This window comes from Alnus glutinosa, chromosome 3 (assembly GCF_958979055.1).
Source record: "Alnus glutinosa chromosome 3, dhAlnGlut1.1, whole genome shotgun sequence".
Lineage (NCBI taxonomy): Eukaryota > Viridiplantae > Streptophyta > Magnoliopsida > Fagales > Betulaceae > Alnus > Alnus glutinosa.
The window spans coordinates 22,615,524-22,675,787 of record NC_084888.1 but is presented as its reverse complement, the minus strand read 5'-3'; the positions used below and the strand labels follow the sequence as shown (position 1 = coordinate 22,675,787).

The window sequence follows — 60,264 nt, the reverse complement described above, 5'->3', positions numbered from 1 at the left end:
TCGATTATTAAATGAGCTATTCGTGAACACTAAATCAAATTCGATTATTAAACGATGCAAACTCGTAAAAATTCGACTCGACTCGATTAAAGCTTGTGAACCCGTTCGTATAAGGATCGACTCGTTTATTAAGGCTCGACTCGTGTGTGTGTGTGTGTGTGTGTGTGTATATATATATATATATATATATATATATATATATATATATATATATATATATCACTTTTACTATTTTATATACATATTGATATAATCAAATAATTATAACCAGTTAATATTTATTGACCATTTTTAGTTGCTACTTAATTTATGCTTACATATAGTTATACTATATGTAAGCATAAATTAAGTAGCAACTAAAAATGGTGAATAAATATTAACTGGTTATAATTATTTGATTATATCAATATGTATATAAAATAGTAAAAGTGAATAATATCAATACTTAATTGTTAAGTGACTTAATCATATGATATAATGACAATTCAGATACTTAGTCATATGATTTATATTATATTATATTATTCATGTAATAATAGGATTATATAATTATATAATAATATAATATTGTGGCATATGACATGTAATCATTGATTCACTATATCCAATGTTATAACTTATAAGTATTATTATTAGATACTCATGAATCATTAGATCATCGTCATCACGTGATCCAAGATCTAAAATCATATGAATTGTTAGATCGTATGAATCATATGATCATACGATAATATTTAGATCATATGATTTATATGATATTAATATTATTAAAAGATAGTTAGGAATTATGATAATTATGACTTATAATGATTATATTTATCAATGTTATCATATATATATATCAATCAAGCCATAATTATAAATTACAATACATAATGTCATATTAGTATATAAATACAATGATTAAGTATTTAGATTCTTAGATACACTGATTAAGTATGATGTAAGGTTTTAAGTATCTAATAATTATTAATAATACTTAGAGTCTTAGATACAATGATTAAGTACATAGATTACATACATAAGTATGAATTCACATTAATCATATAATATAATAACACTGTTGAAACTTAATCATATTATCCTTATATAATAACATTGTAATTCATATAATCCAAAATTAAGTTATTAGGATTGGTCGGCTGGTCTGATTAGAATTACCAATGTTCTAATTATGATCACAATTTAGGTGTTATCATTAAAATTTAGATCATATGATCTAACATTGTGCATTTGTACTACATAACCGTTAGACATTAATTATATGATATAAGAATTATCATTAAACCTTAAAATAAAACATTATTATCATTAGATATATAGGACCATATGAAAATATAATAATTGTCATTATTAATGTTTTAACTTAATATTTATATTGACTATTGTTACATCTTTTTTAGTTAAACACTTATGAATTGAAAAAATCATTCTATGTAATATACTTATAAGTTATATCACGTGATTCACATGATTTTTAAGATCAAAGATCAAATGATGATACTTTTTTGTTTGAAATCATATGATATACTTAGATTATATGATACTATCATTATATTTATATTTATATTAACTTATTAAGTATGTAATTATTAAGATTATGAATTGTTTAATCATAATTCATAAAGTATTAAGATTAAATATTAAATATATATATATATGTGTGTGTGTGTGTGTGCGCGCGCGCGCAATTTTTAAAAGAAAAATAAAAAATAAATATACCTCACTTTAATTTATTATAAAAAAAAAAAACACCCAAAAAAGATTAAAAAAAAAAACTTTAATTTACAAAAAATAAAAAATAAAAAACACATCCAAAAAAGGCATTGTGTGTACAATTTGTGTAAAATATATGTGCAAATAATATACTTCACTTTAATTTATGATTAAGTGTCTAATTAAATAAACAATATATATATATATATATATATATATATATATATATATATATATATTATAAAGTTGAACTATTCTAGTGTGTTATCATTATAATTTAGATCATATGATTTAAGTATACTTAAGAATATTTAGATAAATTAAAAAAAAAAAAAAAAGATTTAAGTATGAGATAATTAGATTTAACCCCCCTGATTTATTCATGGTGTGGCGATTTACCCCCCAATGTACCAAAATTGGTACATGACCCCCCCCCCCCCCCCCCCCCCCCGAACTTGCCAACGTGTGACAAAATCAACCTTCCGTCCAATCGCCCGTTCGTTTGGACAGAAAGTCGGTCACGTGCAAGTCACGTGACTTGGGGAGGGTCTCTGTCTTAAATGGTCACGTGACTTGCACGTGACCGACTTTCCTTCCAAACGAACGGGAAATTGGACGGAAGGTCGATTTTGTCACACGTTGGCAAGTTCGGGGGGGGGGGGGGGGGTCATATACCAATTTTGGTACATTGGGGAGTAAATCGTCACACCGTGGATAAATTAGGGGGGTTAAGTGTAATTATCCCTTTAAGTATTATAAACTTAGAATAAATATTATTTATAATTATATGATTTAACTATCACATTAGAAACTTAAGTATCACAAACGGCTTCGTTTTGTACCACCAAGTAGGTAATTTTTTTTAGTTACAATGTAAAACTTGTTGCTTGTGGCTAGTAAATTCTAATAAGGGAACGTTTTGCAAGAGTTTGTCCTATTCTCTGTATTTAAAATATTTTTAGTCCCGTGTATGTTAACAGCCTAGCAGGTTTCACACAATAAGCTGGCCAGCTGGGGTCCGGGGATTGCACGCTCCACTAAGCAGTAAACACGTGGTTTCCAAATTTCAGTTCTAATCAAGGACTCACGCATGGTTTCCAACTTTCCTACTTTCCCAAATTCCCGCCCCCAGTTTTGGCCTTTTCATTTTTGATTTTTGAGAACCCTGTGCATGCGGCGTGCCAGTGAGCCAGTGACGCCAGTCAGTCAGTCACAGTCTGACGCTGAATAGTGATTGAGGCACGCACGGACTCACGGTCCACTAAGCAGTAAACATGCAACACGCACGTCAGGTGCTACCGTGCTACTAAAAAAAGTCAAATTTCCTTAATTTTTTTGGCCGTGCGATCTTCTGTTGGTGAATCTGAACCGTTGATTGCGAGATTAATCTTGATTGCGAGATTAATCTAAGCCGTTGGTAATAGCTAAAACCAACGATCCGGTTTACGCTACCCCGAGAAAATATATGGTGTGTAAACTGATTGTGTGCTCACTCTCACTAGATTTGATCCAACGATTTTAATTTTAATCTTGAAATTGGTTATAATACTTAACAATTAGGATCGCAAGTGGCCTTGATTTTAGTTGTATAAAGGCGTAGGGAATTATTTTCAAAACCAAAAATTCTGTTTGATTTAAAAATTGGAATTTCTTGTTAGTGTCTTCCAAAGCTCGATTTTTTTTTTTTTTTTTTGAAACCAGACCACTAACCAGTCTAACCAGAACCAAATCAGATGGAACTTTCTTCTTCTTAGCAGAACTGAGAAACTAGAGCATTTGGGACTCCCTCAGCGCAGCTACTCTACTTCACTCCCCAATCTCTCTTTGAATTTAGGGGTTTCAACAAAAATGGCATTCTTGCTTAACAAAACTAGCGTCGTTTCTCATTTCCGATCTCATATTTCCCCAGGTACGCACACTACGTCTCTTCTTTATGCGATTCTCCTACCTTCGACGTCCTTTTCTTTCGATGTCTTATGTGTTTCTCTCTTCCAATTTGTGCTCTGCTTCGGTCTGGTAACGCAGAAGACGGAGGACACGCCACGCATACCACATTGAACCCGGGCCTCGCGGAAAGCCGTGAGTCTCTCTCTTCTATCTTGCTAAAAATTGGTTTTATTTTTTTTGTTGTTTTATTTTATTTTTACACTAATTTTTTTTTTAGATAATTTGATTCAAGCGAGCTCGAGCCGAGTACTTGAGTTCGGGATCGACCAAAATGATTGAGCTTGAGCTCAAGCTCGGACAATATATTTTCCTACGCGAGCCGGTCTCGCACAAGATTTTTCAGCTCTTGTCGAGCTCGAGCTCGAGCTTTACTGTTACTTAAACGAGCCGATCCCGAACAGGCAATACCCGCTCATGATCGGCTCGTTTACACCCCTAGATGGAAATAACTTTAAAAGGAGTTTTGGCTGCAACTAAAAGTTATCCTTGGTTAGCTAGCTAGTCACTTGTACATATAGGTTCAGGCATATTAATACTCCCATACCTGCCTACTTACAAAGCCGTTGCTTCAATTATGGGTTAGGCCTGCTAGTCTATTGAGAATTGATCATTTTTTTTTCTTACACGTATAATCTTAATTAACATGTTCTTATAAAATTTCCAGAAGCTAATTCTCCTATACTTTTTTTTTTTTTTATGCAATTTCCATGGAAATCTTTGTTAGTTAACTAAGAATTTACGTAGTTATTTTCTTTTTATAGCTACCAAAGAAACTCTACCCTACGAGTGCATATGTTAATAGAATTTAATTGGCATCTAGCATTAAATGAGTTAGTGAGTGCTAATGTGGAATTACACTGTGTTAGAACAATTTATGGGTCTACGCTAACAACTCCTAGAGGGGGTATCATGTGCCTTGATCCTCTACAAAAGAAAAACAATTTAGACAAAGGAACTTGTAGGGGCAGGTCGGCGGGGATAGTTCCAATGTCTAAGTCAAATGGTGTCTTGAAGAAAAAGACTTGAGGAAAAGCTCTAAGAAGTTTTTTGTGTGCATGATGAGAAAAGATCCCTTATCTTTCCCCCTTCTCCACTTTTTATGTTTACTCGATCGTCTAAGAGGCCACATTGACCATGTCCCCTTCGTACCCTTCTCAGGTGGCAGGTCTTGTCTGGTCCCCTCCATACCCACATGAGGCAGCTTAACTATCCAATCCAACATTTATTAATTGTCAAATCAATCATCTCCAAGTCAGTTCAGCCATCCTTTAGTATGACACATCTGTTGGGAATCATGTGCTAATTAAAGTATGCGTAGCGGAATACCGATCCAAAAAAAAAATCCTTCAAGATAAACAAGACAAGATTAATTAAACTAACATGTTTAGGGTACTTACAATTGAAATCGGCATCTCATAGGCTATTAGGGCCAGTTGACTTTGGTTGATTTGCTCATTACATGTTGAATGGTGAAGAACATGTTTTTCGTGTTCTTGACTCAACCTCCAAATCTTCTCTCTGATTACTGAATATGACCATGAGCGTGGACTCGCAACTTGAAGCAATGAATTGGTAAATAATACTTCACTATGGCCCTCTATTTATAGCCTTTTATTTACACTTATGATAGGATAAGGAAATAAACAAAAGATGTAGTAGAGATATGATAAGACTCATAGGAGGAATTGAATTCCACCTTCTACTATCTAGGGTGCACGGCCAAGGGCAGCAATGCGAATCTCAACCGACATGCTTTGAGACCCAACAAACAATATTGAAATATTTGCCCAAGAAAGCTAAAATTCAGATCTTTGATGTAACACCCCATATTTTAAGATATTAAATAAAATATCTTAAAATCAAATTTATTGTTTAATAAACTAAATATGAATATCATTCATAAATATTCATCAAGATATGTTCAAAGAGATTAAATGTTTATTGAAAATATATGTATAAGTTTATTGGTGTTAAAACGGACTTTAAACTTTGGAATACTAAAAATAGGGTCAAACGAACTCCGTTTTGGTCGGTTCAAAAGCCAAAACGCTCGTCTTGCAGTTCTCTATATATGTATAAAGTTTCATAGAAATCAGATTTTTGTAGGCTTGCCGAAACTATCCATGAAACTACTGCCCCTGGACTAGACAACATGCATGCAAGGCAGCCCAAGATTCTGCCACATCACTGCCACATCACCTATTGATTTTCTGATGCTTTCTTGAGTTGACAAGTGTCCATTCTTGTCTTGTATGGTAGTTTAATAGTTACTATAAGGTTAAGTAAATATTTAAAGATAAAATTACATAACTATAGGATAAGGTTACTAAGATAAGAGATATTTTGATGATGTAATGATTACTTGGATGTGTCATCAAACTTGCCCTTCAAGATTGGTTTCTAGTCATTGGATTAAATCCAAATGGTGCAATCTTGGCCATTCATTCTTTTATAAAAGGATGGCTCCTCTCACAAATCGCATCTTCTTCTTCTCTTGGAGAAACTCTCTCAAATTTCTCTCTCGGCTTCTCTCTCATTTTTGCAACTCCCTCTTACTCTCTTTTGGTTCGGTTGCATCAAGAGAAAGGAAGAAGCTCTCTAGCTCTTCCTTTAGTCCTCTTTAATTGGAATTGCATCAAAGAAGAAGGATTGCATCTTCTTCTCCCTTGGACGGCAACTTTTGGTAAGTCTCTACCTTTTCTTCTTATGATTTCTCTAGTTCTTTCATGCCTCTTTGCATCACTCCATCTATGGATGCCGTAGCATGAAGAGCTCTTGCTCTTTCCCTTTTAGTTTTGGTTCAAAAGAAGAAGAACTCTCTTTTCTTCTTCACGAACATATATAGATATCTCTAACTCTCTCTCTCTCTCTACCTCTCGGATTGGTACAAGAAAAGGAGAATCAATGATCCTCTTCATCACACTCTTTGGTCGGATCTATCTCTCTCTCGAGTTTTGATTAAAGTAAGAATCTCTAAGATCATCTCTACATTATCTTTTGATTAGTAGAAAAGATAAGAAAAGAAAAGACCTTTTAAAAGAATAGGTAGAACGGATTAAGATAGGGAAATAGAAGAGAACGTGTTAAGGATAAGAGGTAGAACATACTAAAAAATGAAAAAGAATATCATGTTTTATGATTACGTATGTTATAAAATATCTCAAAAGATATTTTGAGATATTTTACAAATTATCCCAGTAGATATTTTGAGATATTTTATAAAATATACTAAAAATATATTTTAGATATTTTGGAAAAGATTCTTATCCTTTAATGTTATAAGTTATGTTTTAAAATAAGGTTTTCAAAGTAGAGTTTAATCCCCTGTTGTTGGTTGAGCGTTTGAAGTCTAATTGACCAAATATTGTGATGGTTGACTGAATGGACTGTGATGTGGGGATATTGTGGATTTGCTTATTTAGGGTTGTGTAGTGTTAACTGTGTGTTGATTATGTGATGTCAAAATTGGTATTTTTAAAATGATATTTTGGTAATTGTTATGGTTAAGGGTATTTTGATAATTTAATAATGAATGCAGTTATAATGTCCACATGAAATATATGGCATTATGATTGAAGGATTTTATATGCCATTACTATATCGAAACAATAATAGGATTAAAAAATCAGAAATGAGTATAGGGTTAGATTTATGTTTAGTGAATTGTGCTGATTCACTATTTGCTTGTATTATATATGTATATGGCAGTGATTATATCTGTGGATCAATCTTTGTAGCAGGAAAGAACTGTGAGTATTTCTTAATTACTGAGGGTGATACATGTGGTTTAGTCTTTAGCAATGTAGTGATCTCTGTTTTATTTGATTATATGCTAATTGATGTCTGGCATTTAATATGTGTAACATGTTTTGATTGAGATTATGGATATGATGTTATTTCTATGATTATACTGTGGTGTGATATAAGTCTTAATAAAAAGATTGGAGGTTTAAATATCAAGGCGTCGGTGGATTGAGTAGACCAACGGATGAACTGAGGTTTATGTACCAAGGCGTCAAGAGGTTGGCTAGACCGATGGATAAACTGAAAGTTTAGGTACTAAGGCATCGATCCATTGATAAGACCGACAGATGAACCAAAGGTTGAAAGAATAATAAAGAAAAACAGTGATACAAGAATGGGGTATGTTGACTAATGGTGTGATAAATTAGCGGAGAAGATAGCGCTAATAGTATGTTAAATTAGCGGAAAAGAAAGCGCTAATAGTATGTTAAATTAGTGGAGAAGATAGCGCTAATGATGTGTTAACAAGAGATATAGTTATGAGTGTGTGAATAGTTAAAGTAAAAGAACGAGCATAATTGTATGTGGATAAGAATGCATGTATGTGGATATAACTGTCATCATTTGGATGCATTGTATATTGTTAAATAAATCAGTGTGTCACTATGTGGTTGAGGATTGTTGACTCACTCGACCACAGTATGGGATTGTGGTGTTAACTACTATCACATGCGAGTTTTGCAAGAACGAAGGCATGAGCTAGGTTATGGACGAGACCTTTAGTATGTGGATGTTATATACAATGGTTATGTAATGTTTGTGCCGCATGTGGTACGTATGTTGTTATTTGGATATATTTTATTATATCAAAACAAATGGTTATCATTTTATATATTGAGGTTATTGAGTCAGCTCTAATGTGTTATTGTAAAAGAAAAATGTATTCCGTTGTCAATTTATATTCTGATGACGTCGTTGTTGATGTCATAACGATACGTGGAAATCGAAATTTTCACTTACGCCTTTTTGTAAAAAACAGGTTGTTACATTTGATAGAAAACCCCGACCCAACATTTATAAATAAAATGCGAACCGAAGGTATAAAGTAACAAACCCCAACCCAATGATTATAATTGAATCACGAACCGAAGGTATAAAATTTGAACGCCACAAGGAAGAATCGTTAATAAGTTTACAAGTTCTCTAAAAAACTAATAGAAGAAAACAAACCTTACATTTTTATTTTTTTTTTATTTAAATGATACTTTATTACAATGAGTGCAGGCTATTACAATGAGTGCCCACTATTTATAACCTTACATGTCGCTATATTATTGGCGTTGACGTGGCGCCTAACAGAATCTGTCAAAATTTTTAACGGAATTTGACTCGAGAGAGTGATTTATAAATTAAGCTAAACATAAGAGTCTCTAAATAAATTTTGCTACGACAATGAACGATTTGTAATTTAAGCCAACTAGAGGGACTAACGGTACAATTTTTCCTTCTTTTTATACGCTTAATCTGCATTATAATGGGGAGGGAAGGGACTAGCAACAATGCATCAAATAGATGAAAGGAAAATAAAAATTAGAAAAATAGTAATTATTTAATATTTAAAAATAAAAATGCCTCATTTTAAATTGTTGCCTTCGCCTTCACAATATATGGAACCGGCCCCGCCTTGAGAGTGTCTGGTGCCCAACAAAAATCGAGAAAGTGCCCATCCACCAGGGAGTGCTCAACAGGCTAAGACCATATCAATTAGGCACCGAAGAAAAGGAATATGTATATCAACTTGCTTTCCGCTTTGTGACTGGGAGCATTAACCCATGGGAAAACTTGAGTCCCCTCTTAATGTAGTTACTTTTGTTGCTCATGCTTTTTTCTTTTTGTTGTTTCAGTTTTGTATTTTATTTTTTAGGGGTATAGTTTTCTTTTGGATATCATACTTCATCTAAAGAAAATTGAATCAACACGTTCTGCCTTTCAGCTAATCCGTAGAGATCATGATCATTCGCCTTTACGCCAGAAAGTAGTTACATTTATTCTATAGCTAAAAAAGAAGAAGAAGAAAAGAAACAAGCATGGAAGTGTGTTACACCCAAGCTCTCTAGAGCCTTCCATCAATATACTGCTCTTTAAGATCCCGTAATGCTTGACGGATTGAATCCTCATCTTGGTTGGAATACTTCAAAGATATCAGTCGTTGAGCAACATAGTAAGCCATCTGGATTGGGTGACACTGCAGGTAGTTTACTTCCATCCTCTTCATTTCCTAGAAATTGAAAATCTTTTTTACAGTTCATGAAGAACTCCATTCCGTGTCATCAGAGAAATTCAGTAGGTAAATCATATCAAGTAAAAAGAGGACAGTACCTAAAGGATTTCAACTTCAATCACTTTTAACAAAGCTTAACAGGTAAAAATATGCTTTTAAACACCATGGGAGTGGAACGCTAGATGAATCCTGTTATTTTATGGTTCGTCTTTCTCCCCTTTCTGACACCGAAGGTGTTGTCTTTGGTGTCTTTGAATGCTTGTCACAAGACACGGGATTTCTCCGACACCGGTTAGTTCTGTTTTTGGGTTTTGTTCTTTTGGTACCTCTCCTCCTTTGCCAAGCAGCTCCGGTAGTGCTTGTTTGGCCTCTCAGCTCAGACCTGAGGGGTCTTCTCAACCCATCTTCGCCCCTTCACAAGTTTCTTATTCAGGAGCGACTGAGTTGGTAGAGAGGCTTCGTTCTTTTTCTGAGTCACCGATATCTAAGTCATTTCAAAAGTACTAAAAGAAGGCAATGGAAGGCAGAACAGTGTATTTGGATGAGAATTTATTTGCAAAATCAGTGGCAGCATTAAGGTTGCTTGTCAGTTTTTCAGCTGAGGAAGCAACTGCAGTGCTTCCAGTGATGGATTCTGCGGAAGTGGCATATTCCATGAAGGATATTGTTAAGCCATCTAATTCATAGAAGGGTTTCCTTCGGAGGGGGTTTATAAACACGAGCCCGGCTATGAAAGTTTCTACTCCTCATACCTTGCTTTTAGAGTCGATCGTGTCGTCGTTGACTTTGGACATTAAGGAAGATTGGTTGATAGGGATTCCCTCCCCCCCGAGTGGTTGCGTCACTCGTACTATCGAAAAAGGTGATGATTTCAGGGTGAATGGTTTTTCCGAATCTCAAAAGTGGTTAGTAGGTTTTGATCCGTCTAGAGAGGTGGTTGTGTGGGTGCAGGGAGATGAGATTTGGGTGGGGAGGTTGGAGATTCCCCTTACCCTTTGGGTGTTCTTTCTCCCAACTTGGCATTGGACTAGGAAGTGGATAGTGTTGAGGACAAGGATCTGTCCTTGGCGGTTCTGGATGCCTTTGAAGAGGACTTTCTTCGAGAAATTAAGGTTGCGCGCTTGAAGTCCAAAGGTAGGAGGGAGATTTTGAATTTGGTAAGCTCCATTAACTACGGTGATGCAAGCACGTCAACTCAGCATAGGAAAGGCAAGGCTCACGTTCTGTAGTGGGGAATGCTTCTTGAGGGTTCGGGTTTGAGGGTTTGTTGGGTTTCTTTCTTTTTGTGGGTTGCTTTAGCTGTTGTTGTGTATACTTCCTGTGTGCTTAGGAAAGCCTTACGTGTTTTTAATAAAACTTTATTACTTATCAAAAAAAATATTAGTAGTCAGGGAGCTCTTGCACAATTAAATAAAGTCTTGAAATTATATTTCTATAGTGAAATAAAATATAATTAATAGTAACTTTAAGCTAGTTATGAGATAATAGGAGTCTAAATTCCATTAGAGCTAGGTTTTATTTTTTTCCCTTAGGTCCTTCCTCAAGCTATGTATACCCTATTATAGGGGTGGCCGGCCATCGGTGGTTGAATATAGGATCCCACTTTCCTGGCCATTGAATAGTCATTGAGGAGAAGATCATAGGCGTTCCAAGAGCAGAAACTAATTTAGTTTGTGATTTAAGAATAAGAGGTACGTCTTCTCTTCATGTTATTCATACCTATTGAATAAATTTGATTTTTGAGTTGTGACTTGAGCAAAACTAGAAGCTTTGGTCGTGGTGTTTTCTGCTGCGTATTATGTGCATCAGATGCATATTAGTTTGCAAACGACAAATACTTTCCTTCCTAAAGTTTAAAACTTTACGGTATTGCCAAGATGAGGCATCATTAGTGATGAGGTCAAGAAGAAAATTCGAACATATATCCTAACCTTGTTGCAAAGGAAAATATGGCCAAGGAGGAGATCCAAGAAAAAATTTAGGGCAAATTCATCATATGAAAGATGGTAAGAGGCACACTAGACTCTGAGCTTTCACTTCGATAACCCCCTTAGTTATTTTCCCAACTTAGTCCCTCGAGTTGTGAGGGTTGGTGGTCTAGAGCTAAGATAAAGCATTACGGTAGTAACTTTAATGTGCATTAGGGGCTCGACATCTAATGTTTGTTTTGTGTTTTGTGGCATACCTTTAATTTTTTTTTAATCAACACAAACACTTACCCTCATCCCCCCCCCCCCCCCAAAACAAAAAAAAAAAAGAAAAAAGAAGAGAAGATCTGTGGCCATTCAACAAAACATTTATGTCCTGATATTATTACTCACCTTTCCCGCCATCCTGGATGTGATGCTTCTGGCTGTTTCAATCACTGAGCTCGGTAAACCTGCCACTTCTGCTAACAATAGGCCATAGTGTGGTACATGTCTTGGACCATCCTTAAGTTGAAACTGAGTAAGTAAATCGGATTCTCAGCTAGGAACAGAAAAGTGCTAAAAAAGAAAAGATTATAGCAAATTCTGATATCCTATGTGGATCTCACTCAAAAATAAAATAAAATAAAATCCTACCTTGAAATCTAGGCGGCTGTTTTTTATGTCAACATGAAAGTGAAGAATTTTCACATTTGGATAGATGGGTGCTAATTCAGACAGATTCTCCATATGAGTAGAAAATATAATATACCTGAAGAACATCAAGAAAGACAGTACTTTAATTCAATTGTTTACAAATGCACATGGACGAGATAACTATTACCTGCCATAATTGCTGCAATCTGTTTATTTTGGAAAATTAATGTTTCTCTAGTATTTAATAAAAATTAATTTCTCTGTTTACATCATACAAATATATGTTATTTTTTAAAATGAAATAATTTGTTAATATACCATGTCAGATAGAGTGGCCATTTAAGGTTTGATTGCATGAACTGCATTTTTTTCATTTTTTTTTTCATAAATAACATAATAATTGGTACACCAGAAAAGAGTTTACGCTTTCAGAGATAACAGATATTCGCAGCAGCTCCATGCAATTGCAAAACCATCAGAGGAAGACGTAGCCCTCCCAAGCTCATCCATAATAATCAGACTCCTATATCCAATAAAACAGATGTATACATAAATTATTACACATTCCAAGGGTTAATAAACATCGTATAGTATATTACCTTTTGGAGACATTTTGCATAACAAAAGCTGTCTCTTTCATCTCTGTCATGAACTGTAACACTCATATAGAATAAAAACATGATCTTTTGCTCTTATAAATAAATTATATTCAACTAAGTCAGATGGTATATGTACCGTACTGGAGTTCGATTCAAGATTATCCACTGTACCCATCCTTGTAAATATACGATCGATTGCCCGTAAAGTTGAGAAGCAAGCAGGAACATAGCAACCGATTTGAGCAAGAATAACTATAAGACACACTTGTTGAAGATAAGTGCTTTTTCCACTCCTGAAGGAAACAATATATAAACAAAATTAAGCAAAATATATCCATAGGTGTACACATTCTTCGCGTGTGCGCGTAGGCGTGTGCGTGCGTGTGCTGTGAAAGTTTAGCTAAAGTGATTAATCTAAGACAAAGGACTGCATGCAGAAGAAATGTATATGACAAAAATCTCTATGGTTTACACCCATAATGTTCAAGATATTACCTACGGTACGATGATAAAAATACATATTCACCTCCCTTATAAGTACAGTTATCTGTGCCTCGTTTGTTTAGGATACACAAAATATATTTGCAATAAAGGATCGAATGCATTCAAGACTGTAGATCTCATAGAGAGATGAAGCTCTCTCATGGTCTTTCACGCTCATCTATCTGTCCCCCTCCCCCTGGCGTCTCTTCTAGCTCTACTACTCTGCACCAAAGAAGACCAAAAGAAACAAGTAGAAGAAGAGAAAAGGAAGAAGAGAGGTGGTTTGTTCTTGTTTTTAGCTTGAAATCAAGCTGGCCCTTTCAAAATCGGTATTATCTTGAAATTCAAACTGTTTTGAGCCGGTAGGTGGCTGGAAGAGTTCTTGTCTGAGGGCTTTTCATGTAGGTTGGTGCTGCTCCATTGATTCAGGTGGTAGAAACAAGTGGAAATGTTGGGCTAATGGAAACCATGGGTTACAGGAAGAAAGTGTAAGTGCTGGAAGGAAGGGCATGGCTGACCTTGTCGTAGATAAGAGTAATATGGTAGGGGATGATAAGTGTTTGCAGAAGCTGGCTGTAGACCTCTGGTGGATAAATGTAGATATCAACAATTGGTTTGGCCTGTTAGTTTGTCTGTCTCACACCCGTTCCGACATTACATATGTTGTAAGTGTAGTAAGTCAATTTATGCAAAAATATAACTGATTCACAAATATAGATACTTGTCGTGTGTATATATATATATATAATTAAAAAAAAAAGACTAAACTTTACATTTCATAAGCATGTCTTCTAAAAATCCAAAAATTGATGCCAAGTAATATATAACTGTTCATTTGATGCAAAGCTCTAGGGCTTCTTCACCTTTTTCCCCTATGAACTACCAGCCTCTATCAATATGACCCCATGAACTGACTCTCACCACCCGACCGCATCGAACTACCATTTACTTACCAAAACCCCACGCTGTTAGGGAATCTCGTTAAATCGGATGAAATATTCTATTTTTAGACGTTAAATTTTGTTTAATTAATAAAAAATATCAAACCTAAAAATACAAACATATGAAAAATATAAAATCTCAAAAAATATATAACCTAAAAATTTAAAATATTAAAGAATATATATATATATATATATATATATATATATATATATATATATATATATATATATATATATATATATATATATATATATATATATATATATATATATATATAAGGAAAAGGATGGGGGTCGCTGCTGCCGGGAGAGAGGGTGGCCTGCGAGCCTATGGGGTGGCCGCGCGGCCACCTTGAGCTTGCTTTGGGGTGGTTCGCGAGCCACCCCAGATGCAAGCCGGGGGTGGCGGCGAGCCATGCCGAAGGTGGCCGGCGCCACCTCCTCCCCTATTGGTGGCAGCCACCCCCTTTTTTTTTTTTTTCCTTTGTTTAATTTTGACAGTATTTATATGTAAATTTTGATTATACAGTTAGAGTATTTGAGTCATTTCAAGTTTTTTCAAGAGATTGACTGACGAAAGGAGAATTTTGGTAAGTAAATGGTAGTTCAATGTGGTCAGGTGGTGAGAGTGTCAGTTCGTGGGGGCATATTGATGGAGGCTGGTAGTTCGTGGGAGAAAAATATAATTACTCCTTCATCTTTTTAAGCTAAAATGCAAATTTTAAGGGTACATATCTAAAGACAAGCACGTTTTTGGGGGCATTTTTTGGGTAATTTTTATTTCATTTCACTTGATTAAACTTGTTTCTTTTACATGAGTGGCAGCTACCTGAATGTAGGTAATTGATGGTTATTTGGTGCTGCTGGTGATTATCTTATAGATTTATGCACGCATAAGTACCACATCCTGGGATGCAAAACTACATCATGTGTTCTACCAGTAACCAATTGAACAAAGCTAAGTTTTTCTCTTCTTTTTTTCCCTGATATTTTCCTATTTTTTTTCCAAACAGTAAAAGAAAATGAAAAGATAACAAGATATTCTCAAGGAAAACACGCAATGTATGAAAAGCTTCAATCTACATGCATGGAACAACTTCAACGGAAACATTTTCTTACATGTTTGGCCCCGTGACAATCACCATATTTGATGCTTCTGAGAGAAAGAGATTGTTGGGCTGCAAAATGAAAAAGATTCAACTCCATAGGTACTGCAGAATATTTGAAAAAAATAAATAAAAAAAAAACGGAGGTCGAAAAAGAAAAAGGAAAGAAAGGGTCCTACATAAGAAAGAATCTGACACAAGAAATCAAACTATCAAAAATGGAAAAATACATACGACAATGTCATTGTGTATGCTTTCCAGGATGGGGTGCCTTCCACCATCAATAGCCATTGGGCCATTATCTGACAGATGTGTGACACGTTTAGGCATATCCCGTATTTCACTTCCAAGAGTCACTAGAGAATATGCCAGAACAAACCAAATCGCTTACCCGTAAATTCTGGTCTGGTATATCGATCAACAGGCTTAGTGGATATTGTATGAGCAAATGAATTGACAATCATATCCAAAAGGCATAAGACCTCCGCAAGCAGAGTGAGCACAGAGACATCCTCCCGTATGGCATCTAAAAGTGCTGAATGTCATACCATGAAGTAAATATATATCCACAAAGTATAACAACACTTTTTACCAAGGGCATAACAAACTTAAAAAAGAAAGGTGCACACGTCTAAAGATTTTGTTTAATCATTTACCCAAATGATTATCCACAAAGACATCCTCCCGTATGGCATCTAAAAGTGTTGAATGTCATACCATGAAGTAAATATATATCCACAAAGTATAACAACACTTTTTACCAAGGGCATAACAAACTTAAAAAAGAAAGGTGCACACGTCTAAAGACTTTGTTTAATCATTTACCCAAATCCTCAAACATTTTATATGTATAAAAATGCCAAGAGTAACATATACATATATCCCAAGTTTTAAAGATAAATGGAATTCAAGAATTGGCATTGAATAGCACTAAGCTTTTGTTGGTATCTGCAGTGCATACACGAGATACTAATGGCATTAATATAAAAGTGTTAGAACAAAACTACATCTAACTACATAGGTAAATAAGAGAAATAACAAAAAAATAAAATTTATGCATTAGACACAATGACAAGGACAGTAATCTAACAACCTCCTGCATATGAGAATTTAGTATCTAAAAGGTTGGTGGTTTTTCTAAAGATTTAGTTATGAAAAGGTCTGGAAAATTTAACAGTCAAGCTATAGATATGAATTAAACTATCATGGATTCCAATAATAAAGAAGAAATTCACTCCTGTTAGAAGAGTGTATTAGGGCTTGGGGGTATTTTGGTCAGTGTCATATTTCTCAAAACTTATATAATAAGATGTGTGAGGTAGGCTATGTAAGTTGCACTAGCCTCCTCTTTCTCTCTAATATTTTCCATGCAAACTTCTAAACATGGTATCAGAGCCTAGGGTTTAATCCTTTCCCTAATATTGTGTCTTTCTCTTTCCTTCTTTTCGTTCTTCTTTTTTTTTTTTTTTTTTTTTTTTTTTTCTTCTCTCTCGCCCACTCGTCTTGCTTGTGATCGAAGGAAACTGAAGTATTAGACTTAATGCCCGTGTTAGGAGAGCAATGGCACCGAGATCATTGTCATTAGTGGTGTTATGTCGCCATCATCGCCATGGTTGGCTCAGTCGTTGTTGGTGGGTTTGGTGTAGCCAACAAAGCTGTGCTCATGGCTATTGGGGTTTAAGTTGTTCCCTTTTTTAAACGAATGCATCAGGGTAGTTGGTTTGTGTAGTCAGTCAATGATATTTGTGGTGGTTGGTACCATCTGCGGTGGCCGGAGGCAACTGTAGTGGTGGTTTGGTGATTTCAATGAGTGGGTATTGGTGGATATTGTGTAGAAAAAATAAAGGAGAAATATTATGATTACTTGATACTGTGCCATATGGATACATTGGGGAATGTAGATCAAGTGGGAAGGTTAGCCGGAATCATAGGGTGTGGAGTCGCAACCCTGCCGGTGAAGTATCTTGGTCTTCCATTGGGGGCTTCCTATAAGTCTACTCATATTTGGGATAGTGTAATCGAGAAGATAAAGCATAAATTGGCCAGTTGGAAAAGGTTATACCTCTCAAAGGGTGGTAGAGTCATCCTTATTAAGAGGACCCTCTCCAATTTACCTACGTATTACTTGTCTTTATTCCCTCTCTCGAAGAGTGTTGCTGCTCGCATTGAGAAGTTACAACGGGATTTTGTGTGGGGTGGGATTGGTGAAGAATTTAAATATCACTTGGTGAGTTGGTCTAAGGTTTGTACCCCAATTTCAGAGGGAGGGTTGGGTATCAGGAACTTGGTGATGTTCAACCGCGCTCTGTTAGGTAAATGGTTGTGACGGTTTGGGATTAAGAGAGATGCTTGGTGGAGAGTTGCGCTGGACTTCAAGTTTGACAGTTTGTGGGGCGGGTGGTGCTCCCTTGAGCCTGTAGGTGCATTTGGAGTGGGATTGTGGAAGAACATCAGGAAAGGGTGGGAGACTTTCTTTGGATTTGTTAGGTTTGGGGTGGGGGATAGGGTTAGAACAAAATTTTGGCATGATCTATGGTGCGGGAATAAATTCTGAAGGAAGCGTTTCCTGTTCTCTTTGGTATTGCTTATACGAAGGATGTCTCAGTTGTGGATAATATGGAAATTTTGGGTGGTTCTACTCAGTGAAACGTAAGCTTTGTTAGAGAAGCGCATGATTGGGAAGTGGATGTCTTTACTTCCTTCTTCCAAGTGTTGTACTCAGCTATTGCGAGTAGAAGTCGCGCATATAGGCTTTGGTGGGTCTTTTCCAAGAGAGACCTGTTCAAGGACAAGTCCTCCTTTAGCTCCCTAGCTTGCTCGGAAGATAGCTGCTTTCCTTGGAAGAGTGTGCCAGACTTAGGCTCCTTCAAGGGCGGCTATTTTTGCGTGGTCAGCAGCCCCAGACAAGATCCTTACAGTAGATAATCTTAGAAAGAGGCATGTTATCATAGTGGATAGATGCTGAGAAATAGGGAATCAGTGGACCACCTTCTTCTTCACTGTGATGTGGCTTCCGCTCCATGGAATTCTCTCTTCACTCTATTTAATATGTCTTGGGTTATGCCTAGAAGAGTTATCGACTTGTTTGCCTGTTGGCGGAATTCTGAAAGGCCGAAGAGTGTTGCGATTTGAAAGATGGTGCCAATCTGCATTTTTTGGTGTGTAGAAGGACATAAATCTTAAGTGTTTCAAGGACATGGAAAGTTTCATGGAAAATATTTTAGCTTTGTTCTTACATACTCTATCTTTGGACGGTAGCTTTTTTGTCTCATTTTTCCCTTAGTTTTGTCGATTTCCTGGTTCGTTATAAAAGATTTACTTTATAAAAAAAACAATAGGAAAAACAAAGAACCTATTATGGAAATAAATAATAAAATATGACAATCAAAGCATAATCAAATTAAGGAGAGAAATTAGGGAGAAAATCTTTCCATCTTCAACACTCCCCCTCAAGCTGAGTCATAGATGTCTTGTATGCTTTAGCTTGCATAAAGCTGAATGAAAAACATTGCTAGACATTCCCTTTGTCAAGGATATTTGCAAGTTGTTCTCTATCTACAAGTTGTTCTCATGTCTTCACATATGGTGTCCAGATGATATCTTCTGAAGGACCCCTTTAGACTTATTGTAGGACGGCCACAAAATCTCCAACAAGTGCCCCGACATCTTGAGCCTCGTGTATGGAGTGTTGAACTCTCACTATAGGATGTCGCCTAACTCTCTATCCCCATTTTTCAGACATCCAACTAAATCGCTCAATTTTGTGTGCAGGGTTGGATTCTCACTATGGGAGGTCACCTGACTCTCTATTCCCATTTTGTGAGTTTTCAAATCCAACTAAATAGCTCCAACACAAAATCACTTGGGCTCAAGCTCAAGGGAGAATAAAAAGAAACTATTTATCATCAATACCAACAACAACGTTTGAAGAAACCAACAACTGCAACTTGTAACTTACTCTAGTACTCCCCTTGAGCAACAAACCTAATGGTTGCTCTAATGAATTGGCTGGAATATGCTCTGAACCGGCAAGAGAATGCTTTGAACCGGCAAGAAAGTGCTCTCAACAGTCACTAAACCCCTTGAACCGGTATAAAATTTGCTGAACTGGTCAGGAAAACTCACTGAACCGGATAAAATAGACAAGAAAATAGACAAGCCAGAAAAACATCGAGCACCACTGTGCAAGGCACACCAACAACAAACCACTGTGAAAACACACGATAAACGAATTTTTTTCCTTTCCAACTAGAGACGTTCACTATGTACAACTCTTTTTAGAGCTCTTATCAAGGCATTGCCCGTGTGGGCACGGGCAGTGCTACTACCAACGGAAGAAAACCAAAAAAAAAAGAAAAAAAAAGAGGGGTTTAGCCAAGGATCTAAACACGCTCTAATACCATGTAGAAAAAACTACATAAATATTATGATTACTCGATTATTTGATATTGTGCCATAAGGCTACATTGATTAAATAGGGAAAACCTAGAACCTACTATGAAAATAAATAATAAAATATTAAAATCAGGGAGATAATCTTTCCATCTTCAAGATATTGCGCGGTTGTGATCAGCTGTGGTTCCTTTCGACTTTGTCACAGTGGTCGCCGGCACAGTTTGGGTTACTTCGGCAACTTTTCAGTGGCTATCGGAGAAGCTGAAGTCAATTTGGTTATGAATGCTCCTTGTCTCCTATCTGGGATAAGGGTATCCCAAGCTCAAGTAAGGATAAGGCTATTCGCATTTTAGTTTGGGCTGGGTCCAGCCCAAACCGAGAACGGGTCAGGCCAGTTCACCTCAACTCCAAGTCGAGTCAGAACGGTTCCTATATCGAACAACCCGGTTTGTTAGGCCGACCCACTTCAATTTACTAGTTCCGGTCACCACCCAGTGTGGTTCATCGTATTTCTGCCAATCCAGTCCACTTCAATTCATTTATTGGCCGGTTCGGGAAGGTTTGATTCACTTTACGGCTGGTTCGGCCCGGTTTAGGCCAGTTCGATTCATTTTGCAGTCGGTTCCGGCCAGTTCGATTCATTTAAATATAGATAGAATTTTGTTTCTATGTTTGTAATTCAAACTCTAGATAGGTTTATGTAATTGATCACAGTTCATATAACCTCTTCCTCTATATATACGTTCATACACATCAATAGAAAGTATTGAACTTCAAAGTCTATTAACCCTCACCTCAAATCAAACAAAGTTATAAAACTTATACCACCCCCTTCTAACATGTTTCCACACGCCCACTCTAAAAGTACCCAAAACCTCTTTAGAACACCAACCACCCCTTAAACTTTGAAATTTCGCTTCAATCACCGATCTCCATAATGCCTCTCTCTCTCCCTAGCATACCTCCACACCCATTTTCCCAAAAGAGCTCGATTAAACTAAATGAAGTTGTGAACTCCCAACCTACCTGATTTTATTGGACTACAGATCCTGTTCCAATTCACTAAATGGAATTTAAGCAATTATATGTATGATTCACCATAGATATAGATAATGTCAACTCATGAAGTTAACAATATAGAAGAATACACTTATCAGCAATTCAGTACAACCTTCCAGGCAAACTTCAGTTCGTATATAGCACTCCGCAGCTGCAGACTTGTTTCGAATATTTAACTGCAAGTTTCATTGAATGGATCAAAGTATGGATAATTTGTCCAAAGTTGAGACAGGATCCACAAATGGATGACTAATACATACCGTAGTGATATACTAGCACGCAAGCATGGACACACACATACATAAGTTAACACATGGTGAAAGGTCGAACTCCACACATAGACACACACATGTAGGTTAACACATGGTCAAAAGTCAAGCTCCACTATTAAATGAAAAATGCTACATACACTCCCAAATGTACACTCCCTGATGTGGCAGTGAAAATCACTATTAAATTTGAATTTTCACTGCCACATCGGGGAGTATGCACTTGGGAGTATAGACTTGGAAGTGAATGTAGCATTTCTCCTATTAAATATCATAATACACTTAATTTTACCACATGTTGACCACAATAATGAATAAATAGATTAGCATTGATGCTCAAATTCCAATAACATTCATTGCCTATTTTTTAAAACACTATTAATCAACCTATCATAAAAAGTTTGAAATGAAACATCACCTCGGCTGCCAACATGTGTGTCCAAGATAAAATGTCAATGACATGCTGTATATGAAAGGAAATGTTTCCATGATTGAGTTGGTATTTAATGAACATCCTGCTGAGTAAGTTATTTTCTTTTCCAATACTTATCCCCCCAACATTGTCAAGATTATATCTCAAAATGTTTTCTGCAAGATTGCAACACCCCATTTAAACCCGATCGATGTCAAGGTTAGGAATCCGTGGTGAATTGAAACATATCACTACCACCTCACTTTTAATGAAGATTAATATGCAACATTAGGATCATCCCACATTTGATATGGCATGAGTCATCACAGCTAGACCAATCAAATGCACATCAACAGCATTACAAATACAACTCTAATGAATATGATTGGGGGGGCGGGGGGCGGGGTTACTATTAAGATCAGGTGGCTTGAAAAATAGTATAATTGTCACTTCATATACTAATAGATTGAGTAAATTTCTCACCATCTCATGACCACTAAAACATGATACATTGAATAGACTAATGTTAAAATGATCATAATACTCACAGAAGCAAGTTCCAGAGTTGAGCAATGCATATTGTTCCCATGTTTCAAGACCTGATTTAAGTCGCATAATCATATGATTATAAGAAATTATTACTAAGGAAATCCTCACAAATAATAAAGTACCAAGAAAAGATCTTATGCCCAACCTGAATGAAATTGCTAGGAAGCTTTCCCTGAATATCCTTCCGTGGTATGCTAAAGTAAAACCCTTGCCTATTGTTAAATGGGAGTTTCAAATTGGGCAATTTGAAATCTTCACGATACTTGTTTGCAAGATTATGTATGGCTGTCAATTTAATATTGAATAGTTTTTAGGTCGACCTTACACTGCAGTGGTATACACAAGAAGACCAGGAAGACAAAGAAAATTGACTCAATTGGTTGTACAAAAACCTTCACTAGTATCACAAAAGGACCTCCTTGCTATATCCAAAAGTCCATCAATTCCAGCCTTGACAGCAAAACACTGCTGTGTGCGGGCAACGAAAGGAACCCGTGCATGAAGAACGTCTTCATCAATCACCTCTCCAATCCTGAAATAAGTACAGCTTATTGAGAATATTCGAACATGGCTGTTTATGGGGTATCATACACATGACAAAGTTGGTGCCATGATTGAAACTGTTAGAATAATATATTAGGGTTTGAGGGTATTGTGGTCATTGTAATATTCCAAAGCCTATATAATAATGTGTGAGGTAGGCTACGTAAGACAATATAACGTGCCTCCTCTTTCTTTTCACAAAACCCTAATAACATGGTGTCAGAGCCTAAGGTTTAATCTTAGGGTTTAATTCCGTTCTTCATACTATACCCTATTCTCTAAATTATTATTTTTTTTCTTTTCCCTTGTTTGTCGTCATTCACGACAGAACCATAGAAACTCCAAAGACCTGATTGTGCTGTATCTCGAAGGAATCTAAGGCACTGGGCTTCATGCCCGTGTCTGGCAAGCGGCGGTGGCGCAATCACGGTTATTAGTGGCGTGATCTCGCCGTCATGGTTTGCTCCGTTGGTTTGCTCTGTTGGTTGTCGCCGGTGTTGGTTGCGATGGCTGGAGCTGTGCTTAGTGGTGGCGTCGGTGCAGTCTGTGGAGGTTGACGTCGTCTGCGGTTGCCGGAGCCACGTTTAGTGGTGGTGTGGCTCTCCCGGTGGTTGTTCAGTGCGTGGGTTCAGTGGAGATTGGACTGACGTGGTCACCGGCCGTCTCGGTTGTCGCTGCAGAGGACCTGCGTCGGGCCGGGTCACTCAAACCCGCATGGGTCAGCCCAGTCCATTCGGTTTAGTTCCGCCCACTCCGTGTTCCGGTCAACCCGACCCGCTTTTAACTCGATCCAGTTCATCCAGTTCCAAACCCGGTTCAGACATTCCAGATCCGGTTCAGCCAGTTCCAGATCCGGTTCATCCAGTTCCCGACCCGGTTCAGCCCATTTTAGACCGGTTCAGCTTGGTTCAGGCCCATTTTACACACTTTATTGCTTGTGTTGTGTTTTTGGGCTTTCTTCTTCTTGTTGGTACACTTTGGGGTAGTTTCGACTCAGCATGACTACTCCTACTAAATTAGATATACCCACTTCGGCTTCTATGGGTAATATACCACTGACATCCGTGAAATTAAATGGCAAAAATTATGTCTATTGGGCACGTTCTGTTGAGGTATCCTTGCGCGGGAAGGGTTTGTATACTCATTTGCAATCAGGCAAACCGACTGATTCTACTTCCACCAGCCTTTGGGATCAGGAAGACAATCAGATTATCTCTCTTATGCTGAACAGTGTTGAACCTCACATTGGATCCTCGTGTATTTATCTTCCTACTGCCAAGGATATTTGGGATCATCTTAGTCATATGTATTCTGGTACTGGCAATATTACTCGCATTTATGAAGTCTGCAAACAATACTTTGGACTCGAGCAAGGTGCTCAGCCTATGGACGAGTATTACAATCAGGTTGTGGCCATCTGTCAGGAGCGGGACATGTATCAACCACTCTCAACTGATCTACAGAAAATGGGCAAGCAACGTCAAGATGTGGATGTGGTTCGCTTTCTTCTCGGTTTGAAACCTGAGTATGAGTCAGTTCGTGCACAGATCTTGGGTAGTTCAGATCTCCCATCTCTTCCTGAGGTTTTTTCTCGTATTCAGCGTGCTACTCTATTTGATCATGGCCCTGTGTTGAATTCTGACCGTGAGGGTGATCGCGCTGCTTTTATTGCTGCCCGTGGTGGTTCTGGTAGTTCCCGTGGAGGACGTGTCAGTAGAGGTGGTCGTGGTTTTCTCGGTGGACGTGATTCTCGAGGTAGTGGTCGTACGGGCGGTCGTGGGTCTCGCAAATGCACTCATTGTGGCCGAAACAATCATTCTGTGGATTATTGTTGGGATCTACATGGCACACCATCTGGGTTTGCCAATCAAGTGTCTTCTCAAGCAGATTCTCTAGCCACCTCTGGACCCCCTGCTCCATCCAGCCTCAATTTGGAGTGTGATGTCATCTCCATTCCGAAAGATGAGTATGCTCAGTTCTTGGCCCATAAGCAAGCTTCTTCCTCTTCCACTGCTACTCTTGCTCAGTCAGGTACTGCATCTCACTGTCTTTTATCCTCCACTAGCAACCCATGGGTTATCAATTCTGGCGCAAATGAACACATGACTGGTTCGTCCACTTCCCTTTCTGATTATCATTCTGTTGTTACACCTAAAAGTGTCACTCTTGCTAATGGTTCCCTCTCCCAAGTGGCCGGCTCAGGCACTACCCATTTGAGTCCTGACATTGAGTTGTTGTCTATTCTACATGTTCCCGGTTTTCCCTTTAATTTGTTATCTATTAGTAAAATTACCAAAGCCCTTCATTGTTCAGTTAGTTTTTACCCCTCTTTGTGCATATTTCAGGATCTCAAGACGAAGAGGATGATTGGCATGGGGCATGAAGTTGGTGGCTTATATTATCTGGACCTCGCACCTACACCCGCCTCTCGCGCTTTGCAGTCCTCGGCCTCCGCTCTTCAATGGCATTGTCGTCTTGGTCATCCGTCTCTTCCTACTTTGAAGCATCAAGTCCCAAGTCTTTGTTCTGAGTTGTCTGTGTCTTGTGAAGCTTGTCAGCTTAGTAAGCATTGTCGTGTTTCTTTTCCGTCTAGAGTTGTCCGTAGGGTTTCGAGTCCTTTTGAGTTGGTTCATTCTGATGTCTGGGGTCCCATTAATATCGCGTCCAATAAATTCCATTATTTTGTGACTTTTGTGAATGATTTTTCCCGTATGACATGGTTATTTTTAATGAAAAATCGTACTGAGCTATTCTCTATTTTTCAAATTTTCCGCAATATGGTTAAAACTCAATTTGCTCAGAAAATCCGTCTCTTGCGTTCGGATAATGCCAAAGAATACACATCCGGTCATTTTACCTCTTATTTGTCTGATAAAGGCATTATCCATCAAACCTCTTGTGCTCACACTCCACAACAAAATGGTGTGGCCGAACGCAAGAATCATCATTTATTGGATGTTACACGTTGTCTCTTGTCTCATATGCATGTCCCCAAACAATTTTGGAGTGATGCTGTTCTCACTGCTTGTTATCTCATTAATAGGATGCCCTCCTCGGTCTTAGATGGTGTTTCTCCTCGTTCCCTTTTATATCCTTCTTCCTCCCCGTTCTCCTTGCCCCTTAAGGTATTTGGGTGTATTTGCTATGTCCATAATTTAGGTCCCGGTTTTGATAAACTTGACCCTCGTGCTACTAAATGTGTATTTCTTGGATATTCCTCCACTCATAAAGGATATCGTTGCTATAGTCCTGTTCTTCGACGCTACTTCACTAGCGCCGATGTCACATTTGTTGAGTCTCTCCCCTATTTCCCTGCTACAACTTCTTTGGGTGACTCTTTTCTTGCACCTGATGTTGCGTTCATTCCGCTGCCTGTTCCATTTCTCTCTGAGCCTGCCTCTGCTCCTCCAGTCTTGTCGCCACCACACTCGCCTGCCCCACTCCAAGTTTATACGCGTTGACCACGCCCATTAGCTCCTGCTCCTCCACCATCATCCTCACCGTCTTCAGATCCAGTGTTTCCACCTGCATCAGACTCCTTGCCCATTGCCCTACGGAAAGGTACACGTTCTTGCACTACTAACCATCCTATCAGTCAATTTGTATCCACTAGTTCTTTATCTCCTTCACTATCTTGTTTTATTTCCCACCTCTCTAGTATTTCCATTCCAAAGACAGTGCATGATGCTTTATCTCACTCCGGTTGGAGGCAAGCTATGGAATTGGAAATGAGCGCCTTGCATCAAAATGGGACGTGGGAGCTTGTTCCTTTACCACCTCATAAGAAGACTGTTGGTTGCAAATGGGTCTTCACAGTTAAGTTTAATCCTGATGGTTCTGTTGACCGATTGAAAGCTCGGCTGGTTGCTAAAGGCTATACACAAACGTATGGTATTGATTATGATGAAACTTTCTCACCCGTTGCCAAAATTTCTTCTGTTCGTGTTCTTATTTCTTTGGCTGCTACTCTGGATTGGCCCTTGTTTCAATTGGATGTCAAAAATGCCTTTTTGCATGGGGATTTGCATGAGGAGGTTTATATGGAGCAACCACCTGGGTTTGTTGCTCAGGGGGAGTATCCAGGCCGTGTCTGTAAGTTGAAAAAGGCATTATATGGTCTCAAGCAATCACCGAGGGCATGGTTTGGAAAATTCTCTGAAGCAGTATTGAAGTTTGGTCTTCAGAGATGTCAGACGGATCATTCAGTATTTCACTTACACACTAGTGCAGGCTATATATTTCTTGTGGTATATGTAGATGATATTTTTATTACTGGAGATGATTCAGAAGGCATTGCTCGTTTAAAACAGTTTCTACAACAACAGTTTCATACAAAGGATTTGGGCAAACTTCGATATTTCCTAGGTATTGAAGTTGCTAGATCTCGAACAGGTATCAACTTATCTCAGAGAAAGTATGCACTTGATTTATTAGAAGAGACAGGTCTCTTGGGTTCTCGACCAGTTGATGTTCCGATGGATCCAAATAAGAAATTATTGAAGGGTGAAGGTGAATTATTTGAAGATCCGGGCAGGTACTGTCGTCTAGTTGGGAAGTTGAACTATCTTACTATCACCAGGCCAGATATCTCATATGCAGTTAGTGTTGTTAGTCAGTTCTTGGAGGCTCCTCGGGTTTCACATTGGGAAGCTGTTACTCGCATTCTTCGGTATTTGAAGAGAGCCCCTGGTCTAGGAATACTATATAGACCAAATGGACATCTTAGAGTAGAAGGTTTTACTGATGCAGATTGGGCAGGTTCTCCTTCAGATAGACGGTCTACTACAGGTTATTGCACATTCTTTGGTGGTAATCTTGTCACTTGGAAGAGTAAGAAACAAACAGTAGTGGCACGATCTAGTGCTGAAGCAGAGTACAGGGCAATGGCTCATACTGCTACTGAATTGACCTGGTTACAACATTTCCTTCAAGAGATTGGGTTCTCAGCTCCTACTCCTATTCCGTTATTTTGTGATAATCAGGCTGCTTTACATATTGCATCTAACCCAGTTTTTCATGAAAGGACTAAGCATATTGAGGTTGATTGTCATTTCATCAGAGATAAGATACTCGATGGAGATATATCTACAGCATACGTGAAGTCTGGAGACCAGTTAGCTGATGTGTTTACAAAAGCTTTGTGTCGGAACCAGTTAGAGTGTATTTGTAACAAGCTGGGCTTATATGATATATATGCTCCAGCTTGAGAGGGAGTGTTAGAATAATATATTAGGGTTTGAGGGTATTGTGGTCATTGTAATATTCTCCAAAGCCTATATAATAATGTGTGAGGTAGGCTACGTAAGACAATATAACGTGCCTCCTCTTTCTTTTCATAAAACCCTAATAACAGAAACAATCTCATAGCTCTTAATACCTCAATCATCACTAATTATTAGCATCACCACTACAATCATCATTATATAAAATTCGGTGTGACAAATCACGGCTGAGTGAGCACATATGCCTGTAAACTGGCTGGGTTGAACCAAGAGGAGGCTTGTCCAAACTTAGCCCAAAGCACAAGTGTCTCAATCAAAGCTAAAGCAACCCAAAATGTTAAATAAACATATCTCAGCCCAAACACGGCCTGTGGTGTTCAGGTTGGCCCATAATTGGAAACAGCAGATAAAAGAGATGATAGTCAATTACAGAAAACCATGAACTTGCCTTACAAACTGAGTTAAACTATGGACCATGAAGTTGAAAGCTACCAGTTCAACCACCAAGGAATACATGTTTGTTGAGTTTTGATATACAAATTATATAGTATATAGGTCGAATATTCACAAAATATATACATATGTTATTTCGATTAACTTTGATGCTAGGAGTGTTCGTTCTAGCCGGGGTAAAGGCCAAAGGACTGTTGATGTAATGTAGTCTAGGGTGTTTTTGGCAGGTTTAGGGTTTGGGCTTTGGATCTTGGTACTCGGCTGTTTGTGGGTTTTGTGGGTTTTCTCTTTTGTTTTTTTTTTTTTAAAAAAAAAAAAACAAAAAATAATTATATATATATATATATATATATATATATATATATATATATATATATATATATATATATATATATCTTTGCTTACATAGAAAATAAAAAAAAAAAAAAAAAAAAAAAAAAAAAAAAAAAAATTGGCATAGGTAGATTTGGGCTGAGCAAAGCACAGCCCGAGCTGCATGAGTTTCATTCTAGAATTCTGGACCAAGGTCGGCCCAAATATATCTAGGCCAAGCAAACGGCTTCAAGCGAGCTTGGCCAAGTAGATATTCTACTTATCCTTCTTTATTTCCACATGAACCGTGTTAGAAGAGTTTGTTAGGCTTTGTGGGTATTTTGGTCATTGTTGTATTTATCAAAATGTATGTAGTAAGATGTGTAAGGGTCCGTTTGAGTTTACGATTTTAAAAAGTGCGATTTAAAAATAGCGATTTTAAAATGTAAGATTTTAAAAAGTGATTTTTAAAAATGCAGTTAAGCGTTTGGCAAAATCGCAGTTTGGCCTTTAAAATCGCAAGTTAGCCTTATAAAATACTGCGTTTTTAAAAAAGCACCACATTGCTTGCGATTTGAATAAACACTTTTCTACGTTTTCAAAATCACAATTTTTTAAAAACACAGTTTCCAAACAGTTCATTTTCTGCGATTTGATTTAAAATCGCACTTTTTCTCTACGAAATCGCAATCCCAAACGCACCCTAAGGTAAGCTATGTAAGGGAAACAAGTCTCCTCATTCTCTCTAATGTTGTTCATGCAAACCTCACAACATGGTATCATCGCCTAGGGTTTAATTCCTTTTACTGAGATCCTCGGTTTTTCTCCTTGCTCTTTCGCTCCCCCTTCTTTTCTTTTCTTACTTTTCTCTCACCCAATCTACATGTGCTACTAAGTGAAGAGAACTGATATACTAGGCTTGATGCCCACATTAAGCGAGCGATGGTGTTGAGGTCAGGATCATCAATGGTATGATGTCGCAGTCATCGCCATTATTGGTTCTGTCGTAGTTGGTGGGTTTGATGTAACCAGCAGAACGACGATCGTGGCTGCTGTGATTTAGGTGTTTCCCACAGTGAAAATTCAAGCAAGGTGGCTGGTTGGTTGGTGCTCTTTGTGTTTGTTAGTGCCGTCTCTGGTGGCCGAAGCAGAGGGTAGTGGAAGTTTCATAGTTTTAGTGATAGTTGCAGTGATTTATTTATTTATTTATAAGTAATAAAATTTTATTAAAAAAAACGTAAGGCGCCCCTAATTACACAGGAAAACCAAACTAGCCCACAAAAAGAAACCCAACAAGCCCGTAAGAACCTAAAGCCCTCAAACCCGAAACCCATATGGAGCACTCAATGCTATAGCACGTGAGCCTTGCATTTCCCTCACCAAGAAAATGCGCTTGTATCACCGTAGTTAATGGAGCTTTCCAAATTCAACAGCTCCCTCCTACCGTTTGTCTTTGGACACACAGCCTTAACTTCTCAATTAAAATCCTCTTCAATGGCATCCAGAATTGCCAAGGACTGATCCTCGTCCTCATCACCATCCAACACCCAATCCAAGGGCAAATCGGGAGGAAAAACACCCAAAGGGTAGGGGGTGTTTAATCATCGATAGTTGCAGTGGATTTTGAATGGGTTTAATCACCGTTTGACTTTTCTACTGTCATCGTCATGGTTGTCAACATTGTTCGAGTGTCCCAGAGAAATTCCAATGAGCTCCGGAGAAAAAGAAGCTTGTTTGGTTGCGGGTGCTTACTTTTCCTTATCTAGGATAAGGATATCCATAACCTAATTCAAGTTGTTCATAATCCATGGATATCCCATCCATGGTTTAGTTTGTCCAACACAACTTCACTATAGCCCAAACCGAGAACGGGTCCAACCTGTTTTGCCCAATTCTAACTCGGGTCAACCCGTTTCGTCACCCTGACCCCGCTTCGGTTTGACTCATCTTACCGGTTATTCCACTTCAAGCTGCTTTGAGTTTTTCGACTGGTTCAGACTATGTTGGTTTATTTTTCGGCCAGTTCTAGTTCGGTTTTGGCATATTTCAGCCAGTTCAGGTCAGATTTCTGGTTATTTTGCCTGGATCAGACCAGTTTCTGTTCATTTATGCAATTTTTTGGTTGTTTTGATTTGGTTTGGAGCTGTTTCTTGTATTTTTGGCATATGTCAGTACTGTCAGTGGGTTTTCCATCTAGTTTTTGTGGTTCTTTGCTGCTTTCTTGGTTCTAGTTCGAGTTTTTGGGATTAATTGTCGTTGTTAGTACAGTATGTGGTGGATTAGACATACACTATGGCCATTAAATCTGATTTGATCACTTCGGCTCCTATGGTTAATGCTCCTATGACTTATGTGAAACTCAATGGGAAAAACTATGTCTAATGGGCGCCATCTGTGGAGGTATTCTTAACAGAGAAAGATCTGTATCATCATTTGAAATTGGGAAACTTTCAAACTCTATCTCCACTCAACTTTGGGACCAGGAAGACAATCAAATTATCTCTCTTATGTTGAATAGTATTGAGCCTCACATTGAATCAGGAAGGTGCTCAGATTGTAGACGAGGATTACAATTAGGTTGTGGCAATCTGTGAGTAGAGGAACATGTATCAGCCGCTCTCCATCGACCTAAAGACTATGGAAAAGCAACATCAAGATGTGGATGTGGTTTGTTTTCTTCTCAGCTTGAAGCCTGAGTATGAGTCTATTCGTGCGCAGATTTTGGGTGGTTTGGAACTCCAATCTATTTCTGAGGTTTTTTCCTCTGATTCAGCGTGCCCCTCTTTTGATCAGAGCTCTCAATTGAGCTCTAAGCATAATGGTAACCGTGCTGTTTTTATTGCTGTCGATGGTGGTTTTGGTAGTCCCCATGGGGTACGTGGCGGTTGGGGTGGTCTTGGTTTCCGTGGTGGATGTGATTCTCGAGGAGGTGATCAAACCGGAAGTCGTGAGCCTTGCAAATGCACTAAATGTGTCCATTTGTAATCATTTCGTGGATTATTGTTGGGATTACATGACAAACCATTTGGGTTTGGCAATCAGGTTTGTTCTCAGGAGGATTCTCCAGCCACATCTGGAACACCTGCTAGTTCGAGCCCAACTTTAGATCATGATATGATCTCTATTCCGAAAGATGAGCATGCTCAGTTCTTGGCCCATAAGTAGGCCTCTTCCTCTTCCATCCCTATTCTTGCTCATTCCCGTACTGCATCTCACTGTCTTTTTTCCTCCAGTAGCGACCTGTAGGTTATCGATTCTCGACCAAATGAACATACAGCTGGTTCATCTACTTCTCTAATTATCATCTTGTTGATACACCTCAAAGTGTCACCCTAGCTAATGGTTCCCTCTCTAAAGTTGCCGGCTCTGGCAATACACATCTAAATCCTGATATTGAATTTTTGTTTGTTTTACATATTCCTGGTTTTCATTTTTATTTGTAGTCCATTAGTATAATTACCAAGTTCTTAATTGTTATGCTAGTTTTTACCCTTCTTTGTGTTTTTTTCAGGATCTAAAGATGACAAAGATGATTGGTGTGGGACATGAAGTTGGTGGACTACATTATTTGGATCTCGCACCTACATCTCCCTCTTGTGCTTTGCAATCGTCAATCTTTGCTCTTCAGTGGCATTTTCATCTTGATCATCATCCCTCACGTTCTACATTGAAACATCAAATCCCTAGTATTCATCATGAGTTGTATGTGCATTGCGAAGCTTGTCAGCATCACCATGTCTCTTTCCGTCAAGAGTTCTTCGTAGCGTTTCGAGTCCTTTTGAGTAAGTTCATTCTAATGTATGGGGTCCAATTAATATAGAATCCATAAATTACACTATTTTGTGACCTTTGTGGATTATTTTTCTCGTATAACATGGCTATTATTAATGAAAATTGTTCGTAGTAATTATTTATTTTCCAAATATCCATAATATGATTAAAACTCAATTGGCTCAAAAAATCCATATCTTGCGTTCTGATAATGCCAAAGAATATACATCTGGCTCTTTTGCTTCTTATGTGCCTAATAAAGGTATTATCCATCAAACCTCTTGTGCTCACTCTAGAACAAAATGGTGTGGCTGAATGAAAGAGTCATCATTTCTTGGATGTTGCACGTTTTCTCTTATTTCATATGCATGTCCCCAAACAATTTTGGAGTGATGTTCTCACTGCTTGTTATCTCATTAATCGAATTCCCAGCTCAATCTTAGATAGTGCTATAGTACTATTCTTCGACACTGCTGCACTAGCGTCGATGTCACATTTTTTGAATCTACCCTTCTTTTCTTGGTGCTACTTCTTTGCGTGATTCTACTCTTGAGCCTGATGTATGCCCATACCGTTGCATGTTCTGACCCTATCTAAGTCTCTCTCTCCTTCTCCTTCTCCTTCAGTCTTGTTGCCTCCACGCTCGCCTGCCCCTCTCCAAGTCTATACATGCCGCCCACGACCAGCAGCTCCTACACCACCACCATCATCCTTATCGTCTATAGAACTAGTGCCCCCACCTGCATCCAACGCCTTGGCTATTGCTTTGCGGAAAGGTAAGCTTTTTTGTACTACCCAACATCTTATCTGTCAGTTTGTATCTACTAGTTCTTTGTCCCTATCACTTTCTTGCTTTATTTCATATCTCTCTAGTGTTTCTATTCCAAAGACAGTGTGCAATGCATTATCAAACTTTATTTCGAGGCAAGCTATGGAATTGAAAATGGAGGCCCTGCATCAAAATGGAAAGTGGGAGCTGGTTTTGTTATTGCCTGATAAACAAATTGTTGGTTGTAAATACATTTACACTATTCAGTGTAATCCTGATGGTTCAGCTAAACAGTTGAAAGCTCGTTTGGTTGCTAAGGGTTATACACAGACATATGATATTGATTACAATGAAACTTTTTCTCCAGTTGCCAAAATTTCTTTTGTCCGTGTTCTTGCTTTCTTTGGTTGCTCATCTCGATTGGCCCTTGTTTTAATTGGATATCAAAAATGCTTTTTTTACGTGGGGAGTTACATGAGGAAGTTTATATGGAGCAACCATCTGGGTTTGTTGCTCAGGAGTATCAGGGCTATCTGTAAGTTAAAAAATGCATTGTATGGTCTCCAGCAATCACAAAGGCATGGCTTGAAAATTTCTCTAAAGCAGTATTGGAGTTTGGTCTCCAAAGATGTCAAACAAATCATTCAGTATTTCACTCACATACAAGTGCATGCTATATTCTCCTCGTGGTATATCTACATGATGTTATTTCTAGAGGTGATTCAGGAGGTATTGGCTGATTGAACAATTTTTGCAGCAATGGTTTCATACAAATTACTTGGGCTAACTTCGATATTTTCTAGGATTGAAGTTGCTAGATCTCATACAAGTATCAGCTTATCTCAAAGAAAGTATATACTTGATTTGTTAGAAGAGATGGACGGGTCTTTTGGGTGCTCCTCCCGTTAAGGTTCCAATAGGTCCGAATCATTAATTACTGAAGGATGAAGGGGAATTATTTGAAGATCCTAGCAGGTATCGTTGTCTAGTTGGAAAGTTGAACTATCTTACTATCACCAGGCCAAATATTTCATATGCAGTTAGTGTTGTTAGTCCGTTGGGAAGCTATTACTCGCATTATTTGGTATTTGCAGAGAGGCCCTGGTCTTGGGATACTGTCTAGACCAAATAGTGTTGTTAGTATGTTCTTGAAGGCTCCTCGGGTTTCACATTGGGAAGCTATTACTCGCATTATTCGGTATTTGAAGAGAGCTCCTGGTCTTGGGATACTGTCTAAACCCAATGGACATCTCAAGGTAACATGTTTTACTGATACCGATTGGACAGGTTCTCCTTCAGATAGACGGTCTACTACAAGATATTTTACATTGTTAGGCGGTAATCTTGTAAGTTTTAACTTGAAAGAGTAAGAAATAGACAATGGTGGCGCGATCTAGTGTTGAAGCAGAGTATAGGGCAATGGCTCATACTACTATTGAGTTGACATGATTTCAACATTTTCTTCATGAAATTGGGTTCTCAGCTCCTACTTCTATGCCATTATTTTGTGATAATCAGGTTGCTTCACATATTGCATCTAACTTATTTTTTCATGAAAGGACCAAACATATTGAGGTTGATTGTCATTGCATCCAAGACAAAATACTTAATGAAGATATATCTACACAATTCGTTAAGTCTGAAGACTAGTTAACTTATATGTTTATAAAATCTTTATGTCATAACCGGTTAGAGTTTATTTATTCCAAGCTGGGATTATATGAAATATATGCTCCAGCTTGAGGTGTTAGAAGAGTTGTTAAGGTTTGTGGGTATTTTGGTCATTGTTGTATTTTTCAAAACTAATATAATAAGATGTCTCATGTACTACATAAGGGAAACGAGCCTCGTCTTTCTCTCTAATGATTTTCATGCAAACCTCACAACAAACTGATTGGATAGTAGTCCTACTTCAGCATAAAACATGAAATCTGGAATCATATTAAGAGGAGAAATGCTAGAGGTACTAAATCTTTTACTAAGAGATGGGTTCTGAGATGATGTAGAGCTCATTCATTGGAGATGATCAAAATAATTAATAAAAAGAAATGCTATAAGTACCAATAAATAAGCTCCACATCATTTTAGTACCCATCTCTTAGTAAAAGATTTAATGTTTCTAGCATTTCTTTATTAAGAGATTAAGAAAAAGTTTTGAACTGGTTTCAACCTAAGTAAATTCCTCCATCATTTTATTGAAAAAAAAAAAAAAAAAAAAGAAGAAGAAGAAACAAGAAGAATGATCAGAGTCATTATCATACTTTTTCTTTACAAGTAATAGCAGAGTTTATATCCTTAGTACATGAAGACAATGTAGACTACAAAAAGAATCTATTTGCTTCACAAGAGAATATAAGTAAAGCAGAAAGCGAGGGAAAGATGCCAGGGAAAGAGAGCCAATATTATAAATTGGTAGCACAACTATGGGGAATTTTGGAAATTGTATGGAATGCATTAAAACCAAGGTAATTTTATTCCTCAATAAGTGTTACATGATGTTTGAGAAATGAACAATTGCGAGTTGTTCACAGTCCTCAGGTTAAATTGAATACTCTGATCAGTGATTTTTAACAAATGGAGATTCTTAAAACTTAAAACAAGAAATTGGTAGTGCCCGTTAATTTCAGGACATAGCAGCAGGAAGCTTGTGACATACCTTTTTCTAATGGATGCATATTTCTCATTTTCACATACAGACTTGTAAATGTTTGCAAGAAGAAAACTTTTTGCATCCTTAAGCACCTACGATTTATGAAATAAAGTGACACTTCAAGACATACTTGAGTGCAGTAAAAATCATATGGCATATCATAGCAAGCAAACATATTTACCTTTGAGAGTAAGGGTAGTGCATCCAAAGCAGTTTTAAGGAGAATAATGCTTGAGATTAACATTTGGCTCTTTCTAGCATAATCAACGCCCAAGACTTCGTTTGTAACTTTCTCTGGCTTAAAGCAGAAGTGACACAGTACTCTATCTGAATGAAGGAAAGAAACATTTAATATAATACAATTGATGGATAAACTTCCAGAAGACTTTTTTTTTTCTAACTTTATTCAATTTCTTCCTTTCCTTTCGGCTTACCAGTCTCTTTTGGAAATTTACGCAGAACCTGGGAGAGTCCAAAACACAGCTGTTCATTCCTCATCAGCTCATCCTAAAATCAAACAATTGAAGAGACATGATGGATCTAAAACAATTATGTTGTGAGTTGCCCCTTAGGATTCTAACGCTACCACAAAATTAAACAAGAATTAACTTTACGTTATATGAATCTTCAACAGATCATTCCCAAGTGATTTTTTGTGCTGGCAAATTTAGTTGAAACAATATAGCAAGAAAGAGAGAAAAAGAAAAGAAGACAGAGAGAGAAAAAATTCTAAGATAACAGAATTAGGGTTCTCCTCTTGCTCATTTATTACTTATAGTTTCCACATATTGTAAAAATACATAAACGCCCCCCATCAACAATCTTGCATGCCCAGCTTGATTAAAATTGCTTGAAAGGCGCTACTTTGTAACGCCCCGACTTTATAACAAGTCGTAAGTGGAAATTATTTTTTTTCAATTTACCATGCAGCAGAAAAATCAGCAATAAAGCTTTGCCTTTCAATTGATCTCATAAACTCAACAATAAAACATACCTGAGCTTCTATTACATAATGTAAAGCCATTACAAACTCAAACCTTACTCTCCATATATCAACACTACAATATGCCACACGTGGCATAAAAACGAATTCTATAAAGATAAATTTAACTCAAATCATAACTTCACAAGCCTAGGGTCCCCCAGTACCTCAAGAAAAGACATCTAAGCACTACTATGAGATTCCCTCAATTTTCCATGCCTGCAAGTTCTACCACAACAACTATGCAATTGTGATCCTACAATTACATAGGTGGATTAATGAGTTTGCGGTTTCGGTATGTATAAGATTTACTAAGCATTTCAATATGAGCCAAATTTTCCGAAAATATTCCTAACATGATGATTATAATAACAACTATGTTAGGTTTACCAAAAGGAATCATTTTATATAATTCATAGCTGATAAAATAAGCACTGTAAAGTTGTATAATAATACATAATAAAATCCACTTATCTTTTCCTTGACATTTCTTTGATACATACATACATACATATATATATATATATATATATGCATGTTACTTGCATCTCATAAAATCCATATCTATATAAACATAAAGCAATGAAACAATTCAATAGCACATCACATTATTCATTATATGGAATGCAATCTTCTCCCATATTTCACTAGGAGACTCTTCTGGCTCCTCCGGCTTTCTAAGGGACTTGAACCCTTCGTTTACGGCTATCAGAAAACACCTTCAACTCCTCGGTTAACGTCTATAGGAGACACCTTCGACTCCTTCTTTAAACATCATTTCTTGAAACTTTCTAGTTTCTTATCTATCTGGAAGACAAATTCAGCTTCCACAATTAATATAAGAACACCCTCTAGCTTTAGATTCAACTTTAGGAAGACCTTTTGGCTTCTTATTTAACCTGGAACACACCTTCGGCTTCTACAATTAACATAGGAAAACTTTTTGGCTTCACATTCAACTTTATGAAGACCTTCTGGTCTTCTTATTTAACCTAGAAGGCACCTTCGGCTTCCATAGTTGACATAGGACAACCTTCAGACTTCATATTTAACTTAAGAAGACTTTATGGATTCCCAATTTTATTCTCTCTTATTCTCATTAATCAACAGGATGTAGTAACATGTCTCTCTTAAAATCATTCTTCTGTTCTCATAAACATCCTTTCATATTGCAAATCATTCCAACACGTGAAAATAATTGAAAACATATAATCTTGTTTTTTATAAAATACTCAGGCTCATGTAATTGTAATAATCATACCTCAAAAGCTTTACCAAATAGTTCAAAGTAAAACAGTATCATTTCTCAGTAAGTAGTTATACTTACAGATTCCCAGATCATTAAGTGGACTCCTGACTCCATACACTTTTCTTGTTGGCTCTTTTCGCAATTCTTCGCTTCAACCATTTATCTGGTAATTTACATGGGAGAACTAGTTTCAATCCTAAGCATCCCTCCAAACCTTAAACCCTATTTCACAAACAATCAACCACAAGGTTGGAGGCATGCCATGGAGTTGAGGATGCCGCTTTACATCATAATGGAACTTGGGCCCTGTTCCCTTCCCACCTATGAAACATATCGTTTGTTGTAAATGGGTGTATAATGTTATGTTCCATCTTGATGGTTCACTTCATCGCCTCAAGGCCCGGTTGATTGCAAAGGCCTATACCCAGACTTATGGTGCAGGCTATGATGAGACATTCTCTCATGTTGACAAGATCTCTTATGTTCGAGTCTTGATATCACTAGCAGCCAATCTTGATTGTCCTCTATATTAGTTGAATGTCAAGAATGCATTTCTCCATGGTGACCACCTTGAGGAAGTATATACAAGGCAACCACCTGAGTTTGTTGCTCAAGGAGAGTATAGAGATAGTGTGTGCAAGTTTAAGAAAGCATAATATGGTTTCAAGCAGCCACCAAGAGCATTGTTTGGGAAGTTTCCTGAGTTTGTCAAGGATTTTGGTCTCCATTGTTGTCAGCCAGATCATTCAATTTTCCATTTACAACCTGATGATGGATACATACTACTAGTTGTTTATGTGGATGACATTGTGGTTACTAGAGTGATTCTAGAGGCATCACCAAATTGAAACAATTCTTACAGCAGCACTTTCACACCAAAGATCTTGGCAAACTTTGGTTCTTCTTGGGAATTGAAGTTGCAAGAAATAACAAGGCATCAATTTATCTCAGAGGACGTATGTATTGGATATCCTCGAAGACACTAGATTGCTGGGGTCTCGACCTGTTGACACTCCAACTGGATATCCTTGGTGACCAATATGAACCAACAAAAGGAGCGTGTATGTTGTGTTTGCTACCATTGTGATATCATAGCAAGCTATTTCATCAGGGCACTTGCATTTGATTGGTTCTCTCTGTTCTCTCTCTTCATCTCCCCCGCTCTCTTTTTCTTCCCCTTGCTAGCGATGGTGCGTGTAAGCGTGTCCCGCTAGTGCTTAGTTCTGGTTCGTTCTTGCTGGGTGCGACTGTCGAGTTTTCTCCCTTTCTGAGCTCGTTTGGTGTTGGTTTTTGGCTGGTGGTGTTGAGGGGTTGTTTCGTGGGTATCTCTCCATGGGTCTTGTAGCTCTTCAGTCTTGGCAAAGATGGGGCGTTGCTTCTCTGTGGAAGTTAAATGTTTCTCCTTTTCAGCGAAAGCAAGAGTGTCTGAACTCCGCTTGGAAGAGAGGCTTTGAAGGCTTCAGGGAAGGACTTCGTCAAGTATTTCCGAGAGGATGCGAAAGCCTTGATGGTTCGAGGGGGTGAGAACAAGGCTGGCCGCTTCCTAGAGGTGGTAGCCTACGCCAAGGGTGGTCGAAAAGGGGCTATTTGGCTCCCTAAAGGCCATAAAGGTTGGGACTGGACTCGGGTTGTGGGTGAGTTGTGGAAGATGCTTTCTTTTCTCGGTTCAAAGGCTCGGTCGCTGGGTGCCGAGGCGTCTACTTCGAAGGGGATACAGAAGGGGGGTGGCGCTCCGGTGGGGGATTTTATTGGAAAGGCAGTAGGCCTGTTGTCGTTTGCGGAGGCAGTGCGCTCACCATTAACCGTCCCTGCCGTAGTTGGTCTGCCTCTGGTCCCGTCGACAAAGGTGGATTGGTACGAGGTGGAGAAGATTCCTCAGTTGGGGCGGTCCGGCATGACGGTTCAGCAGGTGGTGGATTGTTTCGCCTTGGAGAGGACTCCTTCTGGTCCATTGGGTAAATACCGTCGTGTAGATGGCTCCAGTGCTCGAAGCTGCAGTGGGTGCAGGAAGGCGTGCTCGATTGGCTCGAGTGAGTGTGATGCTTTGGGGCAAGTGGATGGGAGCTTCAAGAAGATTCTCGAGGCTTTTGGTGACAGGCTGGATTGGGTATGCGGGCGTTCAGCTTACTTGGGCAGGAGTAGGACCTCTTCTTTTGGGCTGAAACGGTTTTTGGGCTGTTTGGGTGTGGGCCGGGTATATAAGCATTACGTGCATAGAGGGATCCATCTATGAGATGGATCCAGGAGGTTGGGCATTATGCCCAACATCAAGAAGGCCAAAAGGATGGGTTTTGCACCGATTTTTGGATTCGATGATTTCCCAGCAGGTTTGAGTTCTCCGGCACCGGAAGCGTTCGGCATCTCAACTGCTTCTTTTCTGGCGTTTGTAGAATGTTCCTCTTCCATTCCTTCGGGGGTTTCTGCCCCGGAGATTGTCTTGGAGAAGTCTTCGACGGACGCTACTCTTCTTTCATGTTATTCCGGGGGCTTTACAGGTCCGGCGATCAAGTCTGGTTCGTTGTCGGCAAGGTCTGGGCAGGTCTCAATGGGGGTTTCTCCATCGGCAAGCAGTGGTTCTTCCAGTGTCCTTTCAGGGTTTCTCCATCGACAAGCAGTGGTTCATCCAGTTTCTCCTTCGACTGCCTCTGCCTTGGTGAGGCCTGTTGGTGGGGATCCTCCCTTGTCGTCTTCGTCTGAGGCCAGATCCGGGTTGTTGGAGCTGGGTGCTATCTGTTTTGAGAAGCTTGGAGGTCCTCCTGGGGTTTCAGCTGCCCAACCCTCGTCTGGTGGTGTTGGGCTTGCTTTTTTGTATCCGTTTGGCGTGGGTGGGTGCCTTCCCCCTTTCAGTGGGTTTTGTTTCCACCGAGGCCGTTCTCCTCGGTGTATGGGTGTTCTCTCCCAATTTTTACCTGGTATGTCTTTGAGGGAACAACAATCTTCTTGAGTCTTCGAGGTGGGTGAATCTTCGAAGGGGGTTGATCCGGAGGGAGGAGTTGTTTACCCCTGGGTAGTAGTGCAAGATGCTAGGTCGTGTTTTTGTACGATGGGGATTTCTTTCAAGGGGTCTAAGAAGGGTTTTCTGGATTTGTTGACTTTGGTTGATGAGGGGCAACACTTTGTCTCTGCTCCTAAGAAAAAAGGGAAAAGAGAGGTCAAGAATCTAGAATGCTCGATCAATTTCGGTGCTAGGAGTGTGGGTTCTAGCCAGGTTAGAGGAAAGAGGTTGGGGTTTAATGTAGGCTTTCTTCTATCTTTTGGGTTTTTTCGGGTGTTTTTCCTTTGTTTTCTGTTGATCTTTTGTTTTGGTGTCCTTCTTGTATACTCTTTGTATGCTTAGGAGCGTCTTTACGCTTTTTTAATGCTATTTCGTTTATTACCTATCAAAAAAAAAAAGAATCTCTTGAGAGACAAAGGAGACTTATTTTCAGATCCTAGCAGATACTGTTCAATGGTTGGGAAGCTCCATTATCTCACTATCACAAGGCCAGCCATTTCATATGCAGTTAGTGTGGGGTGTCAATTTTTAGAAGCTCCCAAACTTTCACATTGGGATGTTGTTATTCATATCATTCGATACCTGAAGAGAGCTCAAGGTTGAGGCATATTGTTTAGAAAGAATGGTCATCTCAAGGTAGAAGGTTTCACTAACGCAAACCAGGAAGGATCACCTTAAAATAGAAGGTCAACCATGGGGTATTGTACCTTTTTGGAAGGAAATCTCATAACATGGAAAAGTGAGAAGCAAAGTGTAGTTGTCCGACACTATGTTAAATGACTGTGACTTGTCGTTTTTCTCAACAGTAAATGACATGTCATTTTGAACAGGGCTAGACGACCTATCGTTTTCCATTCTACCCTAAACAACATGTCGTTTTTCTCCCAGACCAAAACCACTGCATGCAACCGTAACTTAAACTTCGTTTTTTTTTTCTCAAATAGCACCCATAACCAGCTGAAGAACCAAAAAAATAATAGCTTTACCAATTGATTCAACAAAAGCAACCCAAATCTCACATCTCACCCGCAAATCTCCCCCCACTGCTCGTCAGCCGCACTTGACAAAACGTGGGTCTCCTCCACCACTTCACCGATCGCACTTAACATAATACCCCAATGAAGAAATGCTCATGCAATCATCAATCTACACGGGAGCTACGGTCACGCTTGACAGAGCAGTTGAAGGATTTGGCTCTACGCTGACGTCAGCAACCATATGACACAGTGTTTCCCTATGTGTTTCTGGATTGGGGCAAGAATTGACTGCTCTAATACCAGATTAAATCATCAATTATCTCAAAAACTTAAGCTAATAGGAAATCGTGAACATATTCAAATAATTAATGTTCTCCTTTCACGTGTGGATTCAAACTCCCTATTATTGAGTGAGACCTAACACGTAGAAGAATTAAATGAAATGGGAGGTGAATTACGGAAACAATGTTCAAATTCAAGACCTCTACTCTAATACCAAGTTGAAACAATATACTAAGAAAAGAAGACAGAGAAAGAAAAGAGTCTAAGAAGAGAACACAGACTTTGGGTTCTCTTCCTGCACATATTATTTATAGTTTCCATATATTGTAAATATACATAAACGCCCCCCAATATTATAATAAAAAAAAATAACATAAAATAACACATCAATAAATTTATAAGCAGCTAATGAAATTTTAACCCAGACTGATAGCATAACACTGCCAATGTTTGGTAGCTTAGAGATGGATTGAACTTCAGAGAATGATGTGGGTGTAACACACTAATTCACCACGTCTCAAAATGTGGGCAGAAAAATATAAACTCTCTCTCCCTTTCCCTCTTTGCGCTCGCGATGGCTCGTGTAGGCGCGTCCCACTAGATCTTAGCCTTGGTCCTCCTTAGATCTTCTTTCCTTTCAGAGTTCTTCTGTGTTGTTGGTTTTTTGGCTGGGCCGTGGCGCCTGGTGCTTCTCTAAGGAGTTTGCTTTCTATAGCTAGCGGCAAGAATTTTAACAAACGAAGTCTCAGATGCCATTTACTTTGTGGTTATCTTTGTCTTAGAATGTGTGACAAGACTTCCAAAAATTCAAATTCCCAAGGAATATTAGAGTGAACAAGTTACGTGACTAGCATTTCGTGGGTATATATCACTCTCTCGCCGTTCTCCTTCTTCCCCTAGTGGCGGCACGTGAATGTGCATCCCACTAGGGTTCCGTTTCGTTCTGTTCTCTAAATGATGGCTTTGGAGAGGTGTTTCTTCATGGAGGCCAAAACTATCCCCTTCTTGGTGGAGGAAGGTAAGTCTGTGCTGAGAATGGAGGAGAGCAGGAAAGGCTTCTTAGGGGTTGTGCTCTTGGGCTTGCAATGTGCTACTTGGGTTGTCGCAGCGGTGAAGGAGGCTTTGCGGTCTCAGAGGGTCGAGGATTTTGTCAAATCCTTCCAGGAAGATTCGAAGGCTTGGATTGTTCGGAAAGGCTATAATAAGGCTCTCCGCTTCTTGGAGCTGACGATCTATGCAGTGGGTGGCTAGAGAGGGTTCATCCTGTTCCCAGAGGGACAAGGAAGGCGGGGCTGGAACAAAGCGGTTGATGAGTTGTGCAAGGTGATGGTTTTCCTTGAAACCACGTTTGTGTCTTCTCCCGTTGGTGTGTTGTCTGCAATGGAGAAAAAGGATGGGAAGGAGGTTTTGGGTTTGAAGGTTTCTTCCCCAAACTCGGGTGGGGCTTGGCCTTTTGTGGGTGGTGCTCTAATGTCGTTCATGGAGGTGGTGAGGTTAGAGGCTAGTCGCCCTGTCAAGCTACAAGTTCCACTAGTTGAGATGCGTGATCTTGATCTTCTCCCGGCGGTGAGACCAACAACCTCGGAGGAGGTGAGATTGGCGCTGGACTACTCTGTGATGGAGAAGGAACCACTAGGTATTTCTCTTTGCCCAAGGCACACTAGGATCAACGAGTAAGATTTTGCCTCGTTTGAATCTGCGTTCGTGGAGGAATATTCTAGTGAGGTTGATGGGTCGGGTCTTTGGGTCGTTAATGGGTCGTTCGTCTACTTTCGGGCTAGGTCTAAAACCCACTTTCAGTTTTAAAGGTTTCCGTCTGGGCAGGGTTATGATGAAGCCCAAATCTAAGAAGTAAATTGAGGTTACGAGTCAACGGCTCCCTTCAGATCCTGAAGCGGGTTTTTAGTTCTCTTTGGGTTTTGGGTCTTCAACGGACGGAGGTGACAACGGTGATTGCCCTAGGTGGCGGGTTGTCTACTCCGACCAATTCTGAGATGTTTGAAGGTGCCGAAGATACTCTTGTGAGGCCACTGTCATTTACTCCTGAAGACACCAGCCCTTGCTTGAACACGTCGTTGGTTGCTAATCTCTCTTCGCCTGTTTTCGAGGGATTTCTAGGACGAACAGTACAAGTTGCACCTTCTTTTCTGTTGCCGGCAAGGTCTGGGCCAGATTCTTCTACTCAGAATCTTCTATGCACGCCTCCTATCCCATGCAAGCCTCTACGTTTCCAGGAATGTTGTTGCCGGTGATCTCTAGTCCTGTTTCGGCATTTTCTGGGTCGCCTTTGGGTGCTAGTCAGGAGCTGGTCAAAATGTGGGTGTGGCTGTTAAGGTGAACTCGAATTCTGAGGGGTTTTCTCTGGCGCTCGACTTCTCTAAAGTTGGGTCAGATGCCTTCAGTGTCTCTTCTTTGGGGGGTGGCTAAGTTGGGTGAAAGGCTCCGCTTTTCTCTTTCGGTAATGTCAAAGTGTGGGGCTTTCACCTACCCGTCCGAGTCCAAATCGGTGCTAAGATATCACTGGAGATTGAAAGTAGGCAGAGGTGCTCAGATGGATGCTTCTCTGTTTGACGAGCCTGTGGCAGCTATTAGTGCTCCGACGATGTCATCTTTGGGTTCTTCTTCTCAAGCCTTGGGCAGGACCGTGGTCCAGTCCTCGCTGAAGCCAGGTGGGGAAGTGGTCGGCAAAGTCTCCTTCGGCGAGCCTTCCATCTCCCGAGTGTTCCCTCCCCTTTGGGTGGTTGCGTTACTCCAATCACTAAAAAATGTGTGTATTTCAGGTTGGAAGGTTTGGTCGAATCTCAAAAGTGGCCAATAGGTTTTAGCCTGTCTGGGAAGATTGTTGTGTGGGATCAGGGCAGTGAGGTTTGGTTTGGGGAGGATGGAGACTCCCCTTACCCCTTGGGTGTTTGTCCTCCCGACATGTGCTATTGGAATGGGTGTTGGATGGTGTTAAGAATGAAGATCTACCCTTCGCGATTTTGGAAGCCATTGAAGAGGATTTCCATCAGGTTAAAAAGGTTGCACGTCTTAAGACCAAAAGTAGGAGAAAGGTGTTGAATCTTGAAAGCTCCATTAAATACGGCGATGCAAGCATGCCCTCTAGGCGAAGGAAAGGCAAGGCTCACCTGTTGTAGCGTTGAGTGCTTTTTGTGGATTTCGGGTTTGAGGGCTTAGGTCCTTGCAGGTTTGTTTGGTTTTCTTTTTGTGGGCTGGTTTGGTTGTTTCTATGCATACTTCCTTTGCACTTAGGGGCGCCTTACGCATTTTTAATAAAACCTTCCTTACTTATCAAAAAAAAAAAAAAAAAAAAGCTAGCAGCCATGCTTCGCCTTGAGGTGGAGTAGCTGCCGCAACGCCTTCAAGGGTTGCCGTATAAGCTTGGGGATGGAGAACAATTTCTTTGTGGAGGTTAAATCTTTCATCTTTTTGGTGGCGAATGGGTCAAATGAGTTGAGGATGCTGGAAAAGAGGAAAGGGTTTTCTGGGTTTGTTCTAATAAGCTCGCGATGCACCGTGTGGCTGGTTTCAATGGTGGAAGATGCGTTGCGTAGCACTGTTTCGAAGGATTTTGTTAAATCCTTTAGGGAAGGCTCGAAAGTGACAATCGTTCGGAGTGGTGGGAACAGATGTGGCCGGTTTTTGGAGGTGGCGGTCTATGCCATGGGCAGTCAAAGAGGGACGACCATGTTTCTTGAAGGCCGGGATAGGTGGGGCTGGAGGCGTGTTTCCAGGGAGCTGAGTAAAGCCCCGACTTTTCTTGAAGCCACGGTCAAGGCTCCATATGCTGGTGGCCCTCCGGTAGTTGAGTGTCTGGGAAAGGCAGCAGGCCTTGTGTCATTTGCGGAGGTAGTGCATTCAGAGCCTACCTTCCCTTTCTTCGATGGTGGGCCTCTAGTCCAGTCTACGGAGGTGGCTTGGTGTAAGGTGGAGCAGTTTCTTCCGCAGAGTCTGGAAAAGGTGACGGTGCTGCAGGTGGTGGACTGTTTCGCCGTGCAAACATCTCTATCTTTTCCTTTGGGTATTGATCGTCATGCTAATGGATCCAGGCTTGAATGCAACAACAGCAGTTCAGAGTGTGCAGGCAGGCGTGACATCATGTGTGCAAGTGAAGCTCAAGGGCAAGAGGGGAAAGGGATCTTCAGGAAGCTTCTTGAGACTTTTGGTGTTTGGTTGGATTGGTTTTGCAGGTTCAAACGCAATATGGGCAGGATCTCTTCTGTTGGGCTAAAACGCACCTTAGGCAATAAGGGCTTAGGCCTGGTTTTTAAGAGTTTTTTATTCTGCGTTTAGAGGGGCCCGGTTACAAGCTGGATCCAAGATATGGGGTATTAGGCCTAGTGTTAAGAAGGCCAATAAGTCGGGACATGTTCCAAGCTCTAGTTCCGATTCTTCTCAGCGGGTTTGGGTTTGGATCTTTCGGGTCAAGGCATCTCCTCGCCTTCAGCCACCTTTTCTATGGCGCCAAAAGCGGTGGGTTCTCCTGGCCGGTCGTCTAGTGCATCGGTGGCTTCTCTGACAGATGTTCTGCCGCCGCCAGTCGGGTTTGCTTCAATGGGGTTTGGCTTTTGTCCCAGCTAGCGCCTTCTAGCCGAGTGTCTTCTCCAGTGTCTCCAGATTCCGCCAGTGGTGCTTCTAGTCTGGCTGGGTCTTTGTCCAAGCTGGATGAGGTCTCTGCTTTAATGGGTCCAACGTTTACTTCACTGGTCCCTCCCCTCTTTTCACTGGCGATGTTGAGCCAGGGCCTTGGTTTGCTTGCCCCGACTCTAGATGTTGTCCATGACAGTTTTTCGCAGCAAGCTTCTCCAGGTCAGGTGAAAGTTCCCCAGCCCAGGAAAATAGGCTATGGGTCAGCTTTTCCTAGTGTTTCCTCAGGGGCAGTAGAGTTGGGTGAACGGCTTCGTCTCTCACTTCCTGTGATGTCAGAGTCTGGGGCGCCTATCTATCCTTCTAAGTCTAAGTCAACAATGAGGTACTCTCGAAAGCGAAAGGATGAGTAACTGAACAAGTTTTTGATAGCCGAGTCTTTGGGCGGCTATCACCGCCTCTCTCCCGCTGGGCTTTCATCCTTCGCCACGTTTAGAGTCCGCGGCAATTAGGGAGCCTCCGATCAACTTTTGTCGGCATGAGTTCCTTCTTCCGCGTAGCCATTCTTTCCCGGCTTTTGAAGTGGGAGAATCTTCAAGGGGAAGTGTTTCTAAAGAGGCTGTAGATTCTTCTCGGGGTAGGTTTTGAAGCTACGTTGTGTCTCCAAGTTATGGGGATCTCCTTTGAGGGGAACGTAAAGGGTTTTTTGAATGTCATGGCTCAAGTGGTTGAGGGGCAGCGTCTTGAGGTCCCAGTCTCCACTCCTAAGATTAAAGGGAATAGAGAAATACATAACCTTGAGTGTGATATCAATTATGATGCTAGGAGTTTTGGTTCTACTCGGGGCAAAAGCAAGAGGGCTCTTGTTGCGAAGTAATTTTAAGGTGCTTAGGCTTTGTGTTGGGGCTCTTGCTGTGAAGTAATGTTGTGGTTGGGTCTTTGTGGGTGTTTTTTTCTTTCTTGTTTCTCTTGTCTTTTTTGCCTTTTCTGTTTTTGCATCCTTTTGTATACTCCCTATATGCTCAGGGGCACCTACATCTTTTATAAATTTTTTCTGCTTACTTATAAAAAAATAAAAAATAAAAAAAAGGCATGCTATAAGGCATTTTCTTTGATGGGTATAGCTAACATACAGCAGCTCCAAACATAGCTAACTTGCAGAAAGGATTTTTACAGCTAGCCCGAAGGAGTTCAAATCAATGAAATGTTAAGTTGAGTTTTGTTAATGGAAAATATATATTTTAGTAAGCACTAAATGTGTGTGAAAACCAAAAATAGAACAAAAACAAAACAAGAAAGAAAGAACCTGAGATGGTGTAAGTTATAAATTACCGACATAAAAAATAAAGACGACGTCCTTGGGAAACAATAGGTGATTATTATAAATAAATAAAAAAATAAAATAAAATAAAAAATAAATAAAAAAAAAAAAAGAATCCTTTTATTAACCTAAAAGTGACGAGTATATAAGTTAATTTCAAACATGCTGAGATGAAAGTGGTGTTAGTTTTGCCATTCTTCTATACAAAAACTATTGCTATATTATCATCCATCTTGTCCTCCTTATTTCATTGTCACACCCGAGAGTGGTCTTTTGCCAACACCAAACTTCAAGTAAATTTATTATGTCTCCTTCAAGTTGAAGTAAATTTTTTTGGTAATATATATTTCAAGCAAGCCATCAGCAGTCCATATAAGAACTAAACCCCATAGTCAAAGTCCTACTTTTATTTTGGATAAGGTAAGTATTATATCCAAAGAAAACTATACTCTCTTTTTTATAATTAAATAAATCTCATTAAAAAGCGAAGAGTGGCGCAACCCGTATACACAAAAAGTATATAGGATAGATCCCCTACAATGGAGAAAAAGAACAAAAGTCCAAACATTCTGTGAAACTAGAAAAATGAGGACTACTATACACTGACATCCATGCATAAAGGGATTTGTGCATAACGGATTTAAGTTCTTCCACTGATCTCTCGAAATCTTCAAAGCTCTTTGTGTTCCGCTCTCTTCAAATACACCACATTCAGCACAGAGGAGCAATCCTCTAAACCCTCTTGCCCTCTCTAACTATCCAACACCTCAATCACTTTTCTAGGAATAATCCACACTACCCCAAAGAGACTGAAAACCGCAGACCATCACTTTATTGCCACCTCACAATGAACAAGAAGAAGATGATCTAAGAACTCCCTACTCCTATTACACATACAATACCAGTTTACCACTGTGACTCTCCTCTTCCTCAAGTTTTTTGAAGTTAAGATCCTTCCTAGAGCCACCATCTACACAAAAAATGCCACTCTTTTTTTTATAAGTAATTGTAATTCAGTTCATTAAAAGCGCAAAAGGGCGCAACCCTTATACACGGAAAGTATACAAGAGAGCCCTTAAATGGGACGAGAAGAGAATAAATTTAAAAAATCTGCAAAAGTAAAATCATTCAAGCAATGATGGTGCGCTATCCAAATATATAACATATTAAGGAAACGCTTTCGTAGCTCCACCATTGAAGTCTCTACATCTTCAAAGAGCCGCGCATTCCGTTCCCGCCAAATAAACCACAGTAAACACAATAGAGCTCACCGCCAAGCTTCTTTAGCACGATCATCCCCAACCGACACGCCCCAACTAGTCAACAACTCCAACACCGTTCGTGACATCACCCACTCTACCCTAAATAAGATGAGAATGTAACTCCAAAGATCATAGGCGACTTTGCAGTAAAGTAACAAATGATCAATAGACTCGCCATTCTTCTTACACATACAACACCACTCAATCACTACGACATTCATCTTACGCAAGTTATCATGCGTCAAAATTTTACCCAAAGTTGCTGACCATACAAAAAAAGCCACCCTAGTCGGAGCCTTAACACGCCAAATACTCTTCCACAAAAAAGATGGGTCATTTCTTCTAATCGGTACTTCATAATAGGAGCTCACCTCAAAAAAACCCTTTTTAGAGGGGTTCCAAATAACTTGTCGCCCTCTCCATGTCGAACATAAGTGAAGTAAATCCGATCGAAGAAAGAAAGAACCATCTCAATCTCTCAATCCTTAATTTGCCTCGTAAAAAGAACATTCCATTGAATAACTCCGTTATGAACAACCAAGTTATCATCCACCATCACATCTTTGTTCCTCACAATACTGAACAGAACTGGAAAGCACTGCTTCAAAGAACTATCCCCACACCACCAATCATGCCAGAAACTAATAAATGACCCATCCCCCACCTCAAAATGAACAAAATTATAAAACTTCTCCCATCCCCTCCTAATATGTTTCCACACACCCACTCCATAGGAACCCGACACCTCTTTCGAACGCCACCCACCCTTTAGGCTCTCAAATTTTGTGTCAATCAACAATCGCCATAAAGCCTCTCTCTCCCTACCATATCTTCACAACCATTTACCCAAAAGAGCTTGATTAAACTGGATGAAGTTGTGAACTCCCAACCCACCTGAATGCAAAGGAGTACAAATCATGTTCCATTTCACTAAATGAAATTTGGCTTCATCTCCAGTACCACCCCAAAGAAAAGCCTTTTGAATATTATCAAGACGATTAGCCACCCTCACTGAAATAGGAAACAGCGACAAGAGATATGTAGGAAGATTAGAGAGCGTACTTTTAATAAGAGTCAGCCGCCCACCCTAAGACAAATACATACGCTTCCATCCAGCCAACCTCCTTTCCATTTCCTCAACAACACCATTCCAAATGGACACGGATTTGTAAGAAGCTCCCAATGGCAAACCCAAGTATGTCAAAGGCAAAGAAGCGACCCGACATCCAAGTAGGTGAGCCAACCTATCGACATCCTCTACCCCCCAATACACCAAGGCATCTCCCACCAACTCATCAATCCAGCTAATTCAGCCCACAAATCCCTCCTATCCCTGCCATTATTCGGACCATAAACCCCCCCAAAAGCCCAAACTACATTATCTCCAGTGTTGCGCAAAGAACAAGCAACGGTGTATCTACCTATACATTCCTCCACTTTCTCCACCACCCTTCTATCCCACATTAACAAAATCCCACCCGACGCTCCATTGGCACCCAAATAGCACCAATCAACATGATAGCAACCCCATAAACTCCGCACCACCTCCCTTGAGATAACTGCCATCTTTGTCTCCACCAAGCATACAATATCCGCCTTCCAATCCCTTAGAAGCCCTCTAATCTCCAATCTTTTCTCAATCACATTAAGCCCTCTAACGTTCCACATTAATATTTTAGGCATCATATTAGCGAGATGGACCCCTACCCTTATGCCTGCCTCTAACAAAATGAACCCCTTTCTTCTCATAGTTACTAGACCAAGCCAACCTATTTAATTCCCTTTGCCCTTTCACCCCTTGTGAAGACAGATAATTATTCTTAGGTTTTGCCAAAGAGTGGTCTCTGGCAGCTTCAATCTCCTCAAACAAAGCCAACAATCTGTCCTTGAAACGACCACAAGATAGCCCAATAATTGGATAAAACCTCTTGATTCTTTCCACCACCCATCTAGGTGACACCCTCTGCCCATCTTCACCTTCCACTGCCAGTGGAGTAATGACCATCGGCTCATTTCTCTCTAACTCCCCCTTACCATCCCTTACCTTGTCTTGAAGCAAGAGGCCTTCAGGAATAAGCTCTAGCAAATTCGAAGAACATTCTAGATGAGCTCCCTCCTCAGCCACCACGCCGTTAAAAGAAGACCCAATCTCCATTTTGTCTCCTGTTCCTTCCCAGAGGCATTTCTCTACTTGAAATCCCACTGAAATTGCATCTATTTCGTTGCCCACTTTGCCCTCTTCTGTGGAAAAAATACCAGCTCGAGATTGCCTTCTTCTTGCCTCTAATCCACTAAATCCACACCAAACCCAGAATTACCCAATACAGCACTCAATTGCGAACTAGATACCTGAGGAGCCAACAATAAAAACCTCCACCATCTTCCGACACAGCCATAGTATTTCCTTTTTCAATGACAGAACCCTTCTCCCCTAAAACGGTGGTCTCTCTAGCTACATATGAGCCGAACCTAGACTGACAAGAACAATCTGATTCCAACCCTAGATATGTGACTGCTAACTCCTACGACTATCTATTGGCTAACTGGAAGACTTTCGGCTCTCCTTCCCCACCGCACAACACCTCCTCGGAAGCCAGAGAAGTGTCCTCTTCCCCAACCATTTAAGTAACCGCATCCTTCTCCTTGCTCTGACTCGTTCCCGCATCCGGTTTGGCCTGCCCCTACTTAACTTTCCAAACAGCCGAAGATTGATGATTTTGTAATTTCCGACGCTGATAAACCCGGCCAAAAAAACCTGGTCTAATCGCGGACTTCAAAATGGCAAAACCCAAACCTATCGACTCTGACTCCACAGCGAAAGTAGAAGCACCGATGTCCAGCGAGAAATGGGGAGTTGGAATAGGATGAAGAACCGAACCAGCCTTAGCCTTAATCATAATCTTGTGCCTCTTGATGGGAAAATGCAAAGGGGCTTTACCTTTAGAGAGTTGGGCTGGCTCTAAAGTACCTCAAGTCGAAGAGGGGCTTGAGGGCATCATGGATTTGGGCAAGGGAAGTCTATAGCCCAAGAATTAGGCTGGGTCCTGGGCAAAGAGTTATGACCAGGAGGCTTTGGACCACTACCCAGCAAATCATCTTCTAGCAGGTGCAAACCTTTCAGACAATAACCGATTTCCACATGCAACTTCTCCAACGTCTTCCTGATTCTGTGAAGATTGAGGCAAATCACTAAAATGTGGCTTGCGTGAAGCAAAGGGCAATGTAGAGGGGCAAGAGCCTGCCACCCTACCCCTTAGGCTTGAAGCTGACTCTCTTTCTGACAAAGCAGAGAGAGACGCCGGAGCTGTCTTCGGTAAAATATACTTCACCAGAAAAGCCTTCACCATCTTTTCTATCTTCGTCACAGCAGGTTTCGACCTGATCACGACAGCCCTTCGCCGAAGACTTCGCCCGAGCCTGGATATCTTTCTCCGTAACAGAATATGACGCCTTATCTTTCTGCAGAGAGGCTCTCAGAACTTTAGCAAAGCTCCTCCTCATCTCGGATTGAGGCTTAGGCTGTGAAACTTCCTTTACATGTAAATGCTTCGAGTAGCTTGTACTGCCAACATGAAGACTGTTAAAAGCTAAACGAAGCTCCTCCCCAAAACGCTTCCACCCTTCGCCAAATTTCCCTTTAGGCACCAAGACAGAACCTTTCCTTCTTCTACCCTCATATTCTTCTAAGGTCAGAAAGAAACCATGCCTATTGGCGCATTGCTGCGCAAGAATCCGAGGAAAGCCCGAAACAGATTGGTTCCAAAACACTCTACAGTCATGAACTGTAACCAGATCATGAAAAGACTTAAGAAACCATGCAGCCTCATCTTTGCCTATAAGAATGGACCTCATCACTCCTTTGCGTTTTTCATGGATCCTAATGCCTGTGCAACCACCCACCACCGACATAGCAAACTCCTTTTGACTCAACTGACCACCAACCCGACGAACTCACCATCGAGAGAGAGAGATCAATAGTTCTCCCCAAAGGACTTCCAAATAATCTTCCAAGGAAATGAGGAGCCTACCGAAATGGACAACGCATGATAAAAGGATTTTACATCAAATGTTTGCCTTTTGGAGGGAATCCAACTTATTTTATCCTTTCCTCCTTGTCTCATCATGATAGAGTACAAAAGACGGAAACATAATGTTACCAAATCCACCTCCCAATCCTACACTGGTCTAGTAAATGATATATTTCACTGAATATTTCCATTAGAAAACTGCACATGATATTCCACCCACGCCTTCTTACATCGCAACATACTAAGTAATTCCAAAAAAGTAACCTTCAAGGGCTGATCCCCACACCACAAATCAAGCCAAAACCTGGTTTTTGATCCATTGCCCATCTCATATCCAACAAATCTAGAAAAAAAACTATACAAACACATTGGGCATACCCGAGAGCAAAAAACAAGATGAAAAAACAATGCAACAAGAGTAACAAGGCTGAGAAGAGACACAAATTGAGAAAAAGCCCTAGTCAAATTATGGAGCCCAGGTCTTACTTTCGAGCAAACAAATCAAATTTGTGTGTTATATTAGAAGTGCCACTTCTACAATGCCGTTTTGACATGCCTGTTCAAAAGCTTCTGAACTTTGACATGCATATGCTTTAAAATCATGCAAAAACATGGGAGAAAATCCCCAGGCTTGAATGTGCATATTTAAAGCCATAACAAAATAATTTTACATAGCATGTCTAAATTAGCCTATCCATTCACCCTGTAACAAGCTGCAAGGGCGCCTAAGCCCCCAAAACCCTAACCTTTTCTATCTGTTCCACAAAACATTACTAAAAAACTAAACCAAAAAAAAAAAAAAAGTTTTAACCTATGTAGGTAATTGCTGATGATTTCATTTCAAACATAGATATGAGTTGAAAAGGCATTGCATTATTTCTACCAAAGTTAACAAAGACAAAGCACACAGTAATTAATTTGAGATACAGAAGTATGATACTTTGTAGATCTCAAGAAGAAAAACAGAAAGGAAAAAATAAAATAAAAATAAAAAATAAAGGAACTCTAACAAACAAGGCCATATGAAAATTTAGAAGGTTCTCAAGTTGGGGTAGAGTTTGATAGACCAAATTTAGCACATTTGAAAAAACTAACCAGGCAATCAAGGCGAGCATTGATTGTCTCAATATCTTTTAAAGGCTGCAAAATATTGGCACGGAGAAGTCTAGTCCTGGAAAAGAAATCCCAAACAGTGTAAAATTACAGATCTACATTAAAAATAAAAAAGCAACTGCATAAACCCTTCTTTCTTCTTTGCACAAGCCCCTAACCCCCTCCCTCCCTTCCCTCCAGGGGGAGCGAGATTGCATGAGAAGAATCAGTGATATGCTTAAAGCTAAGGGAAAATATTGCTAAAATTATGAAGCAATTGGTGCTATGACATGCCACATCAGCCAGCTTGTATAATTCAGCACATACCCTCCAATAGTTTTAGTTGTCTTAAGCATGTGGAACAAACTTCTCTTTTTGTTACTTGTTCCCCAAAGGCTTGAATGAAGTGGCTCAATAATTTCCAAATTTTGGATGCTGCCACCAAATTTCGACTGTAAGATTTCATGTCTAAATTATATGATAAATCACACCAGTATATATACTGACCAAATATCTTTTAAATAGAAAGTACCACTATTTAAGCCTGACTAATAAGTTGCACAGCAGATAAGCACCAGAATGCATCAAGGAAGAAAGGGATGGTACCTGGTAGCATCAATGCTCATGTGGTCAAATGATCCATTAAAAGTAACCTGCGAAAGAGATAATTGTACAGTAAAAGTAAAGATTAGAATTCTCCAATAAAAATAAAAAATAAAAGAAAACTAAAACAGATCAAATTATAAAAGCAAACGGAGGCAATTTTTGAAGAAGAAAAACTGATGTTATGCATTTGAGCCATTTTTCTGTAAGAACAAATTATAGGGGGCCACTATTACATATTGCATGGGTGGGAATTTCTTCCGAGCAGTATAATAATTTAAAGTTTTTAAGTATTTCAGTGCAACACATGAGAGTACAATACCACAAAGTCCTTACAGAAACAACACTGACCATTTGGTATTTATATTAGAATATCAAGAAGTTACTGCGATTCAATTAGAAACTCAGAACTCGACTCAGATGTATAGTAACAGTACTATTTGTTGATTTAAATTTCAAACAAAATATATTCGCGCAACTGATTATTTTTCTTCAAAGGAAGCCAAATATGCATGCAGGGAAAATTAAAAGCAGTACAAGAAGCAGGTAATTATAATCATTTTTCTTGGAATCCTCATGATCGACCACACAACATATATCATTATGACATATAACAGGTGTTAACAGATCCAAACCCATATTTTTTGTTTATAAGTAAGAGTAATATCATTAAAAAATGCAAAGTACAGTCAAGTACACACAAGGAGTATACAAGAGAAGCGGCTAAGAAGGAGAAGATAAAAGAACAAGGAAATCATTAAAGCTAATCACTATGGAGCTAGGAACGCAGCAGTCCAAGAGAACAAAGAAAAAGAAGCAATTTCCAAAGGGACGCAGCAGTCCAAGATCCAAACCCATGTTAAACGTAAGTGTCAATGAATTTGGATATGACGTAGCTGAGCCAAATTAAAAGAAGCAATTTCCTAAAAGGGATGCTACAAATAAAAAGAAAAAACAGCTGTCAATGCCCATTCCCTCACTCTCTCCCTCCATGTGCCGAGAAGCAGCCCTCAAATTCTGAGAGCTAATCTATAATTCTTTATTAGGAACCAGGGATATGTTGGTGATAAAACAACCATCAATTCCTACTTTAAATGTTCAACTGGGAAGGGAAGGAACATGCATCATAAAACACATACCAACAAGGAGTGGCTTGTAACAATGACCCCTTTTTCTGCTTCTGTCCTGTGCATGCAGTTGGAACTTGTTTTTAGAAGTTAAATAACTTATATAGGATAACAAGTATTATAACAATAAAAGTGCAATTACTCTTCAAATATTCAAGCAAACTTCAGATGCCTAACAAATTATCTACATATATGAAAAGGCGTGCATAATGCACAAGTTCTTAAAAATTAGAACTATCATATGAACAAATAAAATGTCAATGGAAACTATCACAAAATTACAAAATCTTATGAACTTTTCTTAACAGCAGAATCTTAAATCTTGCAAAAGGCATTTAGAATGAACAGAGAAAGTAAAATAATCAAATAAAAGGATGATAACTCTAAAGAGGCCCTAAAAGGGGAGGAATGGAACATGACTAAATAATTTCTACCCACCTAGAAGCAGAAACAATATGGTTCAAGTGTCCAGCTTAATACCTCAAACTTAAATTTCCCCTCTTCGCTAAGCAATTGGTTTGGTTTAAAATAGCTTGTGTTTGGACTGAGTTTAATAGCATTCCATGTTTAAATAAATATTGTCATATCACCAAGACCCTCCAAAACGTAGCTAGTAAACAAATGTTGTGCGTGAGTCTATAAAAAACTTAAGTCCCTAATTTTTCTTTTCTTTTTGTTTCTTTTTCTGAGCAAGTCTCTAATTGTTCAACAGAATGATGCTTTCTTTCTTAAATGAAAATCAAGTTTTCAAAAATAACAGCTCCTCAAAAAAAAAATCAGACACTAGAAAAAGGATTTTACTGCTTCTTAGGTATAATAGGTAAGTAACCATTGAGATAAGAACCTCTAGTGTGAAACTCATAAAAATAACATCTAGTGTAAAGTTATGTCAGGAATTAACTAGATTCAGAATTAAAATATCCACCTTCATGTCTTAACTTGTAGAAAGAAAAAGTACTGAGTACCACTTAATAGTAGCTGCAGCAGCTGCCAAGCAGAGGTAATACTGCTTGTAATAAGTATCCAAACCAAGTGCAGAAGGCTCCTTGGCTGATAGATTTTTAATCAGCACAGCACCCTGGAGCACAACACCGCAACATCATTTCCAGAAAATGGATGCAAGTATCAGCACCCAAAATTTTAAAAACTAGTGGAGAATAAGCATCTGTCATAACCTTGGTATCATTGAAGCAACCACGGGCCATTACAACCTGCACAAAGCAGTATATGATATTAATTCATGATCAAATGAAAATCACTCAGAAAGGCAGACACATATGGATCTGGTTGTCCAAGTGCACACACAAGCAGGAGAGAGAGGGGGAGAGAGAGAGAGAGCTGTGCATTGATAGTCATTAAGGACCCTCACCTTCTTGACTGTAGTGCAAAATCTATCCACCAACTCCGAAACTCCAACCATACCTTCTGGTGCCAGCTTGTTTGGAGTAACAATGATCACCGTGGGATCATAGAAATGCAGCAAAGTTTTTGTATTCTGATATGAACTGCTAGTTTCAATATATTGGGAAAGATGCAGTGAAGCTGACCTTAAGTCGAAAGCAGCAACTCCAACCTGCGCATTACATAATTTACATTAGTCATCAAAACCAACCTTCAGTAACATTTGGAAATGCATCTCTCAACTTCAAGTAATATGTATCTGCATCACTGAACTCTTCAGTATTAACATCCAACTCAAACCAACAGAAATATTTGGTAATGATCTTCAAAACTTTAGTGCTCACAAAATCATGATTCCGTTTCTGTTCTCATTTGACAATGTTTGGATATTAGAAATCCAGGTTAAATCAAAAACAGATCAAGACATGAATCAGAAATCAGCTATCAAATACTATTATTAAAAGTCATAAGAAAAATAATGAAAGAACAAAATAAAGAGCAAAATCTTTAGATTCCATTATAACCTTCAAGCAGAATTGCATGGAGCAAATATCTGACCCTAGAGAATCCACAAAGATCTAAACACTTCAATCAAAAGAATATTAAAACAGAATTACATGTGAATTCAGAATCAAAATAAAATTAAAAAAATAAAAATCAGTTGCAATTGGCCCTAGGCTTCATTTATATATTAACACATTTTCAACTTACTAATTCCAAAAATGCAAATTATATATGAAGTAATTCGACTATGTTTTACCACTGATAAGTAATTTAAGGCAAAAATAAAAATAAAAATGATAAGCATCTTGGAGATATGAATCCTAACCTTTCAACCCATAATTAAAGATGTAAGCGCAAATCCAATACGTGAAGATGCATAAACTTCAAGGGTAAAACGTTGAAAAAAGTTGAACATCAAAGCAGCCATAGTTTCAGAAATGTGCAAGTCTCATATCATTTAAATAGTAGAATAAGCACTATTAAGTGTCTGTTTGGTTAATGGAGAAAGATGAGGAAAAATAAATTCAAACATTATACTATTCCATTCATTAACTCATAAGGAGAAAGTGTCTGTTTCTGATTCATTAACTTTGCGTCGAAGGTTTTGGTCTTTCGATCCCAAATATTTGAACACCTAAAAGTAAAAATACTATTCCATTCTCTCACTTTCTTATCTTTCCCTGCATTTTCTCGGGAAAAACAAACACAGATTATCTGAGAGTCCGAAGATGATAGCACACCTCTTTAGCTCTGTTCTCGATCAGACCTATCACGAAGCTTGATCTCTCTCCTCCGTCGTCCTCCATTGCTATACCCCCGCTTCAACGGCTTTTTGCAATTGCGCTCTAGTTTCAGTGCTACTTATATAGTTGACTCTTCCAAGTGCTTCGTTGAGCCTGGTGCGTACTTGGCTTAACATGCGCACCGGGATTTGGAGGACAGACTAGCGGGGAGATTGGATTAACGACACTAACAACGTAATTTTAAAAAATAAATTATTTTTTCGTATTCACAATTTTAAATATTTTTCAAAAAAATTGCAATCCCAAATGAGCCTTAAGCTTAATTAATTCAGGTCTATTATCTATATAAAAATAAAAATAAAAATTTAATTCAGGTCTGTTTGTTTGAAAGGACCACCTTTTTTTTATTATTTTGGGATAAATGTAAAATACTAATCGGTTCATGTGGGTGACCTAAATTTCAAATCGCTTATTATCGTATCAAAGTGAATTCAGAGGTCCCTCGAGTATCCCAAAAAATAATTTAGTCCCTGAAGTCAAATTCTGTTAAAACATTTGACGAATTCCATTAGGTGCCACGTTAGTATCAATAGAATGACGACACTTGCCACTCTTAATAAAAAAAAATATAAATATATAAAACTAAAGAAATTATTAAAAAAAAATTTAAAAAAAAAAAACCAAAGAAAAATGGTGGGTACTGGTTGGACAGCCACTCATTTGGGAATGGCCTATGAGTCACCCTCAAAAGTAGCTGGGGGTAGTGCGCTGCCTCTCCCAGCTTGATCTAGGGGTGACCCCCCTTCAGGCTACCCCCAAAGGTTGTCGAGGGTGGCGTGCGACCACCCCTGTGGGATGTGGGTGGCACGCAAGCCACCCGGCAACCACCCCTTTTCTGTTTTTTTTTTTTTTTTTTATTGTAAATGTATCATAAATTCTTGAGTTAACGCACATTTGAAATCTATAACGTCCAAGATATTAATTAGAAGTTTAAAACATGAATTAAACTAAGGTATTAAATAGGTAAAATGAGGAAGAAAAACACTTAGAAAACATTTATAATAAGTTTCAGAGTTGTGCGTCCTGATGGACCAATTCTGTGTCGGATAGGTCAAGCAGTAGAATCATGTTGTTTGGTGTGTCCAGACAAGTTAGGTAGTAGGTTCACTTCTCGGTACGTGTCCGAACGGGCAAATCTTGTGTCCAGGCGGGCTTGGCAAAAACTTGCATTTTCCATCGCGTATCCAGATAGCCCACTAACATGTCCGAACAGGCCTCGGTAGAAATTGCTAGAAACAAATTTTTAACTCATTTCTTCCCAAT

At 39.2% G+C, this 60,264-nt stretch overlaps 1 protein-coding gene across 1 annotated transcript; it reads right to left on the bottom strand.

Annotated features, from left to right (window-relative positions):
• Positions 1-8,942: 8,942 nt before the first annotated feature.
• LOC133864777 (DNA mismatch repair protein MSH4) lies at positions 8,943-59,313 on the bottom strand. Its single transcript, XM_062301191.1, has 24 exons — positions 58,939-59,313; positions 57,663-57,866; positions 57,469-57,504; positions 57,259-57,371; positions 56,306-56,351; positions 55,170-55,216; positions 54,891-54,998; positions 54,567-54,642; positions 36,223-36,295; positions 35,970-36,115; positions 35,795-35,880; positions 22,461-22,600; positions 22,214-22,353; positions 22,068-22,118; positions 20,951-21,014; positions 15,776-15,919; positions 15,619-15,686; positions 15,398-15,456; positions 12,988-13,144; positions 12,852-12,904; positions 12,677-12,775; positions 12,253-12,367; positions 12,010-12,132; positions 8,943-9,685 (listed from the first exon to the last, which is right to left on the bottom strand). Exons 1-24 carry the CDS (start codon positions 59,002-59,004, stop codon positions 9,521-9,523), a joined length of 2,379 nt encoding a protein of 792 aa, XP_062157175.1. The 5' UTR covers positions 59,005-59,313; the 3' UTR covers positions 8,943-9,520.
• Between the last annotated feature and the right edge of the window lie 951 nt (positions 59,314-60,264).

What these genes read in the sequence shown, in the direction of transcription:
- LOC133864777 (XM_062301191.1), bottom strand. Translation starts at nt 59,004, where the DNA reads ATGGAGGACGACGGAGGAGAGAGATCAAGCTTCGTGATAGGTCTGATC. An exon ending in ATGCTCGCCTTGATTGCCTG is followed by an intron (nt 36,296 to 54,566) that starts GTTAGTTTTTTC and finishes GTTTGATTTTAG; the next exon opens with GATGAGCTGATGAGGAATGA. An exon ending in CTTTTGTGATACTAGTGAAG is followed by an intron (nt 22,354 to 22,460) that starts GTTTTTGTACAA and finishes TTAAATTGACAG; the next exon opens with CCATACATAATCTTGCAAAC.